This window comes from Silurus meridionalis, chromosome 9 (genome assembly GCF_014805685.1).
Source record: "Silurus meridionalis isolate SWU-2019-XX chromosome 9, ASM1480568v1, whole genome shotgun sequence".
In the NCBI taxonomy this organism is placed as follows: domain Eukaryota; kingdom Metazoa; phylum Chordata; class Actinopteri; order Siluriformes; family Siluridae; genus Silurus; species Silurus meridionalis.
In genome coordinates this window covers 4,781,955-4,854,043 of record NC_060892.1, presented here as the reverse complement: position 1 = coordinate 4,854,043, position 72,089 = coordinate 4,781,955, and the positions used below count along the sequence as shown (strand labels likewise).

At 37.8% G+C, this 72,089-nt stretch overlaps 1 protein-coding gene and 1 long non-coding RNA gene across 2 annotated transcripts in view; both read left to right on the top strand.

Moving 5' to 3' along the window:
- The window catches only part of LOC124391198, a 36,190-nt gene extending 11,532 nt beyond the window's left edge, over positions 1-24,658 (top strand). The window contains exons 3-6 of the long non-coding RNA XR_006926918.1: positions 2,001-2,074; positions 6,084-6,174; positions 10,958-11,092; positions 23,234-24,658. This is a non-coding gene — a long non-coding RNA (uncharacterized LOC124391198). The remainder of the gene's footprint in view (positions 1-2,000; positions 2,075-6,083; positions 6,175-10,957; positions 11,093-23,233) is intronic.
- Positions 24,659-45,392: 20,734 nt separating this feature from the next.
- Positions 45,393-68,059, top strand: LOC124391303 (histamine H3 receptor). Its single transcript, XM_046857787.1, has 3 exons — positions 45,393-45,983; positions 47,703-47,869; positions 65,960-68,059. The coding sequence occupies exons 1-3, from the start codon at positions 45,770-45,772 to the stop codon at positions 66,827-66,829; spliced, it is 1,251 nt and encodes a 416-aa protein (XP_046713743.1). The 5' UTR covers positions 45,393-45,769; the 3' UTR covers positions 66,830-68,059.
- Positions 68,060-72,089: the final 4,030 nt, after the last annotated feature.

Sequence of the window (72,089 nt, the reverse complement as noted above, 5' to 3'; positions counted from 1 at the left end):
GCTCGCTAACTCCAGTTGCAACAGAAATCATATAAGCACAGACATGTTTCCAAAACTCATGCTTTTTATTTTTCTTAGCGTTACGGGTTATTCAAAGAAACTTCAAAATAATGACATTTTCCTCGTCTTGAACACATGCAGTAATAGCAGAAGAATGCAGTGGCATGCTATTCCCAAAATACCGCTATGCTCCTAAAGGAAGCGCAACATATTTCACCCGTTGCACCGTGTGTAACGCGTCTTTCGTTAAATGATGTGTAAAGTTCAATAGTGTAGACACTATGTGGCTTATAGACAGGTGCAGCTTATTTATGTTCATAATAAAAATATTTGTAAAATTCGCTTATATATGGGTGCGCTTTATAGTCCGGAAATTACAGTAATGTACATTTATTTGAAATTGATTGGTTGGTTGATTTCTAAGTATAATGACATTATAAATGAGGTGGCTTTAATTTTAATCTCCAGTTTGATAATGCAACATTTACTTTCAATCCTCGGCTCTTAAGGTTGAGTTTTGGGTTCTTGATGGCTGTAGGTCAGACTGGCGTAAGATGGTGGTTTAGGGCATTATATTAAATAAACAGCTTTTTTTTCTATATATAATAGGACGTGGTTCACTCTGAACTATTTCATTACAACTTTTGTTCATAAAATTTTGATATGAAACCTAACTTTTTAATAATATTCCTTCACATTTATTTAGTTGGTGAACTGTTTTTTTTTTTTTAAACCCTATATTGACACTGACCTGTTTAATACCCTAGCATTGATGCAATGTGTGAGACATTCTATCAGAACAACTACACCTTGCATGGAGCTTGAATTAAACTCAGCAGGGTGGAACATATTGAGGTGCATGGCTAGACGTCCCTGTCCTAATGAACAGTTTGCAGAGTGCACTTGTGGAAAAACACAAGGACTTAGGGTTTTTTTTGTATTTGTGGGTTTTTGTTCCTGATATTGGAAGTATTGTTTTATGTTGATGTAATTAAATGTTATTTTATATTGTATTAGTTTTTGTTTTGTTATATTACTTTGCTGTGTTGTGCTATTTTATGTTGTGTTAGTTGTTTTATTGTTAGGATTTATGTTATGTTATTTTAAGCTGTTAGATTTTATTTTCTATGATGTATTTTTATGTCGTGTTATGTTCTAATTAAAAGTTTGAAGCGTGCACCTACAAATACAAAATACAAGGACATCTATTAGTGTTCTGGGTTTTTGGTCTTAATATTGTTGATGCGCTTAAAAGTAATTTGTTGTGTTGAAACAAGTTTTATTACTTTCATTTTATGTTGTTGCATTGCTTTGTGTTACGGTTTGTTTGTCATGTTATTATATTCTGCGATGTTTTCGTGTTGCATTGTGTTGTATTTAATGTTCTGTTGTTCTAATTAACATTTTAAAGAGTGTACCTGTGGAAAAATACAGTGCATAAAATGTTTTTTCCCCCCAATATTGTTGCGCTTAAAAGAATTACGTTGTGTTATTGTTATTTGGTGGTATTTTATGTTGTGTTGTGTTCTGCACAGGGTGTAGTACTGGTTTTAAACTGTTTGGGTTTTTTGCGGACAGACACGAATTTTATATGTGGAATATGTGACCGTTTTGGCCGTGTGAGCACATTCCTGATCCCCACGAGGAAAATCGCTTTATATAATCAATCTGAAAAACTAACCGAGTCGAAAGGTTTCCTGTGTGTTACTGAGGTTAAGTTCAGGGTTGAGTTGAGGTGTGCAAGAACATTAATTAGTTGCATCAATAATAATCAAGCGGAAGCTATGCACGAGAATAGTACGGATAGTAAGTAAGACGTGTGTGTGCCTGTACGATGTCATTGCCAAAAAGATGCTGTTCGAGATTATTCCAAAGTGTTTAATTCACAAGCACATGGAACATTAGCTTTAAACCTGCATTCGGTTTCTATGCATAACGCTGACACATTTGAGAAATACCTCTGATTTCTTGGACATGTTTTTCTGATGGGTTTGTTGCAGGTTCAGAGGGTGCTAGACAAACTGTATGAAAACAAGAAAATTGCAAGTGCCACCCACAACATATACGCATACAGGTATGTGTTTTCCTGGATAAATCGTGGAGGCGAGATTGTGTAGGTGTGCAAAGTGTGTGTGTTCTCACATTTTCTGTCTTTTTATTTATTTTTTTATTTTTTTATATATTCAAACTCGGCTGGATTTTACAAACACCAATCAGTGGGACTGCTTCAAGTTCCCCAGTTTGTTTATTCAGATCAGCTGTTCTCGTACTTTCTGTGAAAGACACTGTTTAAACAGCCCCAGTTTGAACTTTTATTACTTTCAATGTCGGAAGATGCTGTAGATCCTCCGTTTGATATTTTCCTAGAGCACAGTTGGAAATCTGCTTCAATCTGATTGTCAATACCTGAAATATCAAGCTCATTTTTTTGGCATCTAGTCATTAGCGCAACACCTTATGTTAAGGTATGCTAGTACATATTTACATACACTTGACACTGGTATTGTTACTGATGCATGCATAGGAATAATTATGTCTTTATCAAAGACAGAATATTCTTGTGTGAGAGTGTGAATATCTCCTGGGGGCAGTGTGTAAGTGTATTGATATAGTGTAGATGAGAAGAAGCTCGTCATCTGGAGGAGATTTACCTCTAGACACTGCGAATGTTTGTAATGTTAAGATCATATTGTCCTGTATAGCAGATGAAGACAAACCGCTGTCCTTTTGGGAAAAGAAAAAAGGATTGACACTACAATTGGGAAATCCAAGGGAAGAAATCCACCACCTTGGTTTGCAGAGCTAGCTGTATAGCCTTGATGCTAGCATTATGTACTGCATTACCTATCACTTACAAGCTTCAGGATCAAAAAACAAACAAAAAATTTTGAAGCAAAGTAACCAGTGTCTTGCTGACAGACTTCTAGATTCAAGAATATGATTAATGTGAAGGGCTACCAGTTTGATACACACTTCTGAAATTAAAAAATTCTCAATTAATCTTTAATTATGTTATTAATAATTTATGATATTCATCTATATCTAGTCATCTATATTTTAATATTGTCTTTTTTCAATTTACACTACTTGTGATTTTGTCAGGAACATCCAGCCATGCCTCCCTCTAAGGCTCTAACACTCACTCAGCCTCTCCCTGCTCTAATCACCTACACCTGTTCCCCATTACCTTTCCCCTTTATAAGGTCCCTCGGATCTACTCGTTGCCATGAGAGATCTACTTGGACTCCCTACCACTAGTATTCCCCGTACTTCCATGCCCCTGGCTCCGCTTCGGAGCCTTTAACAGGTCACATTGGCGATCATCCCTGGACTACCCACATTACGGATTCTACCCGCTCTCCGGTCTGTACTTCTGCTCAAGCCTCTGCCTTGCATATGTTCATTCTAAATAAAGACAAGGTGTTTAACCATACTCCAGTTTCCGAATCTTGGTTTAGCCGTGACAGATTCAAAAACGGGTGACTCGTGGTCTTTGCGGGTGACCCGCGGGCACCATGTTGGTGACCCCTGAGTTGTAAATAATGAAAATAATATATACTGCACGTGTACATATTGCTCCTGAATTTCGGACTCCACACATAGTCAGACTCGCAGAATTGTTTGGGATGTCTCTGAATGTGGTAGCATAAAATGTTCCTTTCACTTGAGCTAGACGACCCAACCTGTTCCAGCATGACAGTGCTCCTGTACACAAAGCCAGCTCCATAAAGATATGCTTTACATGGGTTAGAGTGGAAGATCTTGAGTGGACCTAAACCCTATTGTACACCTTTGGAATGAATTGGAAAGCTGACTGCACCCTGGGTCTCCTCACATCAGATACATCAGTACCTGACTTTACTAACGCTCTTGTGGCAAAACAAGCACAAATCTCCACAACCAGACTCCAAAATCTAGTGAAACGTCTTCCCAGAAGAGTGGGGGTTATTATAATAGCAAATGGGAAGTAAATGAGGAATGGGATGTTCCTAAATCATATACGAAGCTTATGGTCAGGTGGTCACAAACTTCTGTCTGTATATGTTGTACAAGTTTTCATAACCCCCGACTATCCACCTTTGAACACTTACTCATTTGAATGATCCAAAATCAATTCAGTTGTTACAACTGTATTATAGTATTGTCCCTTAAGAAGATGGGGTGTGTGAGGATGTACTCATTGCTGTACATATATTTGAATATTAATATATAAATAGCATGTACATGATGTATGTGGACACACATCTCTTCTCCACCTTTTGCTGGAAGATGCCCCACAGGCAGTTTCCATCTTGGTGGTGTTTTTGGGATCGTTTTCATGTGGGTAACTTAAGTTTGGCCCAGTTTATGAAGGAAGGGCATCATGTTCTGCTTCAGAATGTCACAGTACATGTTGAAATCGATGTTTCCCTCAATCAACCACAGCTCCCCAGTACCAGCAGCACTCATGCAGCCCCAGACCATGATGCTACCACCACCATGCTTGAGGCAATACTCAATTCTCTCGAACTCCTCACCAGAGCGCCACCACACATGCTGGCCACCATCTGAGCCAAACAAGTTTATTTAATCTCATCAAACTACAGGACATGATTCCAGTAATTCATGCTCTTAGACAGGTTGTCTTTAGCATAGTGTTTGCGGGCGATCTTGTGAGCCAGCTTGGACCCTTGCAAGGTCTGTTCCGAATTGAACACATTTTGAAAAACCTCTGTACGACCCTGGCCACTGTACTGTAGCATATTTGTGAAGAGCAACAATTCTAATTCTGAAATCCTCAGTGTCTTTGCCATGAGGTGCCATGTTGAACATCCAGTGATCAGTATGAGAGAATTGCACTTGAAGCACCAAATGTGAACTGCTTTAATACAAGATACACAAATTTGTATGGACCTATCAAGCAGTCAAAAACAAACATGATGAATAGGACATGTGGCTTTGCATGGTTACACGACATGCATGGTTATCACTTTGGGTGTAATCACTTTTGTTGCCAGCTATTTTGGCGATAATTGCTGTATGTTGAGGAACCCGGGAATTTCCCGAACTCTATATACATCTATATATATATCTTTATATATCTCTCTCTATATATATATTATATATATATATATATATATATATATATATATATATATATATATATATATATATATATATATATATATATATAAATTTTAAACATTATGGTACTGTAAATTGCTCTTTTGCTTAATTAAGTACTGTAGTTTGTTAAAGTCTTAAATAACAGCATACTTCCCCATGCTAATCACCATTCTTTAAGACTCCTGGAGAGGCTAGGCCAAGGGTCACCAACCTTTTTAGAAACTGAGAGCTACTTCTTGGGTACTGATTAATGTGAAGGGCTACCAGTTTGATACACACAGTTTTCAGTTTGATCTGAAATAACAAATTTGCTTAATTGACCTTTTATTATATGTTGTTATTATTAATAATTAATGATATTCATCTATGTGAAGACACTGATCATGTTAATGATTTCTCATAATAATTATCAACAATTATTTAACAAAGTAGGAAACAGCTATTTTTTTTAGAAAAGGCCCATGTGGTCCTTGCGGGCACCATGTTGGTGACCCCTGGGCTAGGCCATGTCACAATATTTTCTAGATGCGTTGGTGTCATTGTAACGCTTCTCCATCGTAACTCGGGGACTACCTGTATTGGAAAATATTCAAGGTCGGAATGTAAACAGTTGCTTAGTTCTTCATATCACTGAATTGTTAATATTTTTTATAATGGCACAACTACACGTTTTTTTCTCCTACAAGATGAAACAAAATTTTATAGAAAATATAAAAAAATGTCAAAGAATCGTGGAACTCTTTACTCTCTAAATCGCCCATTTTCCAACCTCCTAGTTGGATTTCTAACCCGAGAGACTGTAAAAGAGAATCATTATTTGACCTTAAACTCCAGTCCAGTTTAATACTGTAGTGACCAGCGCTGATCAATACTGGCCGGTCTTTTAAATCATTATATGACAGCGAATGTAGCATAAGTAGAACTTCTTCGACAGCTCCCTGATTGCTTTTCTTTTCCTCCACTCTACACTCCAATAGGATATTCTGCGAAGACAAAAAGACATTCCTCCAGGATTGTGAGGACGACGGTGAGACTGCTGCTGGTGGGAGACTGCTTCATCTACTGCAGGTCTGTGTGTGTGTGGAGTAAATGCTATATCCTGGTGAATGTTGAGACAGCCAAATTAACATCCTATCTGTGTGCACATGGATTTATTGGACTAGGAGTCGTCAGTCCTAGAAGGTTTCATTGCAAGTCCAATACAACACACCTCCAGCATTTTCAGCAGGATCAGAGGATTGGAGAGAAATGTGTTATATTAAGGTTGTTGTACGATGGTATAGATTTCCAAGGGCAGGACAACAAAACAACGGGTGACTCCATGGTGCCAAACACTGAATTTACTTTAGTCACTGGTGTTTGGTGCATATGGTTTATTTGTTAATTTGAATTTATTGCCTAGTAGTAAAAAAAAAAAAAAAGCGTATATATAAATACCAAAAAATTCAATTCATTTTCATATGGTACAGTGAGTTTATTTATACATGTAAGGTGAGTGGTTAGGGGCAGTAAAGACTGTCCACATTATCAACATTCAATAATGTTCCGAGTTAATTGATAGATAGATAGATAGATAGATAGATAGATAGATAGATAGATAGATAGATAGATAGATAGATAGATAGATAGATCGATCGATCTTTGTCATTGCGTATTACAGATACACAGCAATTAAATACAGTTTTGCATCCACCAGAAGTGCAAATAGTAGCAATAGTGCAAACTGGCAAGTGCAGATATATATGCAATTATATGTACAGCAAGTAATGTAAATATGCAAATATATGTACAGCAAATAAGTAAAAAGGCTCTGGCAGTGAAAAATGTGCAAAAGCTGTTGTAGATGTTAAATATCTTGGTTACATTGACAGTTTTTCTGTCTTACTTAAAAAAAAAAAAAAGAGCTATGCTTTGATATATAGTGAATAAATACAATGCTGGAAAACTAATAACTTCTAATGATGGCGTTACTATATAAGATCGTAAAACTATTGTTTTCTTAACGATCACTGCAAAAGCAGAATTGCAAGTCCAGTTTCCTATTAATTCGGTAGGACGGACTAGGAATATCTTTTATTCAGAAAGCCTGTGTTTATTTAATTGCATTGCTTAGTAGTTCTAAGAAAAAGAAGGGGAAAAAAAGTATACATAAATACCAAAAATCTGGTGATGAATTATTCATTTGGTGCGGTGCTTTTATTTATACATCTTTTCATCTCAGGTGAATTTTCATATTGTGATAATTACTTAAACATCTTGTAAATGTCTGCCATCTTTTACTGCGCTGACACGCTGTGCTACAAAATTGCCTCTTTCAGGCGGGCACACTATGTAGTCTGGTAAAAAAAAAAAAAAAAAAAAATTCAAAATAAAAAGAATACGTTATTGGGGAATGGTTTCTCGGTAGGAGTGACAGTTCTGTCCACGATATTTTTCCAAATCTTTTATGAAAGTCTTATTTGAATTGAAGGACTGCTTTAAAGAATTCAGTATGAGGACTAGCTGTCCTGACTGTCCCCAAATCAGAATAGGCTTCATATCCAGTGTACAACTACCGCCTACTAATGCTGCCTACTTGCATGCCCTACTTTACATAGCTGGGATGATGGTGTTTCATGTGTTGAATCTCACTATACACTTATATTGACAAAGGTATTGGGACATCTGACTTTTCCAGCCGTATGTGGTTCTTCACTAGAACTAGGACACCCAAACTTGTTCCAGCATGACAATTCCTCTTTCCACAAAACCAGCTACACGAAGATATGCCTCACATGGGTTGGAATAGATCTTCTACTATAGAAACTCTGACCTCAACATGATTTGGACCTCAACATGATTTGGACCTCAACTCACCTACAAAAAAAGAAAATCTAGTGAAAAATCTTCCCAGAAGTTTGGAGGATATTATGACAGTAAATGGAGACTAAATGTGGAATGAGATGTTCAAATTCACACGGCAATCTTTATGGTGTCCACAAAATTTTTGTCCATAATATTATCCTGCTGTGTTCAACAGGAATTTGCTTTTGTATTTCGCCATAGGAAGTTGAACATGATACTCATGATTACTAGGCAACTGGGAAATGCTATTATGTTATGGAAACCTAATTGTTGAGATTTATGTATGTAAAGGCAGAACGACAGCTCAGGATATCACCGTTTTCACAGATATATTTGTTAAACGTGTAGAAATGACTCTTAGCTCAAATCACACTGTAATTACACTTACGTTTATGGCTTATCCAGAGCATAGTAAATTTCAGCTCATTCATACAATTGAGCAGCTATGGGGTTAAGAACCTTTCTCAGGGTCTCAGAAATGGCAGCTTGGCGTGGGTGAGATTTTGGATTTCCCGGTTTACAGATTGCAAAACATACACTATATGGACAAACTGTTACTACAAACTTGGAGGCACGCAATTGTATTTTACTACATTGGATGCGGTATAATAAAATTTTCCGTTCATTTGGACTTTGAAACCCAGACCTGTTCCATCATGGCAATGCCCCTGTGCACAAAACAAGCTCAATGAAGATATGGCTTACACGAGTTGAAGTGGAGGAACTTGAGATGCCTGCTATAGAGCTTTGACCTCAACCCTATTGAACATGATGAATCTGACTTTACTGACTTCCTGACTTTACTGACTTTGCATTTTTGTGGCTGAATAAGCAAAAATCTCCACAAACACAAACAAAAAAGTGGAGGCTTCTCACATTTAGGGGTCGCCACAGCAGATCATCCGTATTCGTGATCCGCATGTTTGATTTGGCACGTTTTTACGCTGGATGCCCTTCCTAACGCAACCCTCCCCATTTATCCGGGCTTGGGACCGGCACTAAGAGTTCACTGGCTTGTGCAACCCTAATGGATGGGTTCGGTTCCCTGACCGGGAATCGAACGTGGGCCGCGGCAGTGAGAGCGCCGCATCCTAACCACTAGACCACCAGGGAACCAGAAAAAAAGTTTTGGAAATTGGGACTAAATGTGATACTCAAAAAACATACCTATGAACAGGTGTCCGCAAACTTTTGGAAATGTAGTTCATTCTGAAAGGCTTCAGCATTACGTCACACTGTAATAACATTTCACCTGTTGGCTTCTGTAATAGTAAAAGCTCTTTTGCGAAACAAAGTGGAAATATGGCCGAATTTATAAAGCCATCAATTTCCGTCTGAGTAAATGGGATTTAACAGGAAATCATTTGGTTATTTCTAGTGGGCCAGTGTTGAATCAATCTTCTAAACCTGGCTTTGGGATTGAATGAAATAGCAATGAGCCAGGTCAAGCTCTATTTCCAATCCAGTTTGCAGAATAAAGTGTCTTGACCTTTAGAGACTTGTTGAAGGCAGCGAATGAATCTCTATCCCTCTCTCTCTGTGAACTGTCTTCACACTTTGCACATGGGTGCATCACTCATCCATAAACTCCTCTCTTATCTCGCTCGCCCTCTCTGTGTACTCATCCACGACCTGCAAGAGAGCGTGTGAAATCGATGTACCATTTTAATCAAAACCCAATTTCACTTTCAATCACGTCGACTTGTGGTAGCTCAACCACACTAAAACCCGTGGGCAGCCTGGGAATGTTTCCAGGGTGCATCACGCTCGTATGTAAATGCACTCCAGTTCATTAGCAGGAGCACATTCCTGTCCTGGATTAGTACACTGCTATCTGTGATGTACATCACAGCAAATCCTTCAGCACATTAGAGCAACATACTTCCCACCTGAACTCTCTCTCACACTTTGTTGTCGTCCTTTTTGAAATGAATCTCACACACTTTATTTATGGAAATAGATGTGAATCTACACATAGACATAGAGGATTAGACTACGTAGGTGGCGCATGCATAAACTCTAACCCTCGAGCATTTTGCCACGCAGGCCCCCGAGGAAGCGTTCAAAATGTGAGTGGCAGCAGGCCAGTGACAGTTAGCATTTGTCACAATGAAGCATTAGATCTGTTAAATCTTAGGGGGATCATGTGTGTTTTTCTCTCAGAAAAAAAAATTCAGTTTGATTCAACATTCCTCTTACATCTTTAGCGAGGATTATAAATTATCGAACTTGTTTACCGCAACGTGATGCATTGCGTAGGTATTACAGATTATCTATGACTCTTTGATTGCCTGCAAAAAAAACCCCCAACAAAACGAAAACAATGGAAACGATGGTGTTCTGTGCAAACAAATTGTCTTTTCGCTTTGAAATGAATCACTCCGGTTGTTGTGATTTGACGAATGCGACAACAGTAACAATGAAATACAAATGAGGTAAATAAACACAAACACTAAATTACAAGCTAGAGACAAAATTATTGGTGCACCTGACACATCTAGCGGTATGTGGTTCTTCCAAAAGCTGGCACACAGTTTTGTCTTTGGATATTTTCCATTCACTTGAACTAGGAGAAACTTGTTCCATCATGACAGTGCTGGAATACAGAGCACCATAGGGATGTGGTATTCCAGCCACACCAAGCTGCCATTCCTGGGCCCCTGAGCAAGGCCCCTAACCCCATAAATGCTCAGATATAGAAATAAAATAACCGGAAATCGCGCTGGATAACGGCATCTAAGGAAAAAGCCGTAAATGAAGATATGGTAGACAGGGGTTGGAGTGGACAATCTCCTGTGATTGAGCTGTGACCTCAACCCTGCTTGAACACCATTGGGATAAATTGGAATGTTGACCATACATCACCATACATCACAAACTATTAAAAAGCTAGAATAAAAATACAAAAAAAGAAGCATTTGAGAAGCAGTTTATTTTACTTATTGGCCTGTAACAATGATTTTATAAGAGACACAGTTTGTAGATATGTTTCATTTATTTTTTGTAGATTCTTGACGTGAGGAACGTGCTAGTGGTGGTGTCTCGGTGGTACGGCGGTATCCTGCTCGGCCCTGACCGCTTCAAACACATCAACAACTGCGCTCGGAACATCCTCGTCCAAGAGGGATTCACTGAAAATTCGGTATGGTGTTTTAATTAAACTGCAGTCTTCTGTAAGCGCTTTATCCTGGTCAGGGTTAAAATGGAGCCGGAACCTATGAGGAGACAATAACCTGAACTCTGAGGATAAATATACACTCTCACTTAATGTAGGATAAAAAAAGATTCTGTGTAGAAACCGCAGGTGTTATTGCTCAAATTAATGTGAGTATCAGTTTATAGATGCCGGGCTAGAACGCTAATTTAATTAACAGTCTTGTTGAATCAGAAATAGGAATTCTAAATGACGTTAAGACCTCAGTCATGAAGTGGTGGTAGTAATAATAATAATTGGCGACTCGAAATCCGAAGGTTGGAATTGTATTAGGACAAGAAACATCTACTGAGTTCAACTTCTGATAATTATTACTGAGCACAAACAAACCCAAGTAGAGGATGAATAAAGTAATTTAAATGATCACAATTTACTGTTCAGTTCATTTTTATTTATTTGCTTTTAACAATGTACATTGTCCCAAAACAGAGATACAAAGATAAATAGAAAAGTTTGTTCCTTGAGCGAGCCATGGTTGAAAAGCTGTGGAAAGGAAAAACTCCCTGAGATGGAATGAGGACGAAACCTTGAGAGGAACCGGACTTAAAAGGGAACCCATACTCATCTGGGTGGCACAGTACGTCCATACAGGGTGGCACAGGGAAAGTTTTGGAACTAGGAGTTGGCGACCCTGGAGCGTCGGCCATTGTTAAGAACCAGTGCGAGCTCGTATCGAACCCCTTGACATTAGTTATAATGGATCAGCGGAGCGGTTCGCAAAGGGCTGCGCAAGTGGAATTTTGGCGTCATTACCAGTTAGGACGTCATGATAGTGTCAAATCTGCTCATTTTGAAGAAGTCCTTGCCTCTCTGTTCCACAACGCGCATCACCGCCATGCCGAGCTGTTTCTTCAAAATTACTCTCCCATGTTGTAATCGCATGAGGAGACAATTATTACGTCTTAATATCTAATGACACCCCTCAAACTATCAAACCATCCTTATAAAAAGTTTTTTACAGCAGATCCTCGTTGCACTCTACTCCGCCGCTCCATTATAGCTGATTGGGGTTCGAAACGATGTTGCACCGGTCCCCAGGGTCACCAACTCCTAATTCCATTATTGTTGGGGTGTGTGTTCAGTTATGTGCTTAGTTTTAGAACAGTTCATGCAAACGGCATTCCTAAGCTTTTGTAGCAGACTGTTAATATTAATTATATTTCAAATCCATCCTCAAAGTACTACCTAATGAGGATCCACAACTAAGGGAACTTTCAAACCTATAAGTTTGATTGCTGCATCTAAAGTGTAATACTTGTGCAGCTCTTCAGTACCTCACATCTACAGAAGTAAATCACAATCCATGGGATGATTGGTTCACTTCCTGCTGTTTTGGTGATTTCAGGTTCGAATCTCTTTCCCACTGCACTAGACATTGAAAGATTGGAGCCAAACTGAGACCACCTTGCTCTCACTCGAGTGTAATGGCTGTGTTTTCACCTGTCTAAAGAACTATACTGAGATGGAAAGCACACCAGGGTTCAGTCCAAATGAACTAAAACCGTGGAGGGTGTATGGTCCTTCTGGTTTATAGAGTGCTATATTTTGGTTTAGACAGACAATACAGTGCAATGTTGCTGTTCCCTGGTTCAATCCTCAGCTGAGGAGAATGTCTGCATAAAGTTTTGTGTTCCTTTGTCTGTGTCAGTTCATTCCAGGTTTCCCGGTTTCTTTACACCACCTAAAAACATGCTGGTAGGTAGCTTGGGAATTCTAAATTGCTCTTTGTTGTGGAAAAGGTGAAGTATGGTGCCCTGAACTGCACTTACATTCCACCCCTCAGTTCCACCCAGTTTTCCTGCATTATGTCTGAGTTTTTCCAGGATAGGTTCTGGATTCAACGTGATCCAGAACCTAAATTTTCCAAGATGGGTTTGAATTAAAACAGGCCTTGCATTGGTTGATCAAAGAAGTTGAGTCCTCCTGCTGAGAGCCAGGTGCAGAAGCTGGAATCAAAAAAGAGACTCATGAGTGCTGCCAGCATTGCTTTAGAGGTAGCAGAAGGTCCGCTTGTCAGTGCTCAAACCATACGCCGCACACTGCAACAAGTCGGTTTGCACGGCCGTCATCTCAGAAGAAAGCCTCTTCAGAAGCTGACTCACAAGCAAGCCCGCAAACAGTTTGCTGAAGACAACCTCAAAGAACATGAATTATTGGAACCGTGTCCTGCGGTCTAATGAGACCAAGATAAACGTGTTTGTTTTAGATGGTGTCCAGCATGTGTGGCGACGCCCTGGTGAGAAGCACCATAAAAATTGTGTCTTGCCTTTATTCAAGCATGGTGGTGGTAGCATTGTGGTCTAGAGCTGTGCTTTATTGAGGGAAAACTCTTTATTGAGGATTCCATCTGTAACATTCTAAAGCAGAACAAGATGCCCTCCCTATAGAAACTGGGCTGAACGTCAGTTACCCACAAGAAAACGACTCCAAACACAGCACCAAGATTACAACTGCCTTGCTGAGGAAGCTGATGGAGTGGCTAAGTATGTCTCCAGACCTGAACCCTATTGAGCACCTGTGGGGCATCCTCTAGCGAAAGGTGGAGAAGCGCCAAGTGTCTAACATCCAGCAGCTTTTTAATGTCATTATGGAGGAGTGGAAGAGGATCCCAGCAACAACCTGTGCAGCCCTGGTGAATTCCATGCCCAGGAGAATTAAGGCAGTGCTACAAAACAATGGTGCTCCCACAAAATACTGACACTTTGGACACCGTTTTGACAGGTTCACTTAGTGTGTACTCACTTTTGTTGCCAGTTATTTATACAATAATGGCTGTATGTTGACTTGGTTTTTAGAGGACAGTAAATCTGTACTGCTATAAAAGCTGCAAATTAACCACTCTAAAATCTATCAAATTTTAATTTCTATGGTATTGTCCCCTGAGAAGATTATACTAAAATGGTTGCTAAAATGTGAGAAGTGTACTCACTTTTGTTAGATACTCTGCGTGTATGTGTGTGTATATACACACACATACACACAGTTAGGCCCAGAAATATTTGGACAGTGACCCAATCTTTATGATTTGGGCTACACATGCCACCACATTGGATTTGAAAGGTTTCAGGTTGAACAAAAATATCCTAGAGAGTTACCTCATTTCAGGGATTCAAAAGTAACTGGACAAATTAACATTACCGTAAATAAAATGTTCATGTTCAACACTTTGTTAAGAATCCTTTAGGGGCAATGACTGCCTGAACTCTTGTACCCATGGACATCACCAAATGCTGGGTTTTTTCCTTTGTGATACTTTGCCAGGCCTTTACTACAGATGTCTTCAGTTGTTGCTTGTTTGTGGGTCTGCCTTAAGGAAAATGCATGATCGATTGGGTTGAGATCTGGTGACTGACTTGGCCATTAAAGAATATTTCACTCCTTTGTTTAAAAAAACTCCTGGGTTGCTTTAGCAGTATGTTTGGGTCTTTGTCCATCTGTTCTGTGAAGCGCTGTCCAAACAACTTTGCAGCATTTGGCTGAATCTGAGCAGGAAGTATATCCCTATACACTTTAGAATTCATCCAGCTGCTTCTGTCTTCTGTCACTTCATCAAGAAACACTAGTGACCCAGTGTCATAGGAAGTAATGCATGCTTATGCCATCACACTGCTTCCACCATGTTTAACAGAGGATGTGGTGTTCTTTGGATCATGAGCCGTTCCAAGCCTTCTTTATAATTTTTTTCCCCCCATCATATTGGTACAGGTTGATCTTAGTTTGTTAGAGTACTAGGACGGCTTCTTTAGATGTTTTTTGACAAAATCTAATCTGGCCTTTCTATTTTTGAGGCTGATTAATGGTTTGCACCTTGTGGTGATTTTTCTATAGTAGACTTAAATACTGATACACCTACTTCCTGCAGAGTGTTTTTCACTTCCGTGGATGTTCCGTGGATATCCTGCGATAATCCGCCACTGTTGTCTTCCGTGGAAGTCCAGGCCTTTTTAAGTTCCCGAGCTCACCAATTGGCTCTTTTTTTTTTTTTTCCTCTTTCTCGCTCTCTTTCTTTCTTTCTCTCTCTCTCTCTCTCTCTCTCTCTCTCTCTCTCTCTCTCTTTTTAGAATGTACCAAACTGTTAATTTGGCCACTCCTAACATTTGTGCTTTCTCTCTGATGGATTTCTTCTGTTTTTTTCATCCTAATGATGGTCTGTTTCACTTTCATTAAGAGTTGACCGCATGTTGCGAATCACAGCAACAGCTTCCAAACAGAAATGCCACACCTAAAACCTATTCCAGACCTTTTATCTGCTCGATTGATAAATAAGGGAACAGCCCATGAAATAGCTTTTAAGGAAATTGTCTAATTACTTTTGGAACAGATACAGCTACATATTAGAGCTGTAATATGTAAACCCTTCTTCCAATTTTTATTTAAATACCCTCAAATTACACTTTAAAATTAAACTGCACTTTCAACCCCATATTAATTATATAACTATATTTTGAATAAATATTTTTTATTATTTTTTTATTATTATTTATTTATCTTGTCTTGGTAAACAGCTGTGTGTGGTTGCCCACCAAGACTTTTAAATGAGAGATAAAGTAAGACTGACTTTCTTGCTTTCTTTATTTAATAAAAAATTAAACTTGTTTAACAAAATCTACAAGTTTTCACCTTTAATTATTTAATGAGGTTTTGATTCTTTATTTTTTCTGTATATTTTCTTTCCTTGTTTTTGGACATCTCTCTTACTTCCACTCCGGATGTATTTATAGAGCCTCTCACCTTCAGAGTCTGTATCGCTGACATTAAACCTGTGTTTCAAGGTTACACACGTCACAAATCCGAGGATTTTGAGGAGGCTGATTTCTGGCTGAGATTCGTTTGTTGCATTCTTTCCTTTCATTTCTGTGCAAATAAGGACGTGTTCGCAGCTGCAGGATTGCCATGGTTACCGGTGGGGTAGGGGGATGTTGTGGGTTTTTTACTGAGGTTCCCTGAGATCCGTACCCCCTAAGCCCTAAGTGCTACTGATCTCTCCTGTGTGACCACACAAGAGAAAATTCGTTTCGAAAGATTCCCATGCTAATGAGGGGAAAAATCACCTCTGTGACAATGGAGAGTAGGGCTGACTGCCAAACTGGCTTCACCTTTACTTTCTTTTATTTATTTTACTTTTCCTAAAAAGCAGCACAAAGCTGGAAGACGGGGAGAAAGTCATTGGCATGGTACCCACAGATATAATGGAGTACAATTGTTGATCCTACACATCTTTTTTTGAAAACCATATTACAGTGGAACCCGGTTATGTCGATGTCCTAGGGGGTCGCCAAAAAGCATCGAGGTAACCGATGATCGAGATAAACAAAAATCAAAATGGCGGCAATATATTAACGTGCTTGAAATTTCTTTATGTACATGATGTGGGTTAATAAATGAGAATGTGCATGCACGTGTTTCTGGAGGGTTTTTTACACAACAGCGTTGCCGCGATTTGTTTGATGAAGGCATGCTATAAAAATGTACATACGTTTGTTAACAACAAAAGGCATAAGTGCACCTACTAACAGCAGAGATTTACCAGTATACAATACAAACCACCGTCCATTCTCCATACAAACCTTTATTATATTCTCCAACATTATAAACACACAGATCGCTCAAAAAAAAAAAAAAAAACAGCGGCTGCACAGTGCCGTCTCACATTTAGTCCACATGTGGAAAAAAAATAAAAAAAAACAGTAAGTTTCTGAAAACTTATGACCATCAGGCTGAAGTAATCCGCACAAACGCACAAAGCAAAGTGTCCGAAAAAACTTATGTCCACGATGCCTAGGGGGAGAGAGAGAGAGAGAAAGAGAGAGAGTCACGCTCCCATTCATCGCATAACATTTAACAAAAATGCATATGTGCACTTACTAACAGCAGAGATTCACCAGTATACAAAACAAACACCTGTAGTATCTGTAAGGTTTGATTTTTCCGCCACTTCGCGAGTTCTTCTGCGGCTGCACAGTGCCGTCTCACATTTAGTCCACATGTGGAAAAAAAAAAAAAAAAAAAAACAGCGGCTGCACAGTGCCGTCTCACATTTAGTCCACATGTGGAAAAAAAAAAAAAACAGCGGCTGCACAGTGCCGTCTCACATTTAGTCCACATGTGGAAAAAAAAAAAAAACAGCGGCTGCACAGTGCCGTCTCACATTTAGTCCACATGTGGAAAAAAAAAAAAACAGTAAGTTTCTGAAAACTTATGACCATCAGGCTGAAGTAATCCGCACAAACACACAAAGCAAAGTGTCCGAAAAACTTATGTCCACGATGCCTAGGGGAGAGAGAGAGAGTCACGCTCCCATTCATCGCATAACATTTAACAAAAATGCATATGTGCACTTACTAACAGCAGAGATTCACCAGTATACAAAACAAACACCTGTAGTATGTGTAAGGTTTGATTTTTCCGCCACTTCGCGAGTTCTTCTGCGGCTGCACAGTGCCGTCTCACATTTAGTCCACATGTGGAAAAAAAAAAAAAAAAAAAAACAGCGGCTGCACAGTGCCGTCTCACATTTAGTCCACATGTGGAAAAAAAAAAAAAAAAAAAAAAAAAAAACAGCGGCTGCACAGTGCCGTCTCACATTTAGTCCACATGTGGAAAAAAAAAAAAACAGCGGCTGCACAGTGCCGTCTCACATTTAGTCCACATGTGGAAAAAAAATAAAAAAAAACAGTAAGTTTCTGAAAACTTATGACCATCAGGCTGAAGTAATCCGCACAAACGCACAAAGCAAAGTGTCCGAAAAACTTACGTCCACGATGCCGAGGGGAGAGAGAGAGAGTCACGCTCCCATTCATCGCATAACATTTAACAAAAAAATGCATATGTGCACTTACTAACAGCAGAGATTCACCAGTATACAAAACAAACACCTGTAGTATGTGTAAGGTTTGATTTTTCCGCCACTTTCGCGAGTTCTTCTGCGGCTGCACAGTGCCGATCGAGATAACTGACGTTAAAATGTCTAATTTTTCCCCCCTTGTGCTCGAGATATTAGGGTTCCGCGACATAACCGATAAAAAATGCTTAGAAAAAGCGAGAATTTGGCGGTCCCACTTCAAAAACGTCGACTTAATAGGGTTGTCGAGGTAACCAAGGGCGAGATAACCGGGTTCCACTGTATATTTAAAGGCACTAGATTATTCAGTAATCATAACATCTTCAGACTGATCTCTGTGACTAATCAGAGGGCAGATGATATGGCAAATGAGTATTGTTCTAAAAGCAGCTGGGTGAGCGTTTTATTGTTATGCCTGGCATATATTTCAATACAATGGAAAAAAAATATAAACTCTAAATAAAGTGGTAAAAACAGAGTACATACAGTGCAAAATCCACAAGTATGATGCTGATTTAACAGATATTTTGGCATCCTTTAGAAAGCGCATTAAACTGCATGGATGGGTTGTTGTAGGTGTGTTGTAGGCAGTGGTCTGCTTTTTTTGCCACTTGACCGTGAACCTCGTTCAGAAATAGATGCTCATTACCAGAAATAACGGCGGTTATTCATTTTTTAATCGCTGATGTTTTCACTAGACATTAAAATGTGACAACCATGCAAAATAAAAATCTTATTTATTTGCATGTTTGTCACACTTTGATGTTTTAGATCATCAAACTAATTTAAATATAAGTAAAAGATAACAAGTGAACACAACATGCAGTTTTTAAATGAAGGTTTTTTTATTGAGGGAAAACAAAATCCAAAACTACATGGCCCCCTGTGAAAGTGTTTGCCCCCCTTTTAAAACTTCGGTTTATCACACCTGAGATAAATTTCTTTAGCCAAACTAAATTAAACTGCATGTTGTGTTCACTTGTTATCTTTTACTAATATTTAAATTAGTTTGATGCTGCATATATGAAAACATCTGCGATTCTTTTTTCGGCTTCTCCCATTAGTGGTCGTCACAGCGGATCATTTGTCTCCATACCCCCTATTTTCTACATCTGCCTCTTTCAAACCAACTACCTACATGTCTTTCCTCACCACATCCACGTTTTGTCTCCAAAACGTCCAACATGGGCTGTCCCTCTAATAAACTAATTTCTAATCCTGTCCATCGTCGTCACTCCCAACGAAAACCTCAACATCTTCAGCTCTGCTACCTCCAGCTCTACCTCCTGTATTTTACTCAATGCCACTGTCTCTAAACCATACAACATTGCAGGTCTGACCACAGTCCTCTAAACTTTCCCTTTCACTCTTGCAGATACTCTTCTATCACAAATCACTCCTGCTATCACTCTTCTCCACCCACTCCACCCTGCCTGCACTCTTTTCTTCACTTCTCTAACACACTCTCCATTACTTTGCACTGTTGACCCCAGGTACCTGAACCCCACAAACACACAATGCAACTAAGTCTGGCCTTCTCTATACTTCTCTATCAACATTCTCAAAGCAAATAATGTGTCAGAATTTCAGTGTAAAAACGGAACGGGGAAAGTATATGCTGTCTGAGTTGAAATTAACATCCAGCTTTTATACAGTCCACTTGAAAACATAGGAAAGGCAAGGCCAGTCTTTTTGTTTTTGTTACACGTTGGACATTTACAATCAAAGGATGAGTATGAGGTGGTGGAAAATAATTTCAGCAATATTTCATTTCATATTATATCTAGATGTAAAAATCATAAAATGTGTTAAAACTAATTTTGTAGACAAAAGTCTTAAAACCCATTCAATTGTGTGCATGCAATGAATCCATCAAATTGTCATCACCAAACATTCTTCTTTTGTGAATCTTTTTCAGGCTTGAACACCAGCTGCTTTCAGTTCTTGTTTGTTTTTAGTCTGAATTTCAGCACATAAAAAACATGCTCAATTGGATTACAGTCTTCTGATTGACTTGGCCATGTTTTTCCCCTGATAATGTCTTTTGTTGTGTTGGCAGTGTGCTTTTGTTTTGGTCACTGATTTGCAGCGTGATAAAATTTCTCCCAATTTGTTTGGATTTTTCTTTTCGATTGTCAGACATAATGTTTTGGTAAACTTTTGAATTGCATGGCACTTCCTCCAATGTGCTTGAACAATGAGGTGCAGTCTTTTGGATCATATGCCGATCCTTTCTTTATCCACACTTTTTTCCTTTTTCATCATTTGTATATATTAATGTTGGTCCTAGAATTTTGAAAATGAGACTTTACAGACTGGAGAAAATGTAGAAATCCTGTTTTTATTTTTAATAGTATTATTATTAACACCATCATAATATTGCTGTTGCATCTGAATTGTGGTGGCAGGATTATTAATATGTTAGATGATTATGATGACTGCTGATGATTGACTGGTAATGACTGCTGACGATGATGAAGACAGTGATGACAGCAGTCTGCCAGCATGCATGTTTTGGTCCGTATGTATGCAGGAAGTGTTCTTCCTATGAAATGCACAGATGCTGAATATCATTACTGCCCCACTGTGCAAATTAAAAGAGTGACTCATTTTCCCAAACATGGCACAAGTCTGCTTAACAAACAAGTCAGACCTTTGAAAACAGGCAGCTGATGAAATTCACTGGGACTTTATTAGTCTAAAACATGGGAAATGTTTAAATGGACAGTTTGGGAAGGGAACTTTATGGCCGTTATGCTGCTATTTCCTCCCTTGCCATAGTATTGTCATGGGGCTGTAGTATGGTTTCTTCTCAGGTCATTCTGAACTAATTGATGCAAACGAAATGCCTTCTATATGTGAATATATATGATCTGAGTGCTCTTGTGAGTTAAACGATAAAATGCTTTACTGCACCTGCTGAAGTGCTGAACAGTTTTATTGCATTTTTCCAGACTTATTTCCAAGATAATTGACCTGCAGATTTGCACAAATATTTTCCCAGCATTCTAAACAAACAAATTGCTTAAATTATAACATTATTTCAAATTGTGTGTGCATGGTATTAAATATGCAGATTTAAAAGGTCGTCTTTAATCTTTAAACAGCCAAAAGAAAATGGAAAGGGAAAAGAAAAGCATTGTTTCAGTTGGCTCCAGCAAAACTCGTTTTATAACAATTTCGTAATATTTTTTTCTATACATGGTGTGAGACTTCCTCCCCATGGTGAGAGACTCCCTCCTGCAGTTGTAAATATGCAGTTCTTGAACATAATCTTGTTAATCCCTGTTGCCATACACCCCATGCTATCCACCCCATGCACAAGCTCTATACGCCCTTCTCTACCTTTAATTATAAAAGCCCCAACACCCATATGTCTTACAACACTGATATCATTGTCATCATATAGTTACCTAGCTTTACATTAGGTACTGTATCTAAGCAAATGAAAGCTTACCTAACCATTATATTCCTCCAAATATATCTAGCTAATTATCATTGCTAGCGATACTAACTTAATGTAAATTGACATTTGTTTTTCATTTGCCAAATACATAACCATACACAGCCATGCAGTGTTTTTTTGACTGCACAGTGACATAAAATAGAATTTAAAAAAAGAAATGGAATAATGAAAAAACTAGAATATGGCATACATACAACTCCAGCAGCATTTACATCCAGGAAGACAGACGAAGTGTGTTAGCATTCATTCTCCAGGTTTGCTAACATGGCAACAAATCAAAGTCCTTCATCTATTGTATCCAAGAATATTCCTTCATCTTTAAGTCTTACATTCATATCATCAATATAGCTAGCTATCCTAACTAGCATAGCTTTGCTGAGGTAATGTTAGTTTCCATTTTCCATGCTAGGCTAGTGCTAAAAAAAGACCTAGCTAGTAAAACTTGCTAGCTGTAAAAAATAAATAAATAAAAAGAACAAAAGGGGGATTTAGGTTTATTATTTTTATGGTCATGTTTAAATGTATTTATTCCTGTAACAGTAAATATATTTTGACATTACGGTGTTAAACAGTATTTGCACTGTTATACACTATATGGACAAAGGTTTGTGGACACCTGACCATAAGGTTCATGTCTGCTTCTTGAACATCTCATTTAGTCCTATTTACCATAATAATAAACTCCACTCAATTGAAGATTTTCCACTAGATTTTGGAGTGGGCTTGTGGAGATTTTTTATTTATGCAGCCACAAGGATGTTCGTAAAGTCAGGTACTCATGTAGGTGAGGTGAGGAGGCCTCTGGAGCACTTAGCTTTTCAATTTATCCCAATAGGGTTGAGGTCAGAACTCTATAGCTGGAGATCTTCCACTCCAACCCTTTCAAAGCATTATTTTTTCAAGGGATTGCTTTGGCACGGGGTATTGTCATGCTGGAACAGGTTTGGATGTCTTAGTTCGAATTGAGGGAAAATTGAACACCACCGGATTTCAAGATATAATTTACAATTGTGTGCGAAGACATTCTCCTACTTTGTGGTAACAGTTTGGGGAAGAACCATAACTTTTCTTTTGGCTTCTCACATTTAGGGGTCGCCACAGCGGATCATCCGTATTCGTGATCCGCATGTTCAATTTGGCACGTTTTTACGCTGGATGACCTTCCTAACGCAACCCTCTCCATTTATCCGGGCTTGAGACCGGCACTAAGAGTGCACTGGCTTGTGCAACCCTAATGGTTGGGGTTGGTTCCCTGACCGGGAATCGAACCCGGGCCGCAGCGGTGAGCGGTGAGGTGTAAAAGTTCCTGTATTTTTGTCCATATTCTGTGCCTATTTCTGTCGTAGCTGCTACAGTATAGCTGAATTAACATCTAAAGGTTCAGGAATAGCATGTCTGAATAATGGGGAAAAATGTTTTGTTTTTTAAAGAGAAATGCAAGTAAACATCGATTATTTCTTTGCAATACTCCATTTATTGTGTTTCGCTTTGGGAACCAGGTTTGTGCATGACGTTGTCTTTCTTTTTTGGCGTCATTCCAGTCACAGGAGGGTTTAGCGTGGTTTCAGTGTTTAAAAGTTCAGCACTAAAAGAAAGAGATACGATTTTTTTATTACTGTCTGTCATATCAAATGTTCCTGTCAAGTTGTTTTGCTACTCCGGCTTCATGCTTGAAGTAAGTGGATTTTAGCTCTAATTTCAGCTCACAAACCTCATACTCTCCCATCTTTTCTCTTTCTCCTACTTTTTTTTTCTTTCTCAGGATGATGCAGCAAAACCTGGGGGGAAGAGCAAGAAGCCCAAAAGCAAGAAGATGAAGTGAAGCCATGCGTTTGTCTACCTCAGAGTTTGTATCGAGTCTCAGGAAAGTGTGTGTCACCAGGCAGGTGGGAGTGGATAAGGAGAAAAACGCTTAACACAACCGAAGAATACATGCCATTAAAGGAATGTTGACTTGAGATTTCAAATATTGCATGTGAAAGTGAATTCACATAATATACAACCCAAATTAAAAAATTGTAAAAAAGTTGGTACACTGTGTAAAATGTAAAAAAAAAAAAAAAAAACAGAATGCAATGATTCTCAAATCTCATAAACCAATATTTTATTCACAATTAGAACATAGAAATGTTTAAACTGAGGGAATGTACCATTATAAGGAAAAAATAAGGTAATTTTTAATTTGATGGCTCTAACACACCAAATATTTGGGAAAGGGTTGTTATCAAAATTAAAAGGTTGGAGAAACATTTTGCAACTAATGAGGTTATTTAACCAAAGGTCAGTAAGCTGATGGGGTATAAATAGTGTATCTAGAAGAGGCAAAGTCTCTAAGGATGGGCAGAGATTCACCATTCATTTACAGTACATAATAAAAGTTTAAAAGAATCTGGAGAAATGTGGATGAAAATCTAAATTGGATGCCTGTGATCTTTGCTTATCCCTTCACTCGTTGGCTTATTAACGCCTCCAAAAAAAAAAAAAAGTGTGCCATGTTTTCCACAAATGCAAAATCTCTATCCTGCAAAGAAGAAGGCATGCGTGAACATGGTCCAGAAATGCCACTATCCTCTCTGGGCCAAAGCTCATTTAAAATGTACTGAGGCAAAGTGGAAAACAGTTCTGTAGCCAGACGAATCAAAATTTAATTTCTTTTTGGAAATCAGAGCCAACACATCCTCTGGAATAAGGAGGAGAGGGACCTTCTGGCTTGTCATCAGTGCTTAGTTCAAAAAGGAGTGGTAAACATGGCCCTTTTTTGAGACCTGTTAAAGCCATTCAATTCCAAATTACCTTATGTTTTCCTTAAAATTGTGTAATTTCTCAGTTTAAACATTACATTTTTTTGTTCTATTGTAAAAAGAATATCCATTTATGAGATTTGCTAATCATTCCATTCTGTTTTTGTTTACAACTTTTTCATTTATGATTGTATATTGAAATAAAAATTAGAAAATGATTTTTTATTGTTTTGTACAATTCACAAGTGTATGAATTGGAATTTGCATACTGATTGGCAAATGAAGGCATAATTGTATGTTATGTGTCTGTTAGCATGAAGCATTGTGTGCGAGTGTGTTGGAGGGGGTGTTAATGCTGGCAGCACGGCGATGTGGTAAAGGCTCTGTTTCTCGTAATCCTTTTATAACAGATAGTCACTGTCATTAAAACATTTTCAGCAAGCTTTGATGAGAGTCCTTCCATTGTTTTTAAATCGTGCGACTCTTTATGCAAATCCTTAATCGCAGAAAAAAAAAAATTTTATCTCCTGTGACACTGAAAGTTTTAATCAGAATCGAAATGGTGTTTTTGACCCCCGCATCTGAACACAGGCATTAATAACGGAGATCACATCAAATATCAGCCCGACAAAACAACAAAATGTGACTTTTTTTTAGCTTAATTTAATAAAAAAAAAAGATACCAGAGTGCGATCTTTGATATTTAAAACACGCAGGAACTCTGTGTGAATATTTATGCTATTGCAGACAGTCTACCACTTACATTCTGCAGAGAGTAATAATTCAAATCTGATTTGTATTTGTATAGCATTTTTAACAGTGCACATGGTGTCAAAGTTGATCTCTAATGAGCGAGTCAGTTTCGACTGTGGAAAAACTCAGGGAAATATAAGGAAAAGAAAACTTGGATGCATGAAAATAATTAACAGATTATTTTCATTAACAGCAAATCCTGTGTTTTCATTCACTTATAATGCTGCAATTCATCAATGAGAGTAATGTTTACTGTTAGATTTAATTTTATTCATAACATCCTTAAACACTATAAACCACGGCCCACTGTTCTTTTTTTTTAAAGAAGAAATGGGAATAAAATTGTGGCTTGTTTGTTACTTTGAAACAGTACTTTTAGTTTTTTTCGTTACAGAAACATCAAAATGAAACCTTCACCATATGAACAATTAAAGTTTTTTCCTTTTTACAAGTCTCTGAGCTGTTACAAGAAACGATAAGGTATTCGAATGTGTGCGTTCAACTCCAAATACAACTTCAGAATCGGAATCGTTATTGAGACCTCGAGTGATTCCAATTCGTCTCAAAGGTGTTCAATCGGGTTGAGGTCGGAGCTCTATAACAGGCCACTCAAGGGGACTCCAAACCATGGAAACCACATGTTCATGGAGCTGTGCACAGGGCCATTGTAATAGTGGGAAGGGTTTGAGTCTCCTACTTTAAGTGCAGGGAAAATTCACCCAAAGACCTCCTGTACAATTGTGTGCCTCAAAATTTGTGGTAACAGTTTGGGGAAGAACCACATATGCCTGGAAAAATGTTATTTCTATACTGTATCCCAGAAAATGAATCGTGCTTCAGTTCACACATGAATTTGTTTTACTGATTCCGCTATTCTTTCCTTTAATTCCCTTTTGGACAGTTTTTTTTGCTGTGTCTCTCTTTACTCTTAAATGATTGTTTCTTGATGAGCTTTACAATTATATCTCAATTCCCTTCATGCTTCCCCTAGTTCTCAACCCCTCTCTCCCTCTGTCTCGTTTGCCCAATGAATATTAATGCACCTTTTGACTGTCGCCACGACCCTTTCTGATTTAATTCTAGCTGTCTTCTTCTCAGGGGGCATTGCTAAATATTATCATAGACCTTCATGTCATGTGCTTCCTCATGTGAAAAAGACAAACATGATCTGCATAGGCAAACACTCCACCTTACGTGTTCAAGGACAGTGTGTCAAAACAAAGGAGGCACGAGTGCAAACAATGTACTCGAAGTTGATTTTACACAACAATTCGGCCTTCATTGATTTTCATGAGCTTTTGTAGTTTATATTTATACAGTACACTTCCATGCTGGCGAAGGTGTTTGGGGGAAAAATTCAAAATACACTCATCAACCACTTTAATACGAACACTTGTACTATTTCGTTTGTATAATTTTCCAGCCAATTATGAGCCTTTTATGCAGATTGAGGGCATGGGGTTAGTGTTTATGTCAAACATTAAAATGGGGAAAAAAGATCAGTGACTTTGACTATGGTATTGTTGTTGGTGCTAGAAAGGTTGGTTTGGTTCACAGAAACATAATTTTTTTTTAGTTTTGCGCAGAATAAACCTCCAACGAGCGGCGCTTGTGGAGGCAAAAACAATTTGCTGATGGGAAATGTCCATGGAGAAGAGGCTGGAGGAACCTCTTTACAACTGAGGTAAAAACAGTAGAGCAACATATTAAAGAAAACACTCCACACAGAATGGGTTGTCTATACAATAGACGGCCAAAAAAAAGTTTGTGGGGACCGGACAATACGATTTGTATTTGCTTTTGGAAAATCCAATTCTAATAATAATCTCCACTCTTCAAGAAAGATGTTCCACTAGATTTAAAAGTGTGCTTGAGGGGATTTGTGGTCATTCAGCCTCAAGGGTTTTAGTAAAGTCAGATATTGTCAGTAGGTGAGGTGATGTTCAGCCCAAAGGTGTTTGATAGGGGTGATGTCTGAGCTCTAAAGCAGGCCACTCACGATCTTCCACTTCAACCTATATGTTCACGAAACTGGCTTTGTGCACAGGGCCATTGTCATGCTGGAACAGGTTTGGGACGTCGAGTTCAGGTGAGGGGAAAATTAAATGCTACCACGTCCAAAGACATCCTAAATAATTGCAAATGTAATGGGAGCAGGTAGTTTTACCTTTGCCATGGGCAGTCAAACAAATATAGCAAGAGTTCTATCATCCTGCTAATTGTAATGTTTTGTTTAAAGTTGTTTGTTAGTTTTTTACGCTAATAAAGCATATAAAAATCCCAAGTGGTTTTTCATGTGTGGTGCTTTAGCATTGCTTTATTTTACTTAATTTTTACTTAAACTTACAGTCTAATGGTTTATGGCTGCAATTATTCTGTAATTTAATCATAGCCTTAACATTTGTGTACATTTTTAAACAATCTTTTTAATCTGTGACAAGAATGTTTGCTGGAGCAGGCGAAAGTGGACACAAAAATCGCAGGAGTGGGACGCGGTTTTCGGGAGTGGGCGGCAATGGTCAAAATTTCAGCAGGAGCGAGCGAGATGGAAGAACCCAGTCCCGTGCAGGGCTCTACCTCCAACTTCAGTTTGAGGACAAACCAAATACAGCTGGAGCCAAGCCAATGCTTTTGTCCATATAGTGCATCTTCAATTCATTTTTATTTGTATAGAGCTTGAAACAATGGGCATTGTCTCAAAGCAGCTTTACACAGAAAATGCAGTAATAAAGAATGAATAGGATTGTTCTTTATAATTGTAACACTGAGATGGCATAAGGAAAAAACCTTGAGAGGAACCAGACTCAAGTGAGAACCCATCCTTATTTAGGTGGCACCGAATGTCTATTTATTACAGTTAACCGATGTTGAGTTGTGCAGTGATGGGTGATTAAATGCAACCTGTAGTCCTGAGTCATTGTAGCAGACTGTCAACATTAAGTACAGTCCAAATCCATCCTCAAAAGTGCATGTGTTGCTCCGTAATTTAATGGATCCTCAGGCCGTTGATGTGAAACCATCCCCAGCTGCACAGAGTGGCCCCCAATTGAGGAGAATCTTCAAAGCAAGGCTGAAGCCAACATTGCATCATGAGTCTTATCGGCTGTCGAGAATAATGTTGTCTTTTTAACCGAGAACGACGAAAGCTTTTTAAAAAATGATATGTCGGGGTTCTGGAGTGGTTTAACAATAAAGCTTTCGCATTGGCAGATCGCAACTTCAAAATAAGATGATGCCATAGCCATCTCTAGTGAGGAGTCGAAGAGAACATAATTGGTCCTCCCTTTTTCTTTCCTTTCAGTGAGAGAAATGATAGCCAGTCATGAACAGTAAGAATGGAGGAGTTGTCTCTCTGGTCTAAGCACAGTTATCTCTCCCATAATGGTGCCTGAGCAGTAGTTACGAGGAAGCACGTATCGCTCTTTCTCCTCCATGGTTAATTGTATCTGTCCTGCAATAAAGAGGAACTATCTAGTGTCTGAGATTTGATTGTTGTCTGGGAAGAAAAATGGCTTAAAAATGACTTGCTGTTTTGTTATGGTTGATAATTATGTACTCTTTGGAATATTCACATAAGTATGTGTTCCGTAAGGATCGGTCTTAGGCCCGCTGCTTTTCACTTTATATATGCTGCCTCTAAGGGAAATTATATGTAAACATGGCTATGCTGATGATACACAGTTGTATGTTTCAGCAAAACCAGATGAGAGAAATCATCTTAACAATGTTGAGTAGTGTGTAAAGGACATCAGACAGTGGAAGCTGGATAACTTCCTTCTGCCCCACAGTTATGAAACAGCCTTCCAATCAGTGTTCGGGACTCAGACACAGTCTCAGTGTTCAAGTTGAGGCTGAAAACATTTATTTTGTCAAGTCTTTTATTAATAGATTTTTCTGAGGTAAAGAGGAATATCTGGAGGGATCATGGATATAAAGTGTTTGGTGCATTGGGATACTTGTATGCTGTCGTCCCCTCACTCTCACTCTTCACTCAGGTTTGTTGATCCCGGAGATCCCTCATGTCTGTGTTACCTTCTGACTCTCCCTTTTAGTTATGCTGTGATAGCGAGTCTTGCGGAGTCCCCAACTGCACAGTGTCCTTAATATTTTTCTCTCAGTCACCCCTCTTCTCTCTCTCTCTCTCTCTCTCTCTCATGCTCCTTAACATGCTTGTGAGGTACCAGTGACGACTGTTTCACATCAACGACCTGAGGATTCATGAAATTACGGAACAACACAGGAGCTTTTAAGGATGGATTTGGACTCTACTTTATTTTGACAGTCTGCTACAATGACTCAGAACTACAGGCTGCATATGTTCAACACTGCACACCTCAACAACCTTTAGCTGCCACCCAGATTAAGATGGGTTCCCTCTTGAGTCTGGTTCCTCTCAAGGTTTTTTCCTTATGCCACCTCAGGGAATTTTTTCTTGCCACAGTCGCCCCAGGCTTGCTCATTAGGAACACACTTACACTTATAAAAAACTGTTCCAACTGTTTTCTGTTCTAAATGTCCCTTAAATTAATAATTTCCCATTTTTTATACTCTAATCAACATGGGCATGGACAAATATTGATGCCTTATGCAAATGTATGTTTATTGTTTGTAAAAAGCAAACTCAACATAGAGCATGAAGACAAAATATTCTTGTCAACGTTTTAAAGTAATTATGGTGTTTTAAATTACGTAAATTATCGGGACATTAAACGGAACCTTTGCTATGTTTCCACACGGACGGTTAATGAGGTGATACCGGAGAAACTGTACCTCTTATAACTTTCATATGGATTACATAATCAGGGAATATTTGTATTCGATGTGAATACAAATAGACTTTTTGAGCCTTTTATACATATATTTATTGTGTGTGAGGCAATTATTCACTGAGGTTCAGGTTTTATTTGTGTCTGTTAAGAGAGATGAGTCAAAGTTATAGTTTTGTTTTGTTGTTTATTAAGTTTTGTTGTTATTATGTGTAATATAAACATTCGCCGGTGCGTTTGTCGACCCCAGAGGGTTAATTGTGTGAATCATGGCGGATTTTGGTGCTGATTTGAGACTTGCCGCATCAGTAAAACAAATGTTTACTGATTAAAAATTATTTTTCAGTGGAGTTTATTTATTTATTTATTATTTATATCTGAGTAAAGAAAGGACGTCGTGAATAATCGTGTGTTGCGCTGAAGGTTTTAATTTTGCCTCTTTTATATTTATTTATTTAAAATTTCATAAAAACGATCAAACGGAAATGCGCGCTGCATTAATCGCCCGTTAATAAAACCAGTGCTGTTAAAATGAATTTGCATTTTGACAGCCTTAATTAATATATTAATACAAAACGAATTCAACATTTTGTTACCTAATAAATGTATCCAGGCTGAACATCCACCATATAGAACACAAGCAGAGAAAAGATGATGATGATCAGGTGATCAGGAATGTGTCTGTTCTCAGTCATGTTTACATCACTGACTCTCTCTGTCTCCTCCACGTTACCCCCAGACTTCTTGTTGCCTTCTGCCCCGCTTGTTGTTAGTTTTATAAGCTAGTCTACATCTGTGGTGTGTGAGAGCCAGGAAATTATACACCGGTGGTAGATTGAAAAACCTGTCCAATGACAGGAAATATGTTATTGGGCTGAAAACGACGCAATAAGAAAGGAAAAATATTGACATTTCACCAAATAGATTAAAACCAAAGTAACGAGCCTGTTTTGAAAATGTAAGAAGTAGAAAGTACAAATATTTGTGTAAAACTGTAATGAGTGAAAGTGAAAAGTAAAGTACTGATACCAGAAAAATCTACTTAAGTACAGTAACAAAGTATTTTTGTGCAATTGTGCATTAGGGTTTTCCTGGGGATTTGAATTTAAGGCAAATTGTGTGATTTTGTACAAATTCTACATGAAAGAAAACGCAAAAGTAGAAATGGTTCATGAAAAGGTTAACACCTGTTTTGAACTGTTTTGGTCGACCTTTCCTCATGATCTACAGTTTTTTATGAAAGTTCTGTTTTGTAAATGTCTTTGTAAGTGTATCTATGTCCAAATTCGATTTCTTCTCCTCAGCCATTGTGGAATGAAAAAACAGCTATTAAATCCACACGAATATATTTGCGCTTGCGCAGATTGCTACAGATGCGTTTTAAGAGCTACTAGTAAGGGATCTGACTAGTAAGGGATCTGATCATCGAATCAAATGACGTGAAAATGCTGACGTGTTTGGACGCCTTCTAGCGGGCCTTGGAGTGAGCAAGTCACAATCTGACTGGTTAGAACAACAGGTTGAACATGGATTTACATGATGGTTAAAATCTATTGGGATAGAAATTTAAACTGGCAATTACACTCGGACGTGTTGCTTCAAGACGCAGCACATTTGACAGAAATAATATGAAATGAACAGACTATTGGGAATGATGGAATAAATATTAATGGATAAAAATATAAATGTAATGTAAGTCATAAATGAAATGTAAGTCAGTGATTTTAATAATCTCTGATTTTGATCCTTGATGGCCCTGATGCTTATTTTGCTCCCAGAAATGCTATTTTAATCAATCCTCTTGAGCATTAATGCTACGATTTTTTTTTTTTAAATGTCAACGCTTTTGGAAATGAGATTTTATGATGAACCATGAAAGTAAAACATTATGTAGGAAATGGCAATCTTTAACATTATAGAAGGAACTCACTATATTTTCTATATGATTTACTTGTTAAAATCTAATGTTCACATCAAAGCTAATAATACTATCATTGCCTTTTATTTTGCGATGGATCATTCTTGATTAATTAACATAAAAACCACAAAGAGAAACAGTAGCTGGATGTTTAGTAGAAACACAACAATCTGTTGTGTTTAATCTGTTGTGTTGTGTTTAATCTGTTGTGTCTTTTAATAAAGACATGAATTCACTGCAAAATAATGGTGTGCGGTAAAAACCAAAGTGACTAATGCATTACATTGGCAAAAGGTTGCGGACACCTGGTCATAATTATTGTATGTGCTTTTTGAGCATCACATTCTACATTTAGTCCCAATTTGCTCTTATTATTACCTTTTCTGTTTAGATTTTTTAGTGTATTTGTGGAGATTTGTGCTAATTTAGGTACAAGTGTGTTAGTAAAGTCAGGTACTGATGTAGGTGTGGTGAGGAGCCCTGGGGTGCCGTTCGTGTTCCAATTCATTCATTGATTAATCAAATGTAATACTTAAACGTTATAATACTGTATACTATTAGTTCCTGTTTAAATGCCAGAGCGACCTTCTAGGTATTCTTGCAAGCCATGTTTCATTAGTCATGTGGCCAAGAGCTGCCTGTTTTCTCAGAAATTTGAGTGATATTTGCTAATGACCATGAACAGACCTCCTTCATCAGCCTGTTAGTTAATGTGTGAAATGATTCTTTCACCCACCCCTATTTGCTTTCAAACCCAAACACTTTTATAACCTTTAAGTACAGGAGCATGAGATTTATTTTCAGACTGGTGATTAAATCTCTGAAACTTTATGCGTTTTTGCTGCACACAAAAGTACACAGAGTCAATCAGATTGCATGCTTTAGGATTCTGAATCTTAATGCCAGAGACGTGTGCAAAAATCTGAGACTTACTCACTTTATTGCCTTGGACTTTATAAGAATTTTTTTTGTACTTAGCACCCAAAATTATAGCACAAATTATAACAAGTTGATCCACTGCGTTAAAGTTTCGTGCAAATGTAGAAACTAAATCTTTTCACCCACACAGTCGTGATACACAGCGCATTAGCATTGCATTAAGGTTTTTCATTTGCATTGTGGCTGATGATGGTACTAACTGAATAAAATTAATTGGAAAAAATCTAATCAACTAATTAATCGCTGCCTGATGGGGCCTTGGGGTAAAAGGAAAGCTGGGAGCAATGGTAATGCATGCTGCTTTTTTTCTATCTGAAGTGGGTCTTTTAGATGGCTACTGTTGTTTACTCACACAAGGGTCCAGACCCTTCATCTCAGGAGATCAAACATCACAGGGCTGCAGTAGAAAAGCAACTGTCTCTTATTCTTTTTTGAAGGAGGTGGACCACACTGGGACAAAAGGGTTCAGTTTGTCACACCAGGCCATTTCTTATTCACCCCCAGCTGCTGCAGTCATAACAGATGTACTGAAATGATTTGGAAGTAGGACCTCACAGGCTTTCCCTTGCAGGTTTTTTTTTTCCTCTGCTCATGTGAAAGGTCAGTCAGAATGGTGATGTGAAAACATTGCTAATGCACCAGACGAATAGTCAGACCTGACATCCTGCATAGACTAGGTTCTACCCCCTCGTATACAGGCATTAACATTAGAGTCTACAAAAATGTTTCTGTCTGTACTTTTGTTGCAAAGTGAGTAATGTGATTAATTAAGTGCCAATGCTAATTTGGTGACGCTTTTTGGCCAAGAGCATATATCATTTATTGGCAAATTTTTGTCCAAATACCATTATATCATTATAGATTTGGCCTGTTAATGTGTCTGACTAGAACAAATTTTTTTGCTCAGCTCAGCGATCTTTGGTAATAATGTAGTTTCCCTTTTTAAATATCTGTTGTGTGACAAAATTATATATTATATCTACAATCGACAAACAAAAAATATATATATTTTTCATTTTAAGATTTTTGCATTCGAGTTGCGAACTTTCACAGATGCAAATAAACCTTCGCATTGCGAACTTTCATAGATGCAAACGGATTGCAGAAGTAGTTTACGTATCTGCCGGACATTGTCACCTCCGGGCACCCTTTGCTGCAAGCGGTTGTACAGAAATACAATGCTCAATCAAACTGTAGGATCTCCGGAAGCAACCAGAAAAACAGCGGTGACATGGAGAGGACTGCAAAGAAAACAAAGCAATAACCAGCAAAACAAAAGTAATATAATAAAAATGGAGAGCTTGGACAGTAGACATCGCTCGATCTTATAACTCGAATCGTTCAACCATCAGCCCAATTCAACAGAACAAGGACAAGATCGTGGAACATGTGAACAACAATAATATCGAGTTATAGATAATATCAAAATAAAAAAAATAACAGTATTTTGCCAACAGTGTATAAACCTCACTTTGTTGGATTTGAGAACAGACTCATGAACGTGCTCCTGGAACCAAACTCATTCGTAAGTCAGAGACTTACTGTATCTAATAAATATAATAAAGTCTACATATAATTTTTAAATATTCTAACCAAATTATAATGAAAACTCCAGTTCTCTGTTAGTGAAGTATTTCAACAAATGCTTAGAAATGCAGCTACTGTTTTCATATGTCCTACAATGCAAACAATATTCTACATTATCCAATGTTTGTTACAGAACAGAAACAAATTAGATGATTTTCCTTTGATATCTGAACCTGGGTATCAGAGTGTCATCTCATTTTTTTTAAATAGCCCCAAAATACTGTTTCCTTGTCACTGATATTTATCCCATTTTCAAATACATATGGCTTCTGTTAAGTATAATTACACATTACATGCTGTATACCTTAATGGAGATTTAATACATGTACAGTGCTCTATTTGTCGTATGGAATTTGTGGCTTTTTATATTATATCTTTACAAAACTCTAACATTGTATTATGGTATGCATTTAACATGTTTCCCAAAATGAACCAGTTTGATTTCTATGTCTCCTTTTATCACATTCTATTTTTTTACAGGTACCATTATGTGATGGAAAACAGACACAGGTACTGTACACTTGTGAATTTGGTCCAGTGGAAACTGGCTTTTGCCTTGAGCCTTGAACCTTCCCTGAATCTCATTATCTCTTCAAAAAGACTGAGCAGTTGGCAGAAGATAGAGCCACATGTGGTGAGGAAACAGCACCACGACACAAAAGAGACTAACAGCAGATGTGCCCACTAGACCTCCTAGGTAGCTCTGTAAACCATAACCAAACCTCTTCTAGAATAATTTTTTATCTGTTGCCTCAAGACGTAATAGTGACATTGTTTTGTTTGATTTGTAAATATAAATATAAATTTATCTAACTATAGATTTATATAAAGACACTATTAAGCAGTGGGACTCCTGAATTTACTAGTCATATGTGGCACTTCCTCAAACTGTTACCACAAAGTTGGAGGCACACAATTGTGGATGTGGAATAATGAAAATGTTCCCTTCATTTTAACTAGAAAACCCAAACCTGTTCCTCTGTGCACAAAGCCAGCTCCATGAAGATATACCTTACATTGTTTGGAGTCGAAGATCTACTGCTATAGAGGTCCGATCTCAACCATATAAAACACCATAGGGATTTTTTGGATTTCTGACTGCACCCCAGGCCTCCTCACCTCACCTACATCAGTACCTGACCTTACCAACAACCTTGTGGCTGAATGAGCACAAATCTCCAAAATCTATTCTAACATTTGTCCAGAAGTGTGGAGGTGATTATAACAGCAAATGAGAATAGGATAATTATTTTTTTATTATATTCATTTGGTATATTTGTTTATACTACTACTAAAAAAGTGGATGGATATATTCAATATTACTATGTAACCTTTGTATGTAATGTTATTGTGCGGTAGGAATATTTTAAATATGCATTCGATCTCCAGCTCTTTCTTTTAATGCAGCAGTAACTACTGTTTAGAATTATTAAAAAGAGAGATTCCAGTTTTCTTTGCCTTTTTGAACTTAAATCGCAATCAGTGAATATATGAATAACTTGATACTATTATGGCTAGTGATGTCATTTTGAACAAAAACTAAATATATTTCCACTCACTCCCTCATACTGTTGCTTAGAATGGAAGGAATTCGGCACCAACTGTGAAACAATAGCAAGGTGCTTTTGTCTCACATTGATAAATAATGGGATGCTGGAACATAGCCCTTGGCTTCATCACACGCTTTCCCTTGGTGTTCCTGGCAGCCGTGTCTTCTGGCCATTCTCGGCATGAAGCATCAGTTTGAAGAGAGAGAGAGGGGCTGAGGATGCGAACGGATTAGTATTCAGAAAGAATGGCAGTATTTAATGAACTTCTACCGACCACTTTACTTTTACTACATAACAAATCCATGTAAGGTTGCACAAAACTTCTGCTTTTATCTTCAAGAGGTGAACATCTGGGAGGATGAAATGACATTTTCCATAATATTCTCTATGACTTGCTTTGAATTAAGAGTGCCAATGTTAGTAAAATCGAGTGTCCAGTTTTCACAATGTTGAAATCCTCACCTTTTTACCTCCCTCTACCTTGTTTCACCTGCCAAATCCCACTTACAAGACAGCGCTCCTCCTACTATTACAGCTACCAACCAGAGATGGTGAAGGAGGAATACTATTATTCATTTTTTTCTCAACTACATTTGGCAAAATCCTTTTTATTTATGAGTGAATAAAAACTTAACTGGTCAAACACGCAGCAATCCACCGATCAGGGTCAGCGCTCGCTCTGTTTTAAACTTCTTTTGATTGCTGCTTGGTGGTATCTACTTTTCACCAACGTACAGTTCAGCGGCAATTCAACAGCAAGTAGAAAATTTTGAGATTTAAACAAAATGATGAAAAAACTCCAGACTTTAACTAATTTGATTAAAAGAAGAGTACTTTAGAGAATCATAGTACTTTGGATACTTAAGTACATTCAAACGCAAAATCTTTTGTACTCAAGTGAAAATTTAAAGGGAGAAATATTTTACCTTGTGTATCTCTACATCAAACTCAACTACGTCTTGTGTACTCTGTCCACCACTGTTAATTTGTATAGCTCTTTAAACAATTATGTTATGTTCCATAGTATTGTACGTTTATCCCTAACAAGCGAGCTGGTGATGACTATGGCAAGGAAAAACTCCCTGAGATGGCATGAGGAAGAAACCTTGAAAGGAACCAGATTCATAAATGAACCCTGAATCCAACCACAATAGACAAGTTGTGCTGTGATTAGTTGTGCTTTCCTTTTTCATATGTAATGTATTTCAATTAAAAGTATCTTTGGTGTCGCTGCCAAAGATTTTCTTTTTCTGCCACTGGATATCACAGACGCGCTATTGTTTATTTCTCGTTTGTTGATTTTCTTTAATCTTCATGCACTATTAATCCTTGTTTTATTACTTTATATATGGTAAAACTACTGGCTATTATATACCATTGTAAATATATTTTCCCAGTTAATTAAAGAGACTGCTTTAATCAGAGACACACACATTTATTAAAGTATAACCCTTACCCTTACCCAATCTGTCTATTTTCTGCCTTATTCTCTGATTAAAATGGGGAAAAAAGATTACCTTTGGCATTTCTGTCAGCATTACCCATGATCCCCTGCTTCCTTTGCTATGGAGACGGCGCCAGACTAAGATAGTCGTGCTGTGTGACATGAAAAAAGAGGGAAATTCGTGTCCATGTACACGAATCAATAGATAAAATTATGTGACTATATTACAAAATGCCCTGAGACTGTGTTGGCTCTCTACTAAATACACCAATCGATTAGCTGTTGGGATTCCAACTTGAGACCTTTCAACTATACAGCAAAAACATTTTCTCTTTCACTAGAGAACCCTCACATCATTCATCGTTAAACAAAAACACACACAGTATGAGTACATGCTTATTTCACACACTCAGAAATAAGGATGTAAGTGTGAGATGATGTAAATCAAACTGTACATCTTCTGTACATGTAGTAAGATTTTCAAATTTAAGGGACCTGTGAAACTCTGAGGTCCTTTTAAGGTTTTGTATTTACATAAGTGAAGGAGTAAAGGATACATACTAAAGGTACAAAAGATGTACCCTTGTTGGTTCCACCCCAGTGCCAATTCAAAAATACACCATGTAACTTCCAGAACCTGTTTAGCTACACAAACTCATTTCGACTGAACCATCGAGAACCCTTTAAGGTTTTGTATCTTCCCAAGTGAAGGATACACACCAAAGGTACAAAAGATGCACCCTTGTTGGTTTTACCCCAGTACAGGGCAAAAAAAACACACAAACACACCATGGAACTTTCCCTTTTTTTTAAGAATCATTGGAAGCATTTGACCTGCTGCCCCAGAACCTGCTTAGCTACACAAACTTCGATTGTGTCGATTGTAAATATCGGGTCAAATATCGGGTCAAACAATTGCCATATATATATATATATATATATATATATATATATATATATATATATATATATATATATATATATATATATATATGTATGTGTATATATATATATATATATGTATGTGTGTGTGTGTGTTCTTCAAGACTCATACAGGCAAATCTATAATTAAGATAAGACAAAAATTTATATATTCTGGTTAAAAGAACGTAGGCTTAAACATCTTTGCTCGCCAGAGGAGACATTTCAGGGAGCTTTTTGTATCAGAGAGGAAGTGAGCCACTCTATAATAGAAGACTTAACCTTATAATTATACAAGCTCATCTCTATCAAGATGACATGTAGTGCAAGTGATCGTTTCCTGAAATAGAACAGTGAAATGTAATTGGAGAATATCTGCAAAATATCGCATTTTGTACTACGGATTTGTCGAATTGAAGGCATTTGTTAATATTCCAATTTTCTATCATTTTCTATTCTGCATCTCTGACATTGGTGTAGGATCTGTAGCTCTGTAAATGATTCACTTAATGTAAGAAAAAAGAAAATGATTAAACATTTGTGGAACATGTGGAAGGAGACTCCGCTGTCAGGGTTTTGTAATGGTCAGGATATTTTCCACTATGTGAAAGCCCTCAGGAGGGGAGTTTGGGTTACATCCCAGTTGCATTATACCTTAGAAAATTCCTATTGAGAAGTGTTAGTACTTAACTTTTTTTAACCTCTGTTTCAGAAACCAATTCCTCAAAGAGATACAGATGTTTTCTAAGAATGTATACCAGAAAATTTTACTCAATTTAATTCAATTTAAGATTATTTCAATTTAAATATAAGTGAATTATGTGTATTTTTCCCCACCGAGCAAGCCTGCAAGGAAAAACTCTCTTGGATGTTATGGGGAAGAAACCTTGAGAGGAACAAGATTTAAAAGGGGAACCCATCTTCATGTTTGTGACACCAAGTGTGTGAATATCAATCATAAAAACATTACAAACACTGGAGAGTGAGAAATATCATGAGTGTGTGATTATGAGTAATGTCCTTTCTACAGTTTTATACAGTCAGTTGGAGTTGTGGAACCAGGTGCTGCTTTGAGCAACTCGTAAATTTGCTCAACATCTAAAATCATTATAGATTCAACCCCAACTTCTCCATGCCCGAGCCTTTAAATGTTAAATAAAAGAGAAACCACATATGTAGAACGTTTTTTGATTTATTGATTAAGAGTTTGTTTAACCTTAAAATGTCTGAAATCTTCATGAAGTGGGATCCAACTGGCGCTGGTTGATCTCTAGATGGCTCGGGATCCTCGAATACAAAGTAGACAGCATACGTCATGACAAATCATTGTTTTGTACAGGGATTCGCATGTAACAATGTTCATAACCTTTTCTTACCAATGTGCGTATTGGACTTTCAAATGGAACGCTTACGTGCATGGCTAATTATCACTTTCTAATCAGTCGAAAATGAGATTCTAAATGACCTCGGGACACTGTTTATTTGGAAAACATTTCCTGAATTTATGATGAAGAGAACAAAGAACAGAAAATTGAGTTGGAAATGTATTAAGAACAAATGTGGCTCCACCTTCGATCAACACCTAATTCCTCAGATAGGCCATACTGAGTTAAAAGGGTTTTAATAGACATACAACACATAGAACAGGCAGTTCACCAACTGCATAGTGTGCTTACGGCTTAAACCAGATTTAATGATGCATTATTTCTTTACTACTATCAAGCACTAATTACACAAGTTCACTCTTATCAAGATTTCAGACACTGTGTGCATAGCGCATGCATTCATTTCCTACAATATGGCAGTCAAATGTACTTTCATATCACAGAGCAAGAAAATGTAGATTGTGATCTTTTAATACTGTTGGATTTGGCTGCATGCCACATGGACATCTATGTAGTAATTTCTCCCGTGGAATGAGTGCGTGAACCTCCACTGTGGCGTATGAAGATTAGAATCATACAGCAGGAATCATGTTTTCAATCTCTTTCTATATAATGTGGCCTGCTTTTTCTTGGAACAAATCCCCAAATATTACAGTCATACAGCAAAAAAATCATTGTTTGAATCTTTTTTCTTTCTTCCAGTCTATCATACTGTTCCTAAATAAGCCACTTCAGCAACACATCTCCTGCAGGTTAAGTGAGTCACTTTTTTCTTCTATATAAACAAAGAAGCCAAGGCTAATTCAGTATAGTTTAGAAATAATTTTACATAGATTTTTAAACAAGTGAAACAGATAACTGCACTGGTACATTTTACTGTTTATACCACATTGTTTGTCTGTGTTCGTTACATACAATTTCAATTATATCAGTAGTTCATGGCATTGCAACTGATACCACACTTACTTCAGGGCTGCCAAGCAATCTGGCAACATCAGGATGGTTTTGGATTGTAAATAAAATAAACTATCTGCAACAATGGCTTAGCATGCACAGCACAAAAGATATTTGGTGACACCCAGATGAAGATGGGCTCCTTTTTGAGTCTGGTTCTTCTCAAGGTTTCTTCCTCAGCTGTATGTTGTGTAACGTCCTATTCATGTTTATGTTTTTGTCTGCTTGACATATTTGTGTATTTTGTATTAGAGCAGTTTAAATTTGCTTTAAGTACAATTCTCTCATACTGATCACTGGATGTTCAACATGGCACCTCATGGCAAAGACTCTCTGAGGATTTGAGAATTAGAATTGTTGCTCTCCACAAACATGGCCTAGGCTATAAGATCAGTAACACTCTAAAACTGAGTTACAGTACAGTGGCCAGAGTCATACAGAGGTTTTCCAAGATGGGTTCCACTTGGAACAGAAATTGCAATGGTCGATCAAAGAAGTTGAGTCCTCGTGCTGTGTGTCAGGTGCAGAAGCTGCTTCAGAAAACAGATGCATGAGTGCTGCCAGCATTGCTTTAAAGGTTGCAGAAGTGGAATGTCCTCTTGTCAGGGCTGAGGCCATATGCCGCACACTGCAAAAATGCGCATGGCTGTCGTCTCAGAAGGAAGCCGCCTGCAAACAGTTTGCCTGCAAACTGTCCAAGAACAGAAATTACTGGAACCATGTCCTGGGGTCTGATGAGACTAAGATAAACTTGTTTGGCTCAGATGGTGTCCAGCATGTGAGGTGACACCCTAATGAGGAGCACCAAGAAAATTGTGTCTTGCTTTTTTTCAAGCATGGTGGTGGTAGCATCATGGTCTGGGACTGTATTAGTGCTGCTGGTACAGGGGAACTGCAGTTTATTGAGTGAAATATGGATTCCAACACATACTGCGACATTCTGAAGCAGAACATGAGGCCCTCCTTTCAGAAACTGGGTCGAACAGCAGTTTTCCAAGAAGAAAATTACCCCAAACACACCGCCAATGTGACAACTGCCTTGCTGAAGGGGAAGGTGATGGAGTGGCCAAGTATGTCTCCAGACCTGAACCCTATTGAGCACCTGTGGGGCATCCTCTAGCGAAAGGTGGGGAGGCACCATGTGTCTTACATCCAGCAGCTCAATGATGTCATTATGGAGGAGTGGAAGAGGATCCTAGCAACAACCTGTGCAGCTCTGGTGAATTCCATGCCAAGGAGGATTAGGGCAGTGCTAGATAACAGTGCTCACACAAATTGTGAGCAAAAATACTGACATATTGGACACAGTTTTGACATTGTTAGCAGCTATTTTGACAATAATGGCTATATGTTGAGTTATTTTCAGAGAACAGTAAATCTGTATTGCTATACAAGCTGCACATTGACCACTCTAAAATATATCCAATTTTCATTTTTATAGTATTGTCCCTTGAGAAGCTTATACTAAAATGGTTGATGGAATGTGAGGGGTGTACTCACTTATATATATATAGATAGATATATAGATATAGATACTTTGGTATACTAGTATAATAAAATGCTTACTCACAGGTAGTCTCTCAATGTAATAACATAAAATGCAGAGGTTTTTCTAAAATTGGATCATTAATGTGCCAATAAATGCATTAATTATGAACATGATGTAATTTACAGGTTAGTTTTGAAGATCGTTATCACATAGTTTCGCTACTGTACAAAAAAAGACTAAATATATTAGCCAAAATGGGTCCAAAAATGGGAAATATGAAAAATAGGTGTTCTGTATTAGCACCAATAAGCAAGCTGTCATTGCTGGGCCCTTAAGCAAGGCTCTAAACCCTGAACTGCTCAGCTGTATAAATAAATCTGCATGTTGCTTTGAATCTGTAAATGTCTGCCAAATGCTATAATGCAAATGTAATCCCTCTTAAGGTTTTTTATTTTTTGTCATCTTAGGGAGGTTTTTTCTCATCACTGTCACCCCTTAGTTGTAAAGCTCCATGAAATTACTGTATTGATTTCATACTATATTGAATTATACTGTAGACTGTGCACTAATAAATGTCCTAGATATAAATCTGAATTGGTTTTAACTAAATAGTCTTGAAAATCACCACAGAGCTTGACAAAGAATCCATTCGACATTCGAGTGTGGCCCAGCATTTTACAGTCGCCTGGTTAGACGTACTGAAGATATTAGGATGGATGGAACCAGCTTCATAGTTATAGCAAACAAAACTTCCTTGTACTTTGTTATTGGACGAAAATAAATTAAACGTTTCAACATTAGATGTAGACGATCCAAATAGAATTATCTTTGTTCACTTTATTGGATCTTATTTAAAACTTTTTGTTTGTTAGTTGTTCTTCTGGAGTAAGATTTCAACATGCAGATGCAGTTGTGTAAAGTATTTGATGTACTTCATTACTGTACTTAAATCATTGTTTGGCCACTTTCTAGTTTTAATGAGTTTTAAAGATATAAGCAACTTTTACTCTCTATTTAACTACATTTTTGATTCAATATAGGAATATAATATTTTAATTGACACTGACTGATACCAATTACATTTTTGCACCGTAGCTTTGTCTGCCGTGGCTTATTTATTTTGCAGAAGAGGCGATATTTAATTTAATGTTTCTTCTACTTCGTGACTTGATCCTTTAATTTATTTTTTATTCTGGCATGTTGAAGACGCTGTTGTGTTGATCTTGGTTAATGCAGTGTTAAGGTGTACTTTATTTATTTGTATTTTAGGTAATAAAACCTGACAAATTAGCAGTTTTTGGATTTTTGCTAACATCTTGGTCAGTGGTGGACAATAACAAAGTAAATGTAACTCTTATAAAGGTACTTTATACTTTACTTCAGTCAATTTAAAAAATCAGACTTTTTACTCAATTACATTTTGCAAAATCAGCCATTACTTTTTATTTATGAGTGGATTAAAAACTTTACCGGTTTCACCAAACAGGGTAAAATGCACGCTCTGTTCTGAATTTGTTTTGATTGCCGCTTAATGGCATCTACTTAGGACAGAGAATAAATGATGGAAGAAACTCCTGACCACAACTTGCCACAACACCTGTGGCCTTATTTGTAAGATTTAATTTTTAAGTAGTTGAAAAAAAAAGTTTTGGGCTCATGATAATATAGATCGATATCATTCAGTGTTTGAACCCAGCCATTAGGGTTGCACAAGACAGTGCACTCTTAGTGATGGTCCCAAGCCAGGATAAGAGTAGTGGAAGCCAGGCTGATAGAAGAGGTGACCATCTGTGAGCAGCAGTATGGTTTTATGACAAGGAAGAGCACCTCAGACGCCTTATTTGCTTTAAGAATGTTGATGGTAAAGAATAGAGAAGGTCAGAGGGAGTTGCATTGTGTTTTTGTGGATTTAGAGAAAGTGTACGACAGGGTGGAGAGAGGAGTTGTGGTATTGTATGAGGAAGTCTGGTGTGGTAGAGAAGTATGTGAGGGTGGTGCAGGACATGTATGAGGACAGAGTGACAGCAGTGAAGTCTGCAGTAGGAACGACAGACTGGTTTAAGGTGGAGGTTGGACTGCATCAAGGATCGGCTCTGAGCCCTTTCCTGTTTGCAGTGCTGATGGACAGGTTGACAAGGTCAGACAGGAGTCTCCCTGGACTATGATGTTTGCGGATGATAATTGTTATTTGTGGTGAGAGTAGTGAGAAGGTGGAGAAGAGCCTGGAAAGGTGGCGGTACATGCTGGAGAGAAGGGGAATGAAAGTCAGTGGGAGTAAGACAGAGTACATGTGTGTGAATGAGAGGGAGGGCAGTGTAGTGGTGCGGTTACAGGGAGAAGAGGTGGAGGAGTTCAGGTCCCTGGGGTCAACAGTGCAAAGTAATGAAGAGTATGTTAGAGAAGTGAAGAAAAGAGTGCAGGCAGGGTGGAGTGGGTGGAGAAGAGTGACAGCAGGAGTGATTTGTGATAGAAGAGTATCTGCAAGAGTGAAAGGGAAAGTTTATAGGACTGTGGTGAGACCTGAGATGTTGTATGGTTTAGAGACAGTGGCATTGAGTAAAAGACAGGAGGTGGAGCTGGAGGTAGTAGAACTGAAGATGTTGAGGTTTTCGCTGGGAGTGACGACGGTGGACAGGATTAGAAATGAGTTTATTAGAGGGACAGTGCATGTAGGACATTTTGGAGACAAGGTGAGGGAGGCGAGATTGAGATGGTTTGGACGTGTGCAGAGGAGAATGCTGAGGATGGAGCCACCAGGAAGGAGGAAAAAAGGAAGGCCAAGGAGGAGGTTTATGGATGCAGTGAGGGAAGACATGCAGGTAGTTGGGTTGAAAGAGGCAGATGTAGAGGACAGGGGGGTATGGAGACAGATGATCTGCTGTTGCGACCCCTAATGGGAGAAGACGAAAGAAGAAGAAGAAAAAGATCATTCAGTGTTTGCCTCATTAATATCACTGTATTAATAGATCAGTGTGCTGAGAGTTTTTTCACAAAAAAAAAACTGATAACATAAACAAGACTTGTGACAAAAATGATGAGTACATGGATACTTAAGTACATTTGAAGGCAAATACTTTTGTACTTTTACTCAAGTAAAATTTTAAAAGGAGCACTTTTAGTTTTACTTCCATCCACCACTGGTCTTGGTGTTGAGGACTAGTGCGTCTTTGAGCCTTTTTTCAGGTGTTCTTTAACACCTGTGAGCAGGTGTCAATGATTTCCACACATAACTTTCCTCCTTTCTAGGACTTTCTGAGTAGCCAGAAAACCTGCCCCAAAATCTCATTCTAGTGCACTTTAGTATTCTAGTGATTGTAACTGTAAGAACAGTTCGACTGTGGGTTACCATAGTTACCAATCCGTGAGGGAGGGCGGGGGAGTGAAGCAAATAAGGGAGGGGTTGAGGAGGAGAGAAAGGAGGGGGGAATCAGGTGAGGGAGGGGAGGGGGGATGGAGGCGCGATGGATTTTTACTCACGCGCTGTCCAAGCGCGCGCTTACACCCTGAGGTGTCGGTTTTTATCGCCTCAGCTCTTTCAGCGAAAATATAACAAAATATTATTTTCTGTATATATAATTTTTATACATAAAAAAAAACATTTAATGGAGTCCTGAGAAGAAGAAAATCCGGTTCTCGATACTTTCCCATTCGGAAAATGATTTTTTGCTGAACATTTCGGTGTGAATTGACTTTTTTTTTCTTTCGACGATAGCGACAAATCCTTCTTCTTGGTTCAATGGAGGAAAGGACACTTGGATGTGTTTAAAAGAAAAAGAAGAGAAAAAAACGAGAGAAAGAATGTGTGTAAAGCCGCCTCAGGTGTTCGAGTCGCGGGCAGCGCGGAGTTGACCATGCTCACCTGTTTCTCCGGACACGGTAACTCGAGTGCTGAGCAGGAGGGCATCGGCGGTGCCACGGTGCTCCTGGCCGCCCTGATGATGATCCTGGTGGTCGTGGTGGTGGTGGGAAACGCGCTGGTCATCTTCGCCTTTGTCGTGGACAAGAGCCTCCGAAATCAGAGCAACTACTTCTTCCTTAATTTGGCAATATCTGATTTTCTGGTTGGTAGGTACAGTAGTGTGTTATATCAACTTTACATTATTGTTATTATTATTATTATTATTATTATTATTATACAAATGAATAAGCAGGGTATCATTGAACTACCAAAGAACTCAACCTCATGTAATGACATTGTGTATAATACAGGATAATAAATGGCAACAAATATTGCCTTTCTTTCTTTCTTTCTTTCTTTCTTTCTTTCTTTCTTTCTTTCTTTCTTTCTTTTCTTCTTTCTTTCTTCCTTCCTTCCTTCCTTCCTGTCATGGTTTCTTCATCACTTTAGGTTCCTTTCTTTCCTTCCTTCCTTCCTTCCTTTCTTTCTTTCTTTCTTTCTTTCTTTCTTTCTTTCTTTCTTTCTTTCTTTCTTTCTTTCTTTCTTTCTTTCTTTCTTTCTTTCTTCCTTCCTTCCTTCCTTCCTTCCTTTTCTATCCTCCCATTGAACAACCAGGTTTCCCAGTGCAATTCTTACTACTAGAAATATTCATCTGAGCTGAGGATACATCTTCTCTCTCCTCCCCACTCCAATCTTCACCGCTATCCGAAGGCTCGTTTGGCCCACAATTACGTGGTCATTGTTGTATTGTCACTTGCGCATCACTGCCTCCCACACACACACACACACACACACACACACACACATGCCTGAGGGTTTCGTCGAACTCCGAGACGTCTTGTCATCTCCTCCGGTTTGTTTCGGCCTCATGAGCAGTCCTTGCACCCGAAAGTGATCGAACAAACAACAGAAATTGGGGTTGTTCTGCTAAATGACTTCAGAAACTGCCAGTCCTATTATCTTTTCATGTCTCACACACATTACACACACTCTCACATGGACAGGTGCACCATGAATGGTTTTGTGGGAAAGCTTATGGTTATAACTTCTACCTTTTTGTATTGTGTCCGCTCTCTTATTCTATATAACCGGCTGTTATTTTTTTTCAGGCTACACTCAGATGATGAGAAATGGATGCTAAGTGCATGCTCGGTTCTCTCCAATAGGTTTTTTGGGTCCTGTCAGTTCTAATCAGTTGGCTTGAGCGAGAGTGAAAGCCTGTCATCGATTCATTTGAAGGCTTGCAGCCACTCTTTTGCTTTTTTTTTGTCGAATTTGAAATCTTGCATGCCTCAGACATCAAAACGTCACGTTCCACTTGATAGCTGTGGGTGTTCCAGGAGAGCTTCAAAGTGGCCAATTCCCATAGCGAAGAGAATCTAGACGGAGGTAGTTAAAACTCTTGACTGGTATCCGATCACCGGAGGAATTCTCGCCGAGATTTAAAGTGATGAAGCGATGATAAGGCTTCATCTATCCTGAAAATTGCCCTCCTCACCCTCACCCTCACCCTCACCTCTTCAATAATCCCACCTAGAGGTGAATGCCGGTGCATCCTCCAGGGATGAGGACTTAATGAGGTTTTTTGTATTCAGTTGCGAAAGAGCTCTCAAATAAATGAGCTGTGCGGCTCGTTTTCATCCGCAGAGGAAGCGGTTGCAGGAAAGTATCACTTTCTTTTCTTCTCGACACAATGTTTTTGACTGCGGAGATGAGCGACACTTTGTGCTGCATAGTGGGCCACGCGTCAGATGATCTCTGAGAAAAAGTTGAGCTACGTTCATTGTTTGACCGATCGCTGTATGTTGAGAATGAAAAAAATGCTAATTTTGACGCTTCATTATATCAAGTCATTGTGTTCCGTGCTGTCGTTATTGTTTGTTCAGGGGCGTTCTGCATCCCCGTCTACATGCCCTACATCTTGACAGGCCGATGGATGCTGGGTCGGGGCCTCTGCAAGCTGTGGCTCGTGATGGACTATCTGCTCTGCACCGCCTCCGTCTTCAACATAGTCTTAATCAGCTACGACCGCTTCCTGTCCGTCACCAGAGCTGTACGTATCAATTCAGCACACACTGACCACTGTATACACACGTCAATAATGAAGTGTTGGACAAATCCCTGTTAGGTTTTTACAAATACATTCAGTAGTGCAATTAAGCATTTTATAAGTAAAAGTTACAAGCTTATAATATGAATTTATATGCCACAACGCTGAAGTACGTCAAGCGCCGGTGTTCAACTCCTCCAGGGTCGATTTCTTTGATCATCATTCTCAGAGAGTCTTGAGAAACATCTCGTCGAATAGCACGCAGATGTAACCATCGATATTATTGGAGCCACTGGGCGCCATTTCAGACTGCGCAAAAGAGGCAATTTCCTCAATGTTCCTCAATTCCTTACTGCCAAATCCAAACCTAAAGTACAATTTAACTAAACCATACACATCCATTTTATGCAAAACAGCAAAACGTTTCTCATAATACTGTGATTTTTTCTATAAATTTCACCACTTTTATCTCATATTGCTACGACTTCATTCTCAAAATATTTTGACTTTATTCCGCATTTTAGTTTTTTGCTATTTAATATCATTCCAATGCATATACCTCCTTCACATTTACGCACAATGTTTTGGGACTTTTTGCACATAAATCAGAGCAAATCACTATGTACTTATAAACAAAAGACATATATTCGTTTTTTTCTTGCACAGCTAGACTTCGCATTTGAAGTTTCGAGACGTCTACATTGCACTAGTTTCCGGTTTTGGCACATAAACCATTTTAAACTCCCCAAGTTTACAAGAATCTCTCTGATGGACTTGCAGTCCTTCATACATTCTCATTAAAGTGCAAGTCAGTGGATTGTCTAGGCTATGTACTGCCTTCTTAAGTTGTTTTGGCTGTATGTTTGGGGTCATTGTCTTGTTGAAACTTTAGATTCTATTCCTTGGAACGTCGGAAAGGGATGTTTCCTGGCCCATTAGATTACGTTCTTGTCTTATATGTTTTGCTACATTTCCCCATTCATGTTTTCTTTGAGGTAGTGTAATAGCCCTGTACTGTTTGCACAGACGCAGTCCTGTATTGTGTCACTCCTACGTCTGCAATTCAATTTACACGTGTTTTTTTATGATTGACAAAAAGTTCTAGTTTTGTCTGAATAGACACTATTGTTCCCCATGAGTTATGATTTGTCTAAATTGTTTTCAGTGCATATCAGAGGTACAGAGAGTCGTACTTGACTTGAATTTTTAGTCCTATGAGCTTTGTAACTTTTTATGCTATCGAACCGAAAGAGATCTTTAAAGTCTTTGCAATGACCTTGTGGCATTAAAAAAAAAAAGTGTAGTTTCATATGAAAACTGCGTAAACATTAATAAATGCTGTATGCCCTTTCTGCCCCTCAATGCTGTTACAGCCTTCAGTTTTCTGTGAGGGCTTTCCACTAGATTTTGGTTAAAAATTTCCAATTCAGCTAGTAGAGCACTATTGAGGTCAGGCCATGATGTAGGGAATCAAGGCCTGGTGAGCAGTCAGCCTTTAAAATCAGCCAATTCAGCTGTTCAATGTTGTTGAGGTCAGATCTCTTTGCAGGTCCCTTTTCTTCCTCACCAGCCATGGCAATTTATGGATTTATGGACCTTGTTCTGTCATGCTGTTACATGTTTGGGCTTCTTAGCTCACACAATGACAATAAAGCATAATCAAGTGCTCCCAGGTTGGGAGAAGAAACACATCTGGGTGTGATGGTTATGATTTGAGTTGGATTTTTTTCCCCGTTTTTTTTTTTTTCTGCTTGATACATTTTTTGCATTTTTTATTATTTCAAATAAACACTTTTTTGTTCATTTTTCATAACAAAAACAAAAAAGACATTATATTAGGGGTGTAACGGTACATAAAATTCACTGTTCAGGACCTCAGTTTTTAAGTCACTGTTCAGTTCAATTTCACTACGGTTAGGGGAAAGAAATGCAGTTTTATTAATTTTATCAATGCAGTTTATTATTATTAAAATTAGTGAACATCAACTGTTGAAATTTTATTTCATAATTTTGTGTGTAATAATTAATAATTATGTGTGTCTGTGTGTGTGTGTGTGTGTGTGTGTGTGTGTGTGTTTTACATTTAATAGATATTTTCTACTTAAGTATTCTACTTATTTCAGCATGCTTTAACAAATGTCTTCTTTTCATCCTCCTTTATTCATTCACTTCCTCGATATGCGGAGATCTTTCTTGATATCTATTAAAATTATCATGAGCCCAAAACCTTCTTCAAAAGAAATCTTACAAATAAGGCCATCGTTGTTGTGGCAAATTGCAGTCAGGAGTTTCTTCATCATTTATTCCTTTAAAAATGTTCTGCTTGCTGTTGAACTGACGCTGAACTGTATGTTGGTGATAAGTAGATACACCGAGCGGCAATCAAAACTAATTCAAAACAGAGCGAGTGCTCGACCCTGATTGGTGGGTGAAGTATTTATTCAATCGTAAATAAAAAGAAACGACTGATTTTGCAAAATGTAGTTGAGTAAAAAGTGAGATATTTGACTTTAACATGTAGTGAAGTTGAAGTAAAAGTCTCGCCAAATGGAAATAGTTTAGTAAAGTACAGATTTGTGAAAAAGCAACTTAAGTACAGTAACAAATTACGTTTAATTCGTTACAGTCCACCACTGCATTTTGGTATTTATGAGACAACAAAATATTGATCCAAAAAGAATTGTCTATTCCTGCAGTAAGATGTGTTCAATTATGAAACAGATTAAAAAGACAATTGTTTCTTGCAGCCGTGGTTCGTAGCATGTATCAGATGACAGACCGTTGTCGATGATTTTCTTGTGGTATCTCCCATAGGATGTAGCTGCATTTTGTTTTTTATCAAACAGCACAGAGTTTGACACAAGAGTGACACAAATCTTCACTTTATTCTGTGATTTCCAGAACACCTACACAAAATGTCACACAGTGTGTGTCAACACAAAATCCAAAGGAAGAACATGAGATAAATGAGTAAATATAAAATGTTCCACTCATATCTTATTTCTTATAACCTTAAAAAAAAAAACACCAGTAACTTACAGCCCAAAGTGTTTATTTGGTTTGATAGTGTTTTGTCTGAAACTGTTGCACAAACTCAGATTGCACAAGTATAAAAATAGTCTCTCGACCTCTTTTGATACATGGCACATCACTGTAACGAGGCTGTCCCTTCTTGCTCTCCTTTCCATCCTGCTCGTGTTTGTTGTCAGAGCGTGGGTTTTGTTGCTAACCCCCGAAGCTAAATTAAAACAAAGTAATATATATTCACTGAGCCTTGTTTTGACCTCCTTAATATCCAGTAAAAAAAGAGTTGGATGAAAGTGAGCCCTTATGTAACATTCCTCACCACCATGAAAAAGGCTCATCCTAAAAATAAATACACCAAACAACATGGGAGCAATAAAACGCTGTGACAAGGCGATATTAGCAAGGGAAAAATTAGCGATCCAAACAGGAAATAGCAAGTTAAAACTGCTATTTACTCATGTTTTTACATAGCGTACTCATCAAATACTTGTTTTCCCGCATTATTAGGGACACGCCATAATGCAGGAATAGAAACAAGACAGGAGATTTTGGAAATGAAAATGTTACAGGATACAGGCTATGAACAGATTGACACTGACATTTATATTCGGAAAGAGCTCAATTATTTACTGTTTCGTTCTCATGTGAAAGCCGAGGTTCAGAAGATCGGCATCCTCTATGCAGTTCTTTTCGCTAGGGTATGAAAGTCAAAAATCTCATCCTAGTCGAATACACAGTCATTTAGTGATGATTACTAACAGATAATGTTGTGTTCATACATCAGCCCTACAAAGGCCAGCTGACACAATACCTTCAATACTGAGATTTTCTTTTTCTCTACTCAAGCTACAGCATTGGATAGGACTGAAAAAGAAAGATGGTATTTAAAATAGAAGGGTTTTTGTCACTTTAAGTCCAAGAACTGAACAGTACATCCATTGTTAAGTGTTAATTGTACATTTGCACTCCTATAATAAGTTTATTATATATATATATATATATATATATATATATATATATATATATATATATATATATATACACACACATATACATACAGTGAACAGTTAATCTGTAATCAAGTAGTGAAAAGTAAATCCATTGTTAAGTAGTGAGCAGTACGTTCATTGATAAGTACTAAACAGTACGTCTATTGCTAATAGTGAACAGTACATACTTCATTTAGTAGTGAACAGTACATCTGTTGTTAAGAAGTGAACAGCACATCCGTTGTTAAATAGTGAACAGTACATCTATTTATTAGTAGTGAACAGTACATCTGTTTTTAAGTAGTGAACAGTACATCTATTTATTAGTAGTGAACAGTACATCTGTTGTTAAGAAGTGAACAGTACATCTGTTTTTAAGTATTGGAACAGTACACCCGTATCTGTCATTTATTACTGAACAGTAAATCTGTTTTTAATGATTGAACATTACATCTATTGTTAAGTAGTAAACAGCACATCCGTCATTAAGTAGTGAACAGCACATCTATTGCTATGTAGTGAACATTAAATCTATTTATAAGTAGTGAACAGTACATCTATTGTTAAGAAGTGAACATTAAATCTATTTTTAAGTAGTAAACATTAAATCTTTTTATAAGTAGTGAACAGTACATCTATTGATAAGTATTGAACATTAAATCTATTTATAAGTAGTGAACAATACATCCTTCATTAAGTAGTGAACATTCCATCTACTGTTAACTAGTGAACAGTATGCCTATTGGTAGGTAGTGAACATTAAATATGTTGTTAAGTAGTGAACAGCACATACGTCATTAAATAGTAAGAAGTACTTCCATTGTTAAACAGTGAACAGTACATCTGTTGTTAAGTAGTGAAAAGTACCTGGGTCGATGATTTGAACAGTACATCTGTCATAAATGAGTGAACACTACATATATTGTTAAGTATTGAATAGTACTTCCATTGCTAATAGTAAACTGTACACCCGTTGCTAATAGTGAACTGTATGCCCTGTGCTAGTAGTGATCAGTGCATACGGTGAATAAAAAACAAAAACGGTACTGTGGAGAGCTTTCTGGCTCAAGGCAGGAAGAAACAGGAGACAGACAAGTCCACCAAAGAAATAGCTTTATTTACAATTTCTCCTTACCTGCTCTCTATGTCTCTCTCCAGGGGCTCTTGTCTATCCCTTCTTTTATCCTCTTCCCAGGTAGAACAGAGAACACAGATTAGGTAGATTGCAAACACGTGTGTGATTCTCACCGCTTGTTCTCTCTATCTCTTTCCTCCATTCATAAACAGGCGCTCGGCCACGCCCCCCACTGCCAAAACTACATCCGTCATTAAATAGTCAACAGTACATCAGTCATTAAATAGTGAACAGTATATTCATTGTTAGTAGTGAACAATACATCCATCGGTAAATAGTAAACAGTCCATCATTCATTAAGCAGTGAACCATACATCCACTGCTATTAGTGAACAGTACGTCCCTCGTTAAGTAGTGAATAGTACATCTGTAGCGACTTATTGAACAATACATCCTTCATTAAATAGTGTAGAGTAAAACCTTCGTTAAGGAGTGAACAGTGCATCCAATTATAACACTGAACAGTACATACTTTGTTAAGTAGTGAACAGAATGTCTTTCTTAAGTAGTGAACAGTACACCTGTCGTTAAGTAGTGAACAGTACACCTGTCGTTAAGTAGTGAACAGTACACCTGTCGTTGAGTAGTGAACAGTACACCTGTCGTTGAGTAGTGAACAGTACACCTGTCGTTAAGTAGTGAACAGTATTTATTTAGCTAACAGTGAACAGTAAATACTTTGTGAAGAAATGAACAGCACACTCGTTGCTTACTATTGAACAGTACATCCATTTCTAATAGTAAAGAGTACATCTGTCATTAAGTAGTAAACAGGATATCCATTGCTAATAGGAAAGAGTATGTCCGCTGCTAATAGTAAACAGTACATCCTTCATTAAGTAGTGAACAGTATATCCGCTGCTAATAGTGAACAGTACATCCTTTGCTAACTGTTGAACAGTACCTTTATTGCTAATAGTAAACAGTATATCCAATGTTAAGTATTTAACAGTTCATCCATTGCTTATAGTGAACATTACAGCCTTTGTAAGTAGTGGGCACTTCATCTGTTGTTAATCGTGAACAGATTATCTATTGCCACATAGTGAATAGTGAAATCATTGCTTCCAGTGAACAGTGTATTCATTGCTAAAGAGTGAACAAAAGATGATGTATATCCATCATTAAATTTATCAAAGAAAGAAGAAGAAAGGATAGAGTTAAAGTACATGAACAGAATCTGCACCGATCAGGCATAACATTATAACATTATGAGCGGTAAAGTGAATAACACTGATTATCATCATGGCACCTGTTAGTGGGTGGGATATATCAGGAAGCAGTTGAACATTTTGTCCTTAAAGTTGATGTGTTAGAAGCAAAATGAGAATCTGAGCAAGTTTGACGAGGGACCAACACAATATTAGGCAGGTGGTGATAATGTAATGCCTGATCAGTGTACATCTTAACTTCAAAAAGATTTTCTGATGTTTAATTAGTAATCTTATGGCACATGGAGTGCTGGAGTGCTTTCTGCTGGTAAGAGCAGAACTGCAGAACTTTGTGCTTATAATCCAGCAACGGGAGCAATTGAGATAACAGAATAATTAATTCTGCAGTAAAATTTGACTGGAGATTATTTATACGTGATACCAGTTTTAAAAAGCTCTTTGAAGATTTAAATGTACAATTAAAGATGTTTAATATCAGCCACAAATACAGTGTCACTTCTGAATAAATATAGAGATAATTATTCGGGTATAAAAATGATAGTGACTAAAGGGCAGAGTGTGTAATACACCAGGGAAGCTTGAATACTTGTTGAATGCGCTATTCATTAAAAAGCCAAACGAGTAAAAAGTGGTTCTGGAAGTCTGTAACAATACAGCTGTGACTGGATGAATGTCAATTTAGAAGGCTCTTTTATTCACCATTAGTCCATAGAACCCCAGTGAACAGACTAACCCTGAAAAGCTCTCGAGAGGAAGTCATCCGAGGCATGGGATGCATAGCTAATAATTTCTTGTTTAGCTGAAATCTATCCTGCTTAACAGGAAGTGAAGCCCAGCTGTGAGCCAGTAAAGTGAATCAAGGCAATCTTTTTAACAGCATTCAGATTTGAAAAGCCTGAACGATTCCTTGCCATCTAAAAGGTTTGAAATAATTCAGCCAATCTTCTCCAAGCTGTCAGGCACTGCAGATGGAGCAAGCAAATTACCTGAAAAGTCCTAGTTGCTGAACATTTCCTGCTTTCTCAGCATTTTTGCAGCTACTTAAATACAAAATACTATTACTTCAGTATTTCAGTATGATATCAATATTGATAATTGCATTCTTGATTTAATATGTGTTATAAATAAAATAGTGAGTTGGTGAATTATCATGCATTGTGCATGGTTTTGGTCAATAATAACCTTATCTGTGCATTAGATGTACAAATAAAATCCAAATGAAAACAGTGGAAGTATTTCTAGTGTTCAATCCTGTGTTCGGACTAAAGGGTGAGGCTTGAGCTGGATGATACAGTACAGACCAAAAGTTTGGACACACCTTCTCATTCAAAGAGTTTTCTTTATTTTCATGACTATGAAAATTGTAGATTCACACTGAAGGCATCAAAACTATGAATTAACACATGTGGAATTATATATGGAATTATTTACATAACAAAAAAGTGTGAAACAACTGAAAAATGTCATATTCTAGGTTCTTCAAAGTAGCCACCTTTTGCTTTGATTACTGCTTTGCACACTCTTGGCATTCTCTTGATGATCGATCGATCTATCTATCTATCTATCTATCTATCTATCTATCTATCTATCTATCTATCTATCTATCTATCTATCTATCTATCTATCTATCTATCTATCTATCTATCATCGCTAACGGTGCGTTCTGTGGCGCGCTCTTCGCCATTGTGTGATCATTTTTATCCTTTTGATTATCGCAGTGTTTTCTCTGCCTACTTTAGAGCAGAAGTCGCTAAACATTTTCTGCGTCTCGTGATCAAACCTCAGCCATGAAAACTCTTTTTTTCAAAAGTCTTTTGCCATTTTGATTTATGTTTTCACTGACTGACATAGAAAGATGGTCTTCAGTGTCTCTGTCGTTCTGTCTCCCTCCAACGCTGGCACAACTGGAGCCTGCTTTTTTTACTAACAGGTGCATCATCAGCGGAAAAGTTGGACAGAGATGGAGACTGTTTAAGAAAGTCTTGAAATTTTTGCTTGAAATGCCCGGTTATTTTGCCACTTTAACTCAAGCGTAGGTTACAAACAAGCAGATTTTACAGTAAATTATTACATAACATAGGCAAAAATATTTCTCGCAAATTAATATTTTTGGTCGCAGTCTAGAGCCCTGAAGCACACATCAAATGTCTTTGAATAGCGAGTATAAATAAACTGTGTTCATTAATTTTCTTCCCCAGGACTATTGACATTTTTACATATACATTATATGGGCTAAAATATTGGGACACCTGACTTGTCCATTCATATGTGGATCATCTCGAAACTGTTACCACAAAACTGGGGGCACACAATTGTATAGGTCTTCTGATGCGATAACATTAGGTTCTGAACTATTAGGCCCGAACCTGTTCCAAAATGACATTACCCCTGTACACAAAGCCAGCTCCATTAAGATATGGTTGCATAGATCTCCTGCTCTAGAACTCTGACCTCAACCTCATGGGTTATATCAGTAGGAGAATGCTGAGGATGGAGCCGCCAGGAAGGAGGAAAAGAGGAAGGCCAAGGAGTAGGTTTATGGATGTGATGAGGGAAGACATGCGGGTAGTTGGTTTGAAAGAGGCAGATGTAGAGGACAGAGAAGTGTGAAGACGGATGATCCGCTGTGGCGAACCCCTAATGGGAGCAGCCGAAAGAAGAATAAGAAGAAGATCAGCAGGGTTTTCTAATTCCAATCATAACACTGAGCAACAGTTTTTCACTAATGGATTTATTAAGCCAGGATTACACAGACTCAACCTGAAATTAGTTACAGTCAGCGTATGTGTTTAACGAACGAAATGATTATTAAGTCCGATGTGTCAGATTAGGGTTTGATTTTTACGTGAATAGGTTTAGCAAACTCGATTAAACAGTGTTACATTTTTACTTTATTCCACGGCATGTTTGCATGATTTTGAAACTGTGTAAAAGATCGACCTGCAGCAGTCTGGAATAATTCTCATTAATCTCACTGAACATGTACAAGAGATTTGAGCTCACTGATGAAGAGTTTGTAAACCTCCAACCTAAGTCTTATTACACTAGAGCATAGGGTCAGTATGATTAGCAGTTATATGTGTAGTAAAGATGCGAAGGCTGCAGTCATTTCAATTGTAATTCGATATTAGACCCGTGAGACTGCACAATTTTAACCTCAGAGTTCACTTCCTTTAGTTCCTTCTTTTGTCCTTCCACATCACACTTCAGAATGTAATTAGCTGTAATCTGTATTCAGTTGTGTTTCTTTACTCGGCGATTATTATTCAGTTGTGTTTGTGCCTGTGAAATTGTTGCTTTAAGTAGTTGAAATAATGCAATTAAACATATCCAGTTTGAATTATTATTAACGCTAGGAAATCATCTTCAGCATAAATATTAGTTTGTCGCTTGCATGCACTACATTGCCAAAAGTTTGTGGACACCTGGTAATAAGTATGGCATGTGCTTTTTAAACATAAGGTTCCACATTTAGTCTCAATTTGCTCTGATAATTCTCTCCACTCTTCTGGAAAGATGTGCTATTAGATGTTGGAGTGTGCTTGTCAGCCACAAGCGTGTTAGTGAAGTCAGATACTGATGTAGGTGAGGTGAGGAGGCCTGGGGTACAGTCAATGCCACCCAAGATCTTCCTCTCCAAAACCATGTTAACCATATGTTCAAAGGGCATTGTCCTGCTGGAACAGGTTTGGGTTTCCAAGTGCAAGTAAATGCAAAATTTTATTATAACTCATCACTGACTGCACCCCCCCGGCCTCCTCACCTCACCTACTTCATGTATCTCACTTTACTAACACCCTTGTGATTTAATGAGCTTAAATCTCTACAAGCTTTTCAAAAATCTAGTGGAACATCTTCGTAGAAGAGTTGAGGTTATAATAACAATGGAATTGTATGTTCAAAAACACAAGTCTCACGGTCAGGTGTCCACAAACTTTTGTCCATGTAGTCTATGTGTTCTGTTAGATTTGGGAGAAAATGTTATAAATTTAATTGCTTATATAAATGCAATTTAAGTATCTATCACAAGCGTTATCAATGTACATAGTATTAATGCAGTTATGTTATAAGATCTCGTGCATATTGTCCTAGACAGGAATAAAAGACTATAGGATAGAATTTTAATGGGGTGATGTTGCTGCCCCATGATGCCAGAGTCCTGCGTTTAGTTTGACTTTATTCCGGGGAATTTTATACGATAGTCATGCTGGATATACAAACAAATTAGTATAATTTGTTAATACAACCGAATTCATTCATATTGAAGTCTATTATTTTTTTAGTGCATGCTAGGAAATTTTGAATCTTGGATTGAATACTTGGATCACTTGTATTTCAGAAAAATGTACAGTACAGTATAAACAGTTGTCTGGACAACATAGATCATCCTGCATTAAATATATTTTTTATATATTTCACCAGATGCTCACAACTAGAAATGACATTGTAATCTTCTAGCTGATTTTCCTTCTAACATCTAACATATTTCTATATAATGCACTATTACTCATATGTGAGACCATATTGCAGAAATGACTACCCATCTGGATAAAAACACAATTTGCTCAGCAGTATTGCACAAACAGATTGTCAAGAACCATAAAATGCCTACTCATGTACTGTAATTGCTTATAATGACTTTGCTCAGCTTCACACACCGCTCCTAGAAATGGAAGAAATCAACTTTTAATTTTGTACAAAATCCTGCTCTGAGATTGGGAACTTGAATTTTAAAATTATTTCCAAAAGATTTTCCATTTTTCTAAAAACAATTGCACAACCCCACAGGAAACTTTTCATGGTATTTATCTTTTTTTTTAATTAGTAAAGCTTAAAGTTACTTATTTTACCTGCAAATTGAGCTCAGTTTCCATCAGAGGCATCATTTGAGGCCTGTTTTAAGATTTTATTTTAGCTGTAAGAACTGGTTTTAAGGTTGCCCAACAAAAAATACTCAACAATCACAAGTACTTATGTCTTTTTACTAAGTTATTCTGTAGTTTGGTTTCAGTATCTCATTTTAAATTTCTTTTAGTGCTCATTAACAATTAATACATTCAATAATGTTTTATGTTGCAATAACAAATAATTTTGAGAAGCAAGTAATGATTTTGCTTCGTTTTTGCAATGTAACTATTGTGTTCAGTCTTCATTTGAATAAATAGTTGTTGACAATGCGCATGTATGCACGATCTTGATCTTAATAATAATCTTGTTTTTAGTTTCAATGCTTTGTCTCATTTTAACACAAAATATATAATGACGATGAGGAAGAGGAATTCTTCTGTTTAGTAGCTCTGGTTTTAAGATCTTTTTGCACAAATTTAGAAAAGCAAACTTGCTAGTTTTAAGTTAATTACACTGCCAACTGCTTGGAATATTTTTTTATGCAAATTTTGCAAATTGTTTTCTAAAGATTAGATATGTTTTCTTATTTTAAAAAAAATCTTACCAAGTGTAACAATCTTACTGCACTGGCAGACTTTTTTCTAATCCCTATCTTTGTAAATCGTGTATTTATTTCTTATATTTAGATGATTTTTTTTTTTTAAATTGCAGTGTAGTAGTAATATACTGCTAAATCTTTTGAACCTAGAGATAGTGGTGGTGGTGGTGGGGTTTATTTTCTATAAAACTGTTTCTAAATTATGAAAAGAGCCTAAAATATATTTATTGATGATATTACTAGTGATATATTTGCAAAACACATTTCAAGATACCATTCATATTTTAATCACACTATTTTAATTGCTGCTTTTAATTCTTTAATTCTATAAGCAGAGTGACATCCTGTTTTTCTAAAAGCAACCACACACTCTTGGGATTAATGTATCCAAAGCATATTCTGCCTTTTCATACCTAATAAGGGTGTTTTTTTGTTATGTTTTGTTTTTTTCGTACGATTCCTGAATAGCGGAGTAATCCAGTTCATCACGTCAATGGTGACTCCTTTTTAAAATTGCTTGCGAGTGTGTTTCATCAGACATTAATGAACCTTTAGTGTAAACCTAACATTTTAGAAGAGTTGAGCCTCGAATTAATTTTTTTTTTCTTGTGATTTGAGTGTTTCTGTGACATTTCTAGGGAAATGCTGAGCAACTTGAGATATGAACTAACACAAATACGAGGGGGGGGGGGCTTAATCACGGTACCTTATACAAAATAGCATTTCAGCCTTTCAGCAATTGAATTTAGATAAAAAGAGACATGCACAAGAAGCATCCTGTCTGAACAGGAATGAAAAATGATACCCGATTATGTAAATGTGCAAACACACCAAGGTTTTATGTAATCTCTGAACTTCCAGCTGTAGCACTGTGAAGCGTGAAATGCTCTAATAAAAGTTAGGAATAGCTGTGGACCGGTACCATCATGCCACTTTTCCCCCTCGAGGCAACCTTCATTTCCAATTGTAGTGAAAGAGGTATATCGTGAGAATTCTCCTTAAGGACTTGCACTTTTCCATTGGCAAACAGAAGCAGATGATTGCTTTTCTTTGCCGAAGCCTCATTTGTCATCTTTCGAAAAAGGAAGGAGCCATTGTACTTTCTTTCTGTTTAGACTCGGGAGCATTAACAGCTGCACAGTAACACCGCTGCGATCCACCACTAGATAAAACCTGCCAGGATCTACCAAAAAATAAAAGTATAGAACTTGATTTTGTATTCATGGGTTCGAAATTCTGTAATTATTCAATGACGCCATTAATAGCCACCACTTTTACTATGAAATAATGAGCCCTTCTTTATAAGAAAGGTATTAAACTCACTAAGGCATGTGAGGAAAATAATCTATGACAGAGTGGAGTGAAGGAGCTTGACAGAAATCAGAGCTACTCTTTCCACCATGAAGTTTATTTCTTTTCCTTAAAACAGCATGTCAAAGTGTTTTAGTTTACCACAGTAATTGGCTAACGATGGCAATTTAAAATTCTATTACTAAATACAGTAAAACCACGTTGTACGAGCGTAATTCGTTCTTGAAAATTGCTCGTGTCCATTTGCTCGTACGTTCGAACTAATTTTCCCCATAAGAATGAATGTAAAAGTGATTAAATCCCTTCCGAAACTTCATTCGATTATTTCTGCATTTAAAAAGTATTTGTAGCCTATTTTAACAAACAAATACACCGCAAATGACCGTAATGTAAACATAATTTAACACTTACCCATGTGGTAGTGGTTGATTGCGAGCGTGAGAAGCACCACGCTCATAAGCTTTGTGGTTTCCATGGTAATTCTATTTACTTTCGTTTTCACAGCACCATCACTGATTTTCTTGGAAGACATTTCTTAAGATTTCTAGTGAAATAAAAATATATAATGTATGTGTATATATATATAAATATATATAAAAAAAAAAAATGCAAATCATATCAAGTTCGAGTGAAGAGAAAGATTCATGCTAGCGCATCCAAAGACATCTATGTGAACCCTTATCTTTGGGAAAGAAACACATATGGCTGGAAATTCAGGTGTTCCAATACTTTAATCATTATAGTGTATGTATATATGGATTTACATCTTTTTATAAATAGTGAAACACAAATTAACGCATTTCGCTGGTTGGTGTGAAAATTGGTTGTTTGAGTTTTAAGCGACAGGTGTCGTATTAGCTATTAGCAGCACAAGCTAATTGTACTAACTAAACATTTCATATAAAAATGTATTCGTCACATACACACTCATACAGAGTATGACTTGTAAAATATAAGTAAAAAAAAATACTGTACTATAAAAAATATATATACAAATATAAGACAGGTTGGTATGGATATGACTAAGATATTGACAGTAGTCCAGATTTAAAGTGTTGTCGTTTCATTGTCATTGTGTTCAAGTGTCACTGTGGTATTTCAATCCACTGTTAAAGTCCAGTGTTAGTGTTAACTTGTGCAAAAAAAAAGAAATTCCAGGTATTAGGTGCTTTCCTGGTTTCCAAAGTGTGCAAGTTCAATTGCAATTCTGAGGTATAAATTACACTAATGTTAGGAAACAGATTTTCTCCAAATTTCTGACTTACGGACGCAAGAATTTTCTAGTGTTGGCATAAGATCATCAGACGCTGTGTAATCTGATTCAGGTGTTCAGAAATTATATTCTAAAACAACTGGATATCAATGCATGTCTACCTCATAAAAAAGGTGCGCCAGTGTCTGTAAAGTGTTCTCTCTTTCAACTTTAATAAACGACAATATCAAAGGACAACGACTGAGGTTCTATTCAAAACTGCTAAACCAGATCATGGCTTCAAACAGTTTTCATAAGAGAGTTTGTGATCCCTACAGAGAGAGGGTTCAGACTGCTGGGCAAAATTAGTCTCTAGTGTATGCACTGCCTTAGTTCTTTTTTTTCATTTATTCTTTTAACAAAGTGTATAATCATTTAGTAATTTACTTACAGCTCAATGATTTCCCACGTTTTAGAAATAAATGGCACACTCGAAGTGCCATATCCCCGGCCAGAAAAATTCATTCTCATTATATCTCATTATACAGTTCACATAGTGTGACAGTTCGCCAAGTAAATGTAATTGGTTTAGTACTGCATACACCATGCAGATTTTATACTACTCCTAAAGAGTGATCACCCCCTGAACTTGAAATATATATTGCTTTAAGAAAATCATCAACCATGAGGCTCACTAGAAAAGTCATCATATGTGTGGTGGTTAAAATCTCAATACTACCAATATAAAAAGCAGAAATGTTCCAATTAATCCCTAAGATGTTAAATAGGGTTGAGATCAGAGCTCTGTAGCAGGCCACTCAAGACTTTCCACTCCATGCAAACCATATCTCGCTGAAGCAGGCTTTATCCACAGGGACATTCTGCTGGAACAGGTTCGGGTCTCATTGGACAATTTCATGCTACCAAATGCATCCAACAACATCCTACACAATTGTGCGCCTCCAAAATGTGTGCCGACAGTACGAGGAAGAACCACATATGGCTGGAAAACTCAGGTGTCCCAATACTTTTATCCATATGGTATATATAAATTGTAATATAACGGTATATTTCACCAAAAAAACATTGAGTATTAAAACCTTCAGACTCAACTGTACCAGAAAAGTGGAATCTAAAGTGTAGAACAGTTGAGGAATAAGAGCATTTCTCAAGGGCCCAGTAGTGGCGGTTCAGTCCTCTTAGTCATTAGCACACAACTTTACCTACTGCACTAACAGCCTATTTGAGAGTGTACAGAAATGTGGAATGGTGTGGCTCACAGATAACACAATTATCTATCCTGCTGCACATTCGTTTCCACCCCGCCCCCCCCTTCTTTCTACACTGAACAATAGTGATATGATACAGACTTGTGGAAAATGTTTTTAATTTGTCAAAAAAAAAAACACAAAGCAAAGAGATAGTCAGCTATATTTAACTTCTGTTTCTTATGTTCTACTCAATACTGATGGGCAGATCGGATCGTTTTAGCGAATTGACTTCTACAAAATGAACGGATCTTTTTTTTTTGTCTTTTAGTTCATTTTGTTCCTTTAATCAGGAATAAAATAATATGTTACAGTTTCAATAAGCAGATCCCCCAACACACTACATACATGAACTTCGACAATAGTTCCAATCATTTACATATGTATATATAACTATAGTGTGTATGGGAGTCACGTGACAAAATTTTGCGATGCTTTGCACATTCGTTCAAAGTGAACGAATCGTCACTAATAGACAAACCTGTAGCGAGTTTAAGTCTGTCATATGTGTTTATATAAATGCTTGGATTCGTTAAAAGAGACAGAGTTATTTGTTTGGGATCAGTGATCAGGCTGGTTGCATTGAATGTGATTGATTTGTTAAAACGATGCAGTTCATAAGAGTTCTTTGTTTGGACTACGAATATATTGTTTTTTATTTTTAGGTCATCACATTGAAGCGCCACTACTGTAAATTGGGCGAGAAAACTGATTACAATTATATTTTATACATTGGGATACCAGTACAGCGGTGGCAGATGGGGTGGCAATGCTTTATCTTAGGGTGGCAGTTGCTACCCTGTGCCACCCGTAGACGTAATGTAAGAGATCAGGGCCAATCAATTGGACAAAGTAGATCAGTGTTTCAAAGGCAATGATTGAAATTACTCAAAAATTGTCACTTCTAATTGTTTAGAAATGTATAATAATAATAATAAAAAAAAAAGACAACTGATTTTAAAAGAAAATGCTTTTAATTGTCTTAATATTTATATTTTATTTAAATAAACATTACATTAAACTGTCTACAGAATAAAGTAGGCCATTTGTCATTAATATTGCACATGATGTAACAGTACCTCTGCATCTGTGCTGGTGTATCTGCAGATAAAACCACACTTAAATACACACACACACACACTCTCTTTTCTCGGGTGCTTTATTATAGATTATTTTTCCAGCTGATTCAGTCCTGGTTAAAGAGGCAATGTTTGGTATATGTAGAGAGCACATGATTCAAAAGGCTGTTTGAGTGACAGAGAGCCGTGTGACTTCAGGCATGTGTTCCCCTGAGAGATATACCAGCAGGGTTGCCAGTCTAACACTTTTTTACACCAAATTGGAAAAGTTTAGAAACAATGTTGCATGTGGAAAAGTTGTTAAGGCACAGAAATGTGTCTCCTGTTTGTACGGCCAGAATTGTGTTGGGCATTTTACTATAAACAATTTTTAAAGAGTATTTTTGACTAGTTGCTTGGGAGGAAAAATTTGAGACCTTGAAACTGGCAAGCCAGTGAAAGTTGGGCCAGAGAGCTAAAGTTTAGTTAGTCTAATTTTGTTACATTCCAATTGATACAAAATGTTTTGTTATAGAGTTAAAATGTATCTCAGAATCTCTCATTATGTTTCAATTACTGTGAAATTAAAAATTTTAATGAAAATATATTAAGGGTTCCTATGCATTCTGGAAAAGGATGAAAAATACAGTGGAACCTCGGGTTACGAGCGCCCCTGAATACGTAAAATTCAGGTTAAGAGTCGCAATTCATAAAAAATGTTGCCTCTAGTTACGAGAAATTTTTTAGGATACGACGTTAGTTTTTTTACGTATCGCCACGTGCTCTCGCTGCGCTCTCGTGCAGCACATACACATCCGCTCGTCGCTCTAACAGTGTGGAATTACTGAACTTTAAATACTGTACGTATTCCTATCACCATGCCGCCAACAAAGAAGCCTGGGAAAATTTGTATCGGGATACGAGCTTTTCAGGTTAAGAGTAAAGTGATGGAACCAATTAAACTCGTAACCCGAGGTTCCACTGTAATTTGATTTGAATGATTTTCAAGTCTGGATTACTGAAAAATATATTCTGAAAAATATTTGTGTTTTCATACTATTGACCTATTAGATTTTCTAAAATACAAGATTAAGGATTTGTACAATTTTTTTTATTTTATTATAAAACAAAGGCTACGGTTATCCTGATACGTTTGAAAACGGCGTTCGTTTTCAATCAATCATTTCCCAAAAGTTGGTTATACACACCGAATTGTCTGAAAACACATGGGAAACATCAAAGATTCTGATTCTGACATACATCAGAGATTGTAAAGTAAATACATTATAGTTGGAACTTAAATTATTAATCATTATATTAAAGATGTTAAATGTTAAAAATCTTTAGGGAAGTCTGCATATTTGATTCTGGAAAAGTATGGAATTCTGAAATAAATTAAAAAAATGTGTATGTATTGTGTTCACATCAAAGGTTTTGCTGTTCATCCTTTTACTTGATTGTACTGATTGTACGTCCTGTGCGCTCTATTTCCCAGGTGAGGTACAGAGCACAGCAGGGAATGACTCGGCACGCTGTGGGAAAGATGCTGGCTGTGTGGCTGCTGGCTTTTCTCCTTTATGGCCCCGCCATAATCTTCTGGGAAGACATCGCTGGTGAGAGCATCGTTCTGGCTGACGAGTGCTTTGCCGAGTTCTATTGCACCTGGTACTTCCTGCTAAGCGCGTCTACCTTCGAGTTCTTCTCGCCGTTCATCTCAGTGACCTTCTTCAACCTCAGCATCTACCTCAACATCCAGCGGCGAAACAAGAGCCGAGCAGCTCAGCGCGGAGCAGAGAAAGAGGACGGATGGAGGGTGATGGACAGCGGGGCATCGCCCTCATCTGCGGTCTTCTTCGTCAGGACGCGCAAAGTATCCTCCAGCGAACCAGCGGGCGTTTCAGCTGTGATTGAGGAGGACATGGATATTTCTCCGTCCTCCAGTGGAGACCCCAGCTGCAGTCAATCAGTGTCTCTCTCTCTGAAGACTGTCAATAAGAAGAAAGGAGCGTTGAGCTGCTGGTTAAAGACACGCATGGTCCAGTCACAGGTGCCGTCTCGGAACGGGGAGAACTCGCGTCTCTCGCGGGACAAGAAGATCGCAAAATCTTTGGCAGTGATAGTGTGTGTTTTCGGCTTGTGCTGGGCGCCGTACACCTTGCTCATGATCATTCGAGCAGCCTGTAGCGGCACGTGCATAGAACATCACTGGTACGAAGTCACATTCTGGCTCCTGTGGCTTAATTCAGCCATTAACCCTTTCCTGTACCCACTGTGCCACAGCAGCTTTCGCAGGGCCTTCACTAAGATCCTTTGCCCTAAACGCCAGTCTGTCGGGCCGCATGAGGAAACCGCATCCTGCCAGTGACAGCAGACAAGATTTCACCCAGTCTGGGAATGGCAGTGGGAGATTATGTGTGATTATTGAGGCAGCAGGCTATGGAAGCCCATTTCCGCCACATAAAAAAAGTTTGCTCAATTATGACCTTTTCACAAAACTGGCAGAAATAAAGTCGGAACTGCAAGGAAAAAAGTCGTAATTGAGAAATAAAGTCAGAAACTCTTAAAAAACCTTTTATTGGAAGCCCATTCCCACCAAATAAAACAGTTCTAATGTAGACTTTATTTCTCACAATTTTTGAATTATTTCTCACAATTCCACATTTATTTCTGCTAATTCTGAAAAAAAAATAAAATCACAGGGAAAAAAAAAAAAATCTGAATTGTGAGAAATAAAGTCGCTTAATTGTGCATTTACGCCCCCCACCCCCCTGAGATTCACATTAACTATGAATGTTAGCCCTCATAACTGATGAAACCAGGATGTTAAAAGCAATGCATGAGTGTGTACAGTCCATTCTCACCGATTATCCTCCATATTGATGATGTGCATTCAGCTGGACGGATTTCAGAGCTTGACGATGTGAAGGAAGTCTGAGAACAATACACTGCACCTGCACTCTCAACCTAGTCAGTGTTGTTTCTGAGTGTGAGACAAACTGCTGTTAGTTTTGCCATTTCTAAGGAATACGACTCGTGTTTTCACAGGTTGGATTTATAATTTGGAACGACAGCAGAACTCTAGCAAATGTTCTGTTGTTTTAATCTGTCGTTTTAACAAATAATGACAAACGGATTCTCAAGTCGAGCATGTGTGGATGTCTGGACCCACACATGGTGTGTGATTGTATTGTTGGCACTTAAATAATTGAATTGTGACGTTTTTAGAAAATCATTTAAAGTATGATTTAAAAAATATATTTATTCCTGTATATAGTTATGTTTCCTTTGCTTTTCAAGTGATTTGTTGTTTCCATAAATAAACTTGGCATTTTAAAGTGTACACAAATGTCATTAAGTTACAAGCAGGTGTGTCAGTTATAAGCATTATTATCCCTAATGCCTAGTTATTCTTAGTTACTCAAACAATATCTAAAATGTGAACCAGATGATTTTCTGATCTTCCAGACAAGCAGAACCTCCTGTAAATGACCCTTCTGTTTTGCACAGAAATCTGATTTATTCGTCCAGCACATGTTGAACACTAGGACTTAGCAACGCAGCACCGAGCGATCCAGTGACCCATTCCACTCCACACATACTGTAAGTATAAAGCTAATTTTCTGCACATAATATCAAGGCTTTTCCAGTCTTAACAGATCTATTTCATGCACATGTTTCTTAAACATCAACCAGTAGAGTCCCATGCGAACCTGATGGTTCCGCTAAACAGCAATTTCTAGATCAATGCCGTGTGTTACAGTTTTTTCTTAGCTGCTTTGGAGCATTTCTCAGATCAGAAATGAAATTCTCAAACCTACTTGTTCAACCACCAGATCATGAAGTCAAGTTGAACATCATAAAGTCAATTTCTCATTTCTTTGAACAAATTACAATCATTTAATTGATTGTTGGCTGTTTATTATTTGTTTGTCTTTTTTGTCTTCTTCTTTCGGCTTCTCCCATTAGGGGTCGCCACAGAGGATCATCCGTCTCCATACCCCCCTGTCCTCTACATCTGCCTCTTTCACCCCAACTACCTGCATGTCTTCCCTCACCACATCCATAAACCTCCTCCTTGGTCTTCCTCTTTTCCTCCTTCCTGGTTGCTCCATTCTCAGTATTCTCTTATGATGTACCCCATGTCCCATCTCAATCTATCCTCCCTCACCTTCCCTCCAAAATGTTCTACATAGGCTGTCCCTCTAATAAACTAGATTCTAATCTTGTCCATCCTCGTCACTCCCAACGAAAACCTCAACATCTTCAGCTCTGCTACCTCCAGCTCCACCTCCTGTCTTTTACTCAATGCCACTGTCTCTAATCCATACAACATCGCAGGTCTCACCACAGTCCTATAAACTTTCCATTTCACTCTTGCAGATACTCTTCTATCACAAATCACTCCTGCTATCACTCTTCTCCACCCACTCCACCCTGCCTGCACGCTTTTCTTCAATTCTCTAACACACTCTCAATTACTTTGCACTGTTGATCCCAGGTACCTGAACTCCTCCACCTTCTCCACCTCTTCTCTCTGTATCCACACCACTCCACTGCCCTCTCTCTCATTCACACACACGTACTCTGTCTTACTCCTACTGACTTTCATTCCCCTTCTCTCCAGCGTGTACCTCCACCTTTCCATGCTCTTCTTAACCTGCTCCCTACTCTCACCACATATAACAATATCATCCACAAACATCATAGTCCATAGAGACTCCTGTCTGACCTCGCCTGTCAACTTGTCCATCACCACTGCAAATAGTAAAGAGCTCAGAGCTGATCCTTGATGCAGTCCAACCTCCACCTTGAACCAGTCTGTCGTTCCTACTGCACACTTCACTGCTGTCACACTGTCCTCATACATGTCCTGCACCACCCTCACATACTTCTGACACACCAGACTTCCTCATACAATACCACAGCTCCTCTCTCTACCCTGTCATACACTTTCTTTAAATCCACAAACACACAATGCAACTCCTTCTGACCTTCTCTATACTTCTCCATCAACATTCTTAAAGAATATTTGTTTGTCATGTTGATCAAAAATACTGGTTCTCATCTGAATAGTCTTAAACCCCCAAAACATTTAGGCATCAGTCATTGAATGCAAAATGGTTAAACCAGTTGTCATCATGTCAAGCTTGAATTTTAATTAAACCTTTAAACGTCACTAATGAAGACGAGTGAACGGCATCACATAAACACCAGTGATCAACTGGTTCTCTAAAAAAAAAAAAGAGAGAAAAAAAAAAAATTATGACGGAGCAAAACACAATTACAGTTTCTGAAAATGGACGAACAACCAGGAAAAGAACGAACTCTAATACAGTGCAGTAAAAGTGTGAATCCTGTCCGGTCTCTTGCACTCGATATGCCACATACAGTAATGTGTAAGTTTGTGCTGTTGAAATTCAAAGATGCCAAACAGAAGAAATTCAGCCTTGTGCATTTTCAATCATTGTAGCCCAAACCGTAATTTACAACAGGAAATATTGAAAGCGTGCGCAGTCATACTGAAAACACGACTGAACTGGGAATAAGGCGTTCATTGACACAACTTACTTTTGAGAAATGATCTAAGAATTATAGAAAATTACATGCGTTAAGAAAAATCCAATGTTTGTACACATTGTTTTGGACCGATTTGCAAATATTAAGGATGATTCCAGAAATGCTCCAAAGCAACTAAGCAAAACTAAAGCAGCAAATTAAGCTGGTGGAAGTAAAAAGAGCAAAAGGTAGACAGGAAAGGTGTGAAAGCCATGAAACATTTTTATGAATTTGATAAAGATTAGCTAATACCTCTGAAATCGTTCTATTCACATATGAGAAAACTCAAATACACAAATTAGTATTCAGAGTAAGTTCCTTATATTCACTGACTGTTTTAATAAGATTCACCCCCATAGGCAATAGGGAATAATATGGGCTAAAGTCTGTGCATCATTAATTCCACTCACAACATGGCAAGTTGTTTAGTGGCATTTGAATATATGCTGATTGGCAAAGAAACTCCGATTACGGCATGCACGCGAAGTGGCATTGTTTTACGCTTATGCAATGTGACACCATTTATTTTCGTCCAGTGTTACACTAATTACTCACCAAGAGCTTATACTGATGATAGTAAAAGAGAGTATGGAGAGTTGGAACGCTGTGTAAAGTCTTTATTTCGAAAATTCTCACTGAAGTTAATGTCTGGACCAAAAAAAAAAAAAAAAAAAAGTACAAAAATCCTGAAATACTGTTTAACAATTTTAAAATGCTGATGAATCTGAAGCAACCCCAGATCATAACACTGCCCCCACAGGATTGTACACTAGGGATGATGAGTGCATCACTTTCTCTGCCTCTCTTTATGCTCCTTAACAAAGTCCCTTCGATTCGTGTCATTTCTGCCGGGATTTATTTCGTTACATTGTGAGGCAGCAGTTGCCGTTAAAAACGTCTTACATCAGAGATCGTAAATTAACGTTATATTAACCTTAATGTTATAGTCGGAACTTTAAATCTTTATTTTAGATGTTTAATATGGGATTAAAAATCCTTAAGGAAGTCTGCATATGTTAGTCTGGAAAAGTGTGGAATTCTGAAATGAAAAACTTTTAGGATTCCTGCTCACTGGCAAATGGTTTTCTGAGGACTATACAGTTGTTCAGGTTCTATTTACACTGTGCATAGGAAAATGAATCTAATTTCACCATTACACATAGCTGAGAATTTCACTATTGGATTTCTTATAAGATTAAATGATCTTTGAATTTTTTTTTTTTTATATGATGCTTCACCATTAGCGTTCCACTGGACAGTTTTTAACCCAATTGTAGTAGTTTCAACACTCAGCCGTTTTCTTAGCTTCAAACAGGCCAATAATTTGACCCTACTGAAACAGAGCATGACCACAGGATACGTTTGCCAGCTGAAACAATTACAATTATCTAGCGGAATGTTTGAACATATTTACCTACTTAAATCGGGGGGATTTTATCAATTTATTTGTAGTCCTAATAAAATAGGAAAGCAGGTCAAATTTTCTAAAACACTTACAAAGATGATGATCATGACCACATGACCGTGTTGAGGGCGTCAAAATCATTTGTGGCCTCTTTTTCCATTGAATGCACTTTCCCTTTTTGACCTTGATGATGAGACTTTCTCTCAGTGTGGCTAGAAATCAGTGTGCACATCCTCCCAGCCACCATTAGTATTTTCCTGTCAGTTTGCGGGTGAAGATGAAACAGAAAGAGGCTCATTAAAGAGCAGGGATCAGGGTAGTGTGTCGACACGCTTGCACTTTGGTTTTCCCCGCAATTTGAAACGTGACAGAACGATCCGGGGGCCCATGGGCAAAGCCGCTGACGAAGGCAGCCAGACTCATTTAAGAGTGTTATCTCACCCACGCTGCAGCCCCGCTACCCCGAGCGCCTAACGAACAGCAGAATACGCTCGTACACGTTGCGCCCCACACAGACTCCCATAATGCTCTTATCGATCTCCAGTTTACAAGGAACCCAAGCGTGAGATTAATCCATTCCCAATTAATCTCGGACCCCCCCAGAGATTTTATTCACACATTTTAAAAAGTAAGTAGGTACAAAATCAGGGGAGCAGCAGGGAAC

What these genes read in the sequence shown, in the direction of transcription:
- LOC124391303 (XM_046857787.1), top strand. Translation starts at nt 45,770, where the DNA reads ATGCTCACCTGTTTCTCCGGACACGGTAACTCGAGTGCTGAGCAGGAG. An exon ending in AATATCTGATTTTCTGGTTG is followed by an intron (nt 45,984 to 47,702) that starts GTAGGTACAGTA and finishes TTGTTTGTTCAG; the next exon opens with GGGCGTTCTGCATCCCCGTC. An exon ending in TCCTGTCCGTCACCAGAGCT is followed by an intron (nt 47,870 to 65,959) that starts GTACGTATCAAT and finishes TCTATTTCCCAG; the next exon opens with GTGAGGTACAGAGCACAGCA.